Raw genomic sequence first — 72,089 nt, forward strand, 5'->3', positions numbered from 1 at the left:
CTTTATTGTTGAGAACTGATAAAACGCATGAATTTCGACGCATGAATATTGAAAATTTTCTAGGAGAATTGTGTTGAGCACCGGAATATTGAGCAGCTTTCAGCACTGCGAAAGAAGCATCTTTCAAAGCGGGTTTTTCGTGTTTCTTGGACTCTATGAACACTACAAAAAGTTGGGCATGTGAGGGTTAACTTAGATTAGTTTTTCATGCATGCAAGATGAAACATCCGAAGAAAAAAATACATAATCTTGAAGAACAGCTTATGAAAGAAAGAATGATGCATTTTATTATTCATTCAACGAATATTGTTGGTTCTATATTGATTGTCCTGTACTGTGACGAGTTGCCGAAACGAAAAAGGTATCATCACAAACGTAGAATCCGTAGCCTAATGTTGATCCTGTACGTGACACTGCCTGTTTCCATATGTTCCATAACTGTCTGTTCATTTTTTTAAAAATATTTGGATGCAACTGTATTAGCAATAAATCTAAGAGGCTTGAAATGTGCTTGTATCAAAACTGTTCACTTGAATAAAGGGATATTTTCTTCATCTCCTCTACAGAAAAAATAGAAAAAAAACTACACTTGCAAGGGTTAAATATCTCGCATGGTATTTTTCATTTTGGAGTATATCGCTAAAGTTATGCGAAGGTATGGTATAGCAAAGAGTCCTTTTTTCTAATCTGAAAAAAAAAACAAACGAAATCTCTATAAAAACGAAAGCCTTGCGATTATTTTATATTTTTGTGAATTATGCCTATCGTCCATTATGCCTAACGTACATTATGCCAATCGTCCATTAAGCCTAACGTATATTATGCCAATCGTCCATTATGCCTAACGTCCATTATGCCTATCGTACTTATGCCCAACGTATGTACGCCTAACGTACTTATGCCTAACACATTTATGCCTAACGTCGCGCACCCGTGAAGTTTATATAACTCAATTCGAACAACGTGTAAAGTAGGCGTTTTAGCAAGTAGATGTTTGTCAGTTCCGGTCCTACTGCTACCGGTTAATCTTTTTGTTTTCTAGTAAGGCTTGGTTCCCAACACATACATACAAACGAAATATTAAAAACAGCGGGGAAATGGTACAAAGCAAAATGCGTCAATGTTGATGCTGAAACGCCGACGCGGCGGCGGGAGGCAAACGATATTATCTCACTCATCATTAGTGTGAAGCTTATATATGCCATTTGACTACTCCACCAGTGTATCGTTATGGTGTTTTTACCGAATAGAAGTTTGTCGGCTCTAATCTCGAATCTGATATCAGAACCTTTTTACTAGAAGTTTCAGGTCACGAGCTATTTATAGCAGCGAAGAAAAGAATGAAACAAAACAAAATGCAATGCAGCAGCAATGGCGATGAGATTGCTTGTGGTGGTTGGGTGGGGGGAATGTAAGGTGTAGAAAAAAGATACGAAAACAAATACTAACCAAGTTTCCTTGTGTGTGAGTGTGTGTCATCGTTTTTTTTTGTGAGCGTTGCGCTCATCTCGAGTTGTGCGCGAACAGCTCAATGCAGTGTTGCCACAACTAGATCTGTACCGGGAATTGAAATTTTTTTTCTATCTGTACTCTTCTATCAAAAATATGTTTGGGTACAAACCCAAACAATAACGAGGTTGTTTAAAAAAATCATTTTTCTTATACATATTTTCCATGCGGGGAAATCAAACCAGACATTCTGACTCGGTTGTTTTATTTTAGCTGAAATTCCGCAAGAACCCAGTAAACTAAAAGGCTGGTTAAACTAGATGCTGGCGATCGGTAGACTATTGAAACTTTGTTCTAGGCTACCCGCCGTAACTTGCCGTTCGCTGTAAAAGTAGTGTTGGAAACCAGTTAGAATTCCGGATGAGTTTGACTGGGTAATGTCAATATCAGCTCCAGCTCAAATTCTCACTGCAACTTTGTTTGCCAACCAAAGCCTTCGCCGTTGTTGCAGTCGGCGAAACGAAGTTTTCTGTCGAATAACACTCCCAGGTCACGGATAGAATCCACCCGCCCGATGACACAGGCTTGAAGAGTATATTCGCAACGCCTTATATTTGCCGAGTGTCCGAAACTTATCATCTTACATTTATCAATGTTGATCTGCATACCGTTCAGCGAACATCATTCTTCTATATTGGCTATATCGTCTTGGAGCACAGCAGAATCGAGTGCTGAAGCAATTGAACGAAAGATTTTCAGATCATCAGCATAGAGCAGTTTTTCAGAGTTGATGCGGGTGCAGAGGTCGTTCATGAATAAGAGAAAGATCAGTGGCCCTAGGTGACTTCCTTGAGGCACGCCGGTTTGCGTTTCGAATGCGCTTGAGCATGTAGTTCCAATTCTAACGAAGGCAGATCGTTGTGAGAGGTAAGAATGCAGCCATCTGGTAACCCACTCAGGAAAGCCTAGTCGCTCCAGCTTCAAAACAGCAATGTTGTGGGGCACGTTGTCGAATGCTTTTGCGAAATCAAAATATATAGCGTCCACTTGTTGACGCTTCTCTACAGCTGGAACTAGAAGGCTCGTGTACGTCATCAAGTTCGAAGTGGCGGAGCGTTTTTTCATAAATCCGTGTTGTCGTTCGTCGATTATGTTGGAAGAAGCAGCGTACATCGCATTGTACACAAACTTTTCCAGAACTTTAGCTAGACAGTTCAGCAGCGAGATTCCTCTGTAGTTTTAAACATTGTGCCTATCTCCAGCCTTATGAATAGGAACTATAGCAGCTTCTTTCCATGCCATTGGAAAAATATTTTCCGAGATTGAACGCTGAAAAATAATACTTATTGGTGCAGAAAGTGCTCGGGCACAATTCTTTATAAACACAGGAGGCAGGCAATCCGGACCAGGCCCTTTCAAAGGATCAACGCTGGACAGAGCGCTCGCTACATCAGAATCATTTACGTTAGGAAGAGGAAGGTTGATATTATGCGTTGGCAATGTTTCAAGGTACTGTTGCGATGGATAGACAGGAGGGCTGGAAAATACATCTCGGAAGTGATCCGCAAAAAGGTTCGCCGACTCGGCAGCGGACTGTGAATTTTTGTCTCGAAGATAGACATTTTCTGGTACACCCACGGAACGTTTTCTGCTGTTTATAAATGTCCAGAATGTCGAAGGATTATTTCGAAGGCTGCGCTGAACTTGGTTCAGATATTCTCCGAATGCACTGTTCCGGGCTGTTTCATATTGCAGTTCAGTTTGACGAAGAATAGTTTTATTGTCGTCGGTCCTATGATGTAAATATCGCTTTCGGTGTTTTCGGAGTACGTTGCGTAAGCGACCAAGCTCAGCGTTCCACCACGGGAATTTATATTCTGCTTTTCTGCTGAGACGTTTTTTAGGAACATTACGGCGAAGAATCTCATATATGGCATCATAGAACGCCACAACTGCCTGATCTAAGTCATTTCCAACCAGCATCTCACGCCAATTGAGTGCACCAATGGCCATTGAGACTTCATCGAAGTTGCATCGAGTAAAGTCAAAGTTGAAGTCGTCGTTAATTATATCAAAAGCTCAGAACGCATATCAAGTCTTAAAACGAAGGGTTTATGGTGAGGGTCAACCTTCAGTATAGATGTGGGAGGCTCAATCAGTTCGAACACGTCCGTGTCATTGACGAAAGCTAAATCGAGGGTTCGTCCATTCACGTTGCTAACAGAGCAGATTTGATACAATCCACCAGCGACCAAAGTTTCTGTGGTGGCCGTCTTTTGTTCCGTGGTTGCATTTTCAGGAAGGTAGAACTTATAGTCGTCATCAAAAATCTACCGAAGGTTAGGAAGGTTATAATCACCTACAACAAGTACATTGTCGCGCCTATTACATTTGTCCAGGATGCTTTGGACTGTAGAAGAGTGAACATTGTACAAGTCAGGATCACTGTTCGGCCTTAGATAAATGCAACAAATATATAACGATCGACCTGGCAGTGAAACGCGTACGACAACTTGCTCCAAACATTCACATCCAGGCATTTTTAGTATATTCCCAGTTAGATGTTTCTTTATCGCTATGAGAACACCACCTCCGCGACGTAGATGACTGGTAGAAGAGTTGCGATCGCATCGGTAGATTATGTAGTTCGTCGTTAGCTCGGTGTTTAATATATCATCACCTAACCAGGTTTCGGTGAGAACGATAATGTCATAGTCGCAGGAAGTGAGCGCAAGCAAGAAAGCCTGCGTTTTTGTTCTCATTCCACGAACGTTCTGGTAGTAGACGGACAGGAAATCTGGAGTTGTACGCAACGGTATGCTATGAACCAAGAGGTTTTCAGAAAGCGAACTGTCATGTAAAGCAAAATACTCGCCTGAGAAGGGAGTTCGGAAGACCCCCTCACGACCTCCGACCGCAGGACCGGGACGACTAAGCGGGTCGCTGGCTGGTAGCGCGACTGCGTCGGAGCGCTCTGGGGCTTCCGTAGTACTGTATAACGGGCGTCCCGGTGATGGCAGCGCAGCGTGAGTTTGTAGATGTGGTCTTGGTGATGGCAAGGAAATTATGCTTCGTTCAAGTAACCGCAAATTGCACGAACGTATTGTACCCGATGGAACGCTAGAAACCGAGTGGTTTTCAGAAAGCGAACTGTCATATAAAGCAAAATACTCGCCTGAGAAGGGAGTTCGGAAGGCCCCCTCACGACCTCCAAACGCAGGGCCGGGACGACCAAGCGGGTCGCTGGCTGGTAGCGCGACTGCGTCGGAGCGCTTGGGGGCTTCCGTAGTGCTGTATAACGGGCGTCCCGGCGATGGCAGCGACAAACAAAGTGCCCCTTCATTTAGTTGGTTCAAATCGTTAGAGAGCACGACCGGGTCAGAAGGGTTAAATTCCATCTAAGCTGTTGTGTTCAGCAGCAGTCTGTAGTGGGAGGCGTTCTGAGCGAGCAGAAGCGATGCGGTCTAACTTTCCACTGAGACATTGAAGTTGTTTGCCAGGCAGGTTTGCAATGATGGTAGAATCAAACGAATTGTGTTTGTAGACAGACTGCAATTGAGATTTGTTTTGAGGGTGTGCAGAATCTATAATTGCTTCGGAAGGACATATACCCTCCTTGGCTTTACCTGACACAGAAGGAGTCTCCGATTCATCAGGTATATTTTGATTGCCGAGGAAAATGAAGTTAGAAAGAGATTTTCCGGTATAGCGTTGAGCTACAGAGCACCACCAGATGAATTCCTCTCTGCTGCAATCCTGATAATTGGTCGTTGACTTGTTGAGTTATTCACAAATTCCCTAAAGTACATGTTTTCTGGCCAGGTTTGTTTGGAGAGGGCCTTATCCCTATAAGATTTACGAACGCCGATCTTAATTGTTATATAGCTCAGAGATGTGACATCCTTGTCCTTAGGAACTAGACGAACTATCCTTGGTTGTATATCCTCGCCCAGGCATTCTTTCACTAGGGTCGAAACTTCATCATCCGTCGTACTGGGGTCAAATGCTGACAAGTAGACCCATACCAGCTCCTCAGGGGGTGAGACTGTTTTTATCGTTTCAAACGCAGTCTTAGCTCCACGAATATTAGCGATTTTGGTTTTTAGCTGGTCATCTTCACGCTTGCGCTTAGGTGAATTTTGAACTGGATTATATCCAGCAGTCCTATTCCAAGGCGTATTTACGGTTGGAGATAAAGGTTTATATATATATATATATATATATATATATATATATATATATATATATATATATATATATATATATATATATATATATATATATATATATATATATATATATATATATATATATATATATATATATATATATATATATATATATATATATATATATATATATATATATATATATATATATATATATATATATATATATATATATATATATTAGGGTGGCACAAATTTTAGAATTCAGTAGAACCGATCTAAAATTACTCGCTATACGATCTCATTCAACCATGCAAAATGTTGATTTGATAGGTTGCACTATATTTTATAGAGATGGGCCATTCGTTCGCGAACGGTTCAAGTGAACTGGTTCTTCGAAGAGAATGAGCGAACGGAAGTTCTTTTTAAAAGAACGGTAGTTCTCAATTCTCTTCAAAGCGAATGAACTGAACCTGACCCAAAGCCGTTTGGCGAATTTCTCGGACCGATTTTTAGGCGAACGAATGAAAATGAACCGACTTGCCGTCCCACAAACCGCTCTCTGTGCTCTCCCAGAATGGAACCGGCAAAGAACGACTCATCACATTCTCTATTTCTCTAGTTATACATCATGAAGAAATCGCTACCCTTGATGAACTTGTTAAGCATACAGGGGTACAATAGTTTGGGCACCATCTGTTTGGTTCCTCTCCAAGAATCGAATGTTTTGAGAGACATTCGCTAGATACAAGTAAAATATCAGCTGAACGGAAGAACGGTTCATCTGAACTAGTTCTTTTTACAGAACTGTTCAGTCTGGAATGGTTCTTCGAAGTGAACTGTTTCGCCCATCTCTAATATTTTAGCACAAATGGTTTAAAGTTTGTATGTGAATTAACACGGATAAATGATCCATATTATTTAATATTTCGTACACACGCTCCTATGTATTCTAAAAATATTTGCTATACTAATCTCGGTAGATACGAGTACCGTGTACTACTTCCCCGAAGAGTGTAACAGCCTGCGACTTCTGGTTCAAAAGTTATTCTTTATACAATACTTAAGTGTCTACATTGTTGGTGAAAATCGAATTTATCTGGATACTCTGGCTGATAACTCAATCAAGTTAACCGTGATATGCTAGTCATAAACCGAATTAGACAGGTTAGGTGGTTTTATTAGGTGGTTTTATAGTTCAGATGCGAGCGTCATAAATAGGCAATCTGAAGGACATGAGTTCGGTTCTTAATTTTTAATTTTTTTTTTGCTGAATGCAAAGCGGTAACGTTTTTATGTAGAATTGTTTGTTTCAAATAAAGTGATAAGGGAGATCACAACCGTTATTTCTGACGTGTTATTTTATTTTAGCAAAGTTTTATTCTAGCGTTTTATTCACTATGCTACTCCAATACTAATCCCTGGATGATTCGTTAAAAAGTTTTGGTTAAAATCAAATCGTGTGTCACGGCCGGATACACTCTTGCTGGCGTATAGTGACAGATAATGCCCGGCTTACTCAATTAACCTTCAGTTCACGGGGTACTCTATAGCAGTTCCAGCTCCACAGGGATGTGGTGAACATCAGTTGAGCTTCAAAATAACGGCAATCTTTCCCGCTTCAGTCTCGTTTCAATTTGAATTTGCTCAACGTATATTATTTGCACAAAAAAAAAATACATAAAAATAATTCTGTTACAATTCGATCCCAAGTCCTTTAGATCACATGTTTCGGATGGTACCATCTGGACTATATTTCCGCTTTACACCAACGGTATAACTGGTGACCACAACAAATACGTCAAGGTTCACTTGATTGAAGGTTCAGCTCGCCGGGTAGCCAGAGACAGTACTATTTTCATAACTTTCAAGGTAACGAAAGTTTAATTTTTCAATAACTCATCAACCAGTTGTCATAGCTATGAACTGTCTTTAGAAGAAGTTGTTCTACTTGACTGAATCTATAGAATGTAGCATACAATATATTTTTCAGGGGCACCAGGCGGCATATTTATGAATTTAATTAAAATGTATTATTTTCTCATAGTAAACTTCATACAAACTTAGAATCATTTGTGCCAAAACATGCTCCAATAGATTTGATTCAGATTTAGCGTAGAAGTTCGTTGAAGAATCGCGAATTTTTCTAACTTGGTTCTACGGTATTCTATTTTTTTCATACATCCTCGTGCCACCCTAATATATATATATATATATATATATATATATATATATATATATATATATATATATATATATATATATATATATATATATATATATATATATATATATATATATATATATATATATATATATATATATATATATATATATATATATATATATATATATATATATATATATATATATATATATATATATATATATATATATATATATATAGTGAGAAATCACGCTTTTTCTAGCATCGCTTCTTCTCCATAAAATCCAAACGCTTTTATCACCTGAGTACCAGTTGAGCAAACCAAAATGAAGTTTCTTTGCGTTCGACAAGTTTCATATGGAGTTAAAATCATTGGCTCGTAGCAATGTGAATGTTGCTTAAATCGCGTTCGCTGTCATATTTGGCAACTAGCCGAGCCAGAAAGCCAGTTTATGTTGGCTTTTCACTCATTTTTCAAAAAAAAAAGTCCACTGTAGTGTCAAATTGTGCCTACGAGCCAGGAACGAACCTATTGGCGCCCCGAAACAAATCAAAACATTTACACAACCGATTACGAACTGTTCGCAGCGACATCAAAATAATTGACGATTATTTGTCAATTAACCCTCAAACCAATCACCACAGCACGGTACGGCTGCATGCAGTCAAGCGGCCCTCGTTTATCACCAGCCAACTCTTTTCCACCAAAAACGGAAACCCTCGAGTCAAACATGATACCGACCGCAAACAAATTACCAACCAGCATAAAAATCACATCACGCGGACAGAAATACGCACAACCCTTGAAATGTCACGTCCCAACCAGACACCAACCGACCAGCAATCCGTACAAACCAACTCTTCAGACAGCCAGTGTGTGTACTACAACATGTTTTCCGAAATGTAATCAAATTAGAGTCAAACAAATTAAGTGTCTGTTCTTGGTTGGGCTGCTGATGCTGGTGCGCTGCACGTTCTATTTACAGTGCAGTGCCGTGGTGGAGGGTTGATTTTCGGTAAATCCCTCCTTGCCAGAGCATTACTGGTGCTGCCAAGAACCGATCTCACCCCCACTTCTTGGAAGATTTTCACGTCACCATCAGCCGTTTCCGTACGCTCGAATTTGCACAGAAGGTGCGAGGTCTTTAGTTTGGCATAGGCAAAAGTTTAGATATGTTTATGGCAGGCCATGTGGCATGACTGGGAACATTTCACGCTTGCTCAATCTTCCATTACCGACGCACCCGGGCGGGAGGTTTTATGGGAAGGAACTTTGAACTATATACAACTGTGGGCTGCCGACTGCAATTATCTTCATTTAATCAACTTCCAGTTGGTAATTAATTGATTTCTGATTTTTATTACACTCAATGAGGCCTAACAACATCCTACGGGTAGTGGTCGCCTTCTGCGAAGGGGCGTCCCCTTTTCCTTCACGGCGGCTCTAGCCCGATGGACGATTACGGAGCTTGGCACAAGTCGAGCAAATGTGGGGTTCCGAAATTTGTTCGTTTGCACAAATGGAAGACGCTGGCGGGTGGAAACGCAAGATGTAATTAGGAATCCATTTGAGAATTAAAATACGACCATCAGTTAAACGGGTGCAGAAAAAAATATATATGCTAGAGTGAGTGAGTGACTGAAGATGGCTTTCAAGTGGGCTCATACTGAACGCGAGGGGGCTCTTTACTATCCAGTTTATATGGCTTGCAACAGTATACATACAACCGAATGCTGCAGAGTTAGCTCAAAGCAACAGTATATAAGAGCCATGTCTTCAAGAGGCCACACTTGGCTACCGAAATTCAACGCGATCTTCAATGAAGCTTTCAAGTACTTGTGTAGTCTATTAACCGGACCGTGGATACCCTTTCCTTGCACACCGCTGGAAACGGCTCCAACGATCGCTTTAATTGGAGCCAGTCCGTTTTGCTGCGTTGATCCAAAAGTTGTGAGAGTTGCGAGATGTATTATTATGTGCATACACAAAACACATGGAACAATCTGAATGTTACCACAGGCTGATCCAGTTTCATTCGAAAGAATCGTGGGCACTAGCCTCGCGGGGTCAATCGATACCAAAGTGGCCTTCAAAAAGATTATAATGTTGATAATAAACTTTCAAAAATTGGAAGTATATAACCAACCGTTAAGAACCGTTTGTCTGTAATTGCGCAGAAATAGTTTAATTTTGTGATAAGAGATTACACAACTGTAAAGCGTTTGTATTTTTTTTTAATTTTTATTATACTAAAAACAATTATTACTATGATGTGGTGACAGTAATACAACGAGGGGCAAATATGAATAGTCATATACATACAGTATGTAAACATATTAAAGACACCCCTTTATTCGTCCAGTATTTTTGTTTATAGGAAAGGTTTGCTGTATTGCACGATGAGCATAATTTTTAAATCTTTGATTTACTGTTTCAAAGCCAGCAAATAAAAAACCAAAAATAGTTTGTCGTCGTAATAAAGTATGACAGTCGATTAGTGGTAATGGGATTAATTAGAAAAGAACAAGGGTGTCTTCAATTATTTTACATACTCTAGTGTATCCAATTCGACTGAATTTTTCACAGCCTCTTTGTTGCGGTATGTTCCACTGATCCAACTCTATGCTTGCCGGAAACTGAAAGTTTATATCCCCCCCCGTTCAGCCTTGTCCACCCTCTCTCCCATGTCTCTGATACACAGATGTATGACTTCACCGCTTCTCCCCTTGAATATCTTCCCAAAACTTATGTGCCCCCCTATCTTCTAGTGTTAGTTGATCAATCCGTTCGAATCTGTAATCCTGGCCGTTAATTCCTGATGCCCGAAACTGAAAGTTTATATCTCACCCCCCCCCCCCTTCAGCCTTGTCCGCTCTCCCTCCCATGTCTCTGATACACAGATGTATGACTTCACCCCCTTCTCCCCTTGAATATATTCCCAAAACTTAAGTGCTTAGTTTTAGTTGATCAATATTTAATCTCGGTAAGAAATGCCCAACAGTACCACTACTTTAAAATAGCCCTAATTAATTCCCCTTAATCTTGAACCACTCTTTCTAGTTATTTCTAGTTAATAAGCTTGTAAAATGTTCCGCTTAGTTAATAATTAATTTCTCCTACAATCTCCCTTCTAAAAATCATAAAGTGAATTACTATACAAAGAACACACAAAATGACCCGTCCCCCAAATCTTACGAATAATATATTATACCCTCTTTTATATGTATAAGTTAGCTGTAAAGTTTTTTTTTAGTTTCATTATATAAAACAAAATAATATTGAAATGTGTAACCCCCTAGTTTTAAGAAATTCAAAATGTAAAACAATGAAAAAATGGCACCTTTAAGCTAACGCATACGTGCCTTATCAAATAAACAAATTGAAAAAAAAACTCTATGCTTGACCGCCCCTTGGTTAATGACAACTTCGATGTGAGGACCGTTTGAAATGGTAGGATAGAAAAGAAGAAGAACGACCGTTTGCGATGGTTGGATAGATGCAGATAGAAGATGTTAGATGATAGATGTCCATGAAGAGAAAAAAGGTGAGGATAAAAAATCATAGTGAATTTTTCGTTTTCGGAAAAAGTATATTAAACCTATGAGTGGAGTCGTAGGTAGTTCTTTAAATGGAAACGAATTCATTCAACACTAAACCTAATAACCTTACCAGGTGATCCGTCACCCGTTGAGAAAATGAATTCGTTCGATTGAGTTTAGATTCTAAACGGGCCATCTTTCTATCGCTACTAAGTGTTGGGAATTATAGGGATTGTTGAATTGACCGATGTAAGTTAATGTAGACATACAATTAAGATTAAAACTAAAAACAAATTCTAACAGCTTTTAGCTGATCCAGCGTTGAACATAACAACCAAGTTGTTGCTGAAAAGCCAATTAGCTGAATCCCACCCGACAAACTAAAAGATCAATTAGATAACCACGAGGCTATGCCAAATAGAAGAAGTACCCACATCGTGGAAGCACACTATAGCCTGTGCAACGAACCTGACACGGATCGGATGGTAAGCTTTTGTCACTGCGATTCGTGGTGGCATTTTACCTGTGTAGGAGTAAACGACAGCATTGCATCGACAGACCGACCGTTTACATGCCCAAACTGTCAGAGACTGTCGGCACAGATTCCGCTGATTGATGGATCCGAAAGCAAGGCTAACATCGAAGCAAGAAGTGCTCGCATACAGCTCGAGATACTTGAGCAGGCGGTAATGAACGAGTCATTCCGTTTGAGAGAGGTGATCGGTCTAGGTGGGGAAGGCGATAAAGACGAACGTAGTGTCGCCTCAGTACAGAGCTCCTTCAGCAAGGTACAGCAGTGGAAGGCCGCCCATTCGACGTTCGCTGCCCCGGCGGAGAAGGCTTCAGATATTGGTACGAGTAACGCGACGACAGCAACTGGAATACAAGCTAGGCAGGACGGCATGCAGCAAACTACTAGCATTAACGAGGGTATTTTTTTATTTCGATTATAGAGGTTTAAACCTTTAGGTCATTCGCATCTTCAGGTTAGAAAAAATCTATGAAAATTTTCTAACCCTATGTGCGGGGTCGGGACTCGAACCCAGGTGCGCGCTGCGTACAAGGCAATGGATTTATAAACTACTTTACGCCCACCCCATAACGAGGGTATTCTAGAAGCGGCGCTGGCAGGTATTTTGTTAGGGCAGTTTGGATTTGACCCAACGTTAGCGGGTTTTATCGGTCGAACCGAAAGCACAGCTGCGCTAATAGTTGGTACAGGTCAGGCTAACATTTCCTGGGCTACTTCCGCGCTCGCCGGGCCTAGCGAGAGTATTTCAAATGTAATCCCCAAGCAGTATGCTTTTCAAAACTATCCATTTCCTCTCACCCAGCCTCCTCCAGCCGGCAATTCGTTTGTCGTTCCGCGAGTCGGTAATCCGAAATTTGCAATCGTCGCGCAATCGACCGCAGTGAATCAAGACAGTGCAGGCCCGAGAAGAGGTCCAGTGACAGTGGAATAATTACTGGGAGAAGAGTATTCCCAGTCGTACGTCGGCAAACCGGGAAGCATGAAGCGCATCTCAATAATCCAATGCTACTGTTCGAGTCGGTAGAGAAGCTTCCAGTACAAATGAAACTGGACTGGTCGCTGTACAAGCAGCGCTGCGGAGAAGTGAACCTCTGTTCTTTCTCGCAGTATATGTAGACACTTGTGCGAACGGCATTCCACGTGACCGTGAACTACGATCCTAGGCCGTAACCTGTCAGGAATCAGTAGCGTCTGGCTCAAATGGCACGTTCCCCATGTTGATCGGAGATTTGTGCCTTGCCAAGAATCGTCTTTTCATCATTTTCCTGATGGAAAGGATTGGGGAAGTGGTAAGGTAAGGGGTAAGGAAAACAACGACACAGAACAATTAAAACAGAGCATTCTGCACCCCCGGAGTGATGCTGAACTGCAGGTGCTACAACAGCAGGAATAAAACTTCCAACCCCCGGAGGGATTTAGAACCTCTACTCAAACAGTGAGCGGATATATCAACACCCCCGAGGGGATATTGAGATAACAGAACGACAACACCCCCGAAGAGATATTGTCATTCAAATACGGCTAAAAATCTATAGCTCTTTACCACACTGGGTTAGGAACAAAAGCATATCCTTAAATTTCAGCTCTCTGTACATAGGTTCATTTATGTATGGAGAACCAAAAATCCGGATGCGCAATTGCATTAATACAGGGCAATTGCATATCAAATGATATGATGTACCGTAATCGGATTCACAAAGATCACATGAATAATACTCAGCGCGCTGAATAGTAGCCATGTGATAATTGAGTTTGCAATGTCCAGTCAGTGCCCTGACCAGAATACTGCAGTTGTGCTTGGAAAAATGCAACAAATTTCTTGACATTTTCGGATTCACATCCGGCAGAAAAGCCTTTGTTTGAACGCAAGTTTGCAAGCTACGCCATTGGTTGGCATGTTCGAATGCAGCCCAAAAGCGAATCTTGTGCTTTATCCAACTTATTGACAGTGGTAGAACTGGTTCTGGACCAACGAAATCAGTCGCAGCGCCAGCTCTAGCCAATTCGTCCGCCCATTAATTTCCAGTAATACCGGAATGACCGGGTACCCATAGAAGGTAGATAGCATTTGAAATGCTAAGTTCTTCGATTTGAGTTCGACATGCGATTACTAATTTCGATCTCGAATCTGCCGAACTAAGTGCTTTCAGGGCAGCTTGACTGTCAAAGCAAAAATAGATTCTTTTACCGCAAATTCCCCGTTGAAGTGCGGATTGTACGCCACACAGAATCGCAAAGATTTCTGCTTGGAATACGGTACAGTATCTACCAAGCGAATGAGATTGGTTTAATCTCATTTCATGACAATAGACACCAGCACCGGCTCGGCCCTCCAACAAAGAACCGTCTGTATAACAAACTACGTATTCTTCAAGTTGTCGCTCCATCCAGCCAGACAGCCATTCCTCACGAAGAGGAATTCTCACATTGAAAGTTTTAGAAGGAAAACTACATGTGAGTGTAAGGTCACTGGGAGCTAGTGTATACTCATCCCAAGTAACCATTTGGGGCCACAGTCTTGTGTGGCTAGTTACACGATCTATTGGGTTACTGTTCCAGAGCCCAGTAACCTTAAGACGGTATGAACAAGAAAGTGCTTCTTGTTTCAGAAACACATGTAGTGGTTTTATGTTCAAGAGTGCCTCGAGAGCAGCAGTAGGCGTTGTCGAGAACGCACCAGTCATCGCCATCAAGACCATCCTCTGAAGATGGTTTAACTTTGATTGGATTGTCATGACTTCTCCCTTCTGCCACCAAACAAGGCACCCGTATGCCAGTATTGGTCTAACAATTGTTGTGTAGATCCACTGAATGTACTTGGGTTTGAGTCCCCAAGATTTGCCGAAAGCCCGTCTACATTGGCCAAAGGCCATGCAAGCTTTCTTGATCCTGAAATCGATGTGAGCTGTCCAATTAAGTTTGGAGTCGAGAATTACCCCAACGTACTTAACTTGATCTTCGACAATAATTTCAGAGTCAAAAAACTGCAATGGACGAGCTCCGGTTGTAATCCTTCGTTGCGTGAATAGCACCATTGAGGTTTTATTTGGATTAACTGATAGTCCAACATGAAGACACCACCGCTCAACAACACATAAGGCTTGTTGCATCAAATCAAAAAGTGTGTTAATGCAAATACCGGTGATCATTATATGATAATCATCGGCGAAACCATACATCGGAAACCCAAGCTCATTTAGTTTTCTCAACAAGCTATCGGCGACAAGGTTCTATAGAAGTGGTGACAGCACACCACCTTGAGGACATCCGCAGACACTCAATTTCCTCATCTCTACTTGTCTTAACGATGAGCACAGATGTCGGTTGCTAAGCATTGCGTGTATCCAGTTCGTGATATATGAAGGTACTCCATGATCTCGTGCTGCTTCCAAAATGGATTCGAAAGACACGTTGTCATAAGCGCCTTCAATATCGAGAAAAACTCCTAAACTTGATTGCTTTTGTGAAAAAGCTTTTTCAATGTTGTAGACAACATTGTGTAACAGGGTGGTAGTAGACTTCCCCCGCTGATATGCATGTTGCATTGCATGCAGCGAGTGCTCGCCCAAGCTACCATCCCGAATGTAGTGGTCGATTAAACGTTCCACTGATTTGAGAAGGAAGGAGGTCAGACTGATCGGTCTAAAGCTCTTTGCCTCCTCATAAGTGACGCGGCCACCTTTGGGAATGAATTTGACAGTTATTTCCCGCCACGCCAATGGAATGTATCCTGTTGCAAGACTGCAAGTAAGAACCTTTTTCAAAATATGCTTGAAGTGTTCATATCCTTTTTGTAGTAGAACTGGAATAATTCCGTCCTTTTCCGCAGACTTATACGGAGCAAAACTTTCAATCGCCCATTTGATCGATTCGGTTGTCACAATTCTACGAGCAAATGCCCAAGAATCAGAACTGCCTGAAAAGAGCTCAGGGGCAGTCGTCAGTGATGGCTCCGTACAACCTGGAAAGTGTGTGTCAAAAAGACAGTTGAGTACTACATCTTCGTCAGATGAGTATTCACCATTAGCAGTTCTAATGGATCTGACATGAAAATCTTTCGATTTCGAAAGTAACTTATTTAATCTACTAGTCTCGTTGAGACTTGAGACATTTGTGCAGAGGCTTTTCCAACCACTTCGCTCAGAGGATCGAAGGGCATTTCTGTATGCTTTGCGAGCCAACTTAAATTCCTCCGACCCGTCCCTGCGTCTGTGATTCCAAGCTCTCCTACATAACTTTTTGAGTCGAACAAGTTCGGTATTCCACCAAGGTGTTCCTCTAGAAGCACGCATAACTCGAAGCGGACAACCCTCTTGGTATGCTGCTACTATGAGTGAGCTTGTTTTATCCACGACCTCATCCAAATCACTTGGAGATTCAATCGTCGGAAGATACCCATGAAACCTAGTCGCCAAGCCCTCTTCGTAGAGGTCCCAGTTCGTAGATTTGGGATTACGATAGGTGACGATATCTAGCGAGACGTTTAAATGATCAAAGACGATGTACTTATGATCAGATAATGACGGTTCGAGCTCGTTGGGTACGAGCCAGTTTGTCAACTCATGCGTAATACTGTCAGAGCAGAGAGTTACATCTAACACCTCTTCTCTGCCAGCTCGTGCAAAAGTTGGGCGGTTTCCTGCATTAAGAATGTGCAGATTTGTACTACTTAAGTATTCCATCAATTCGGTGCCTCTCAAATTGATATCAGAGCTGCCCCAAATTATGTGGTGGGAATTTGCATCACTGCCGATTATGAGAGGAAACCCATTTCTGCCACAGTATGATACAACCTTTTTGAAATCATCAGAAGGTGATGGTTCATTATGCGGTAAATATGCCGAACAATAGACGTATTTCTTGTTTATGTTGTCAACAGTCATATTTACCATGACAGTACAAATATCACGAGTTGTGAGGTCCGATATAAGACAAGCGTCAATTGCACTATTCGCAAGTATACATGCACGAGGCATTTCACGTGGATTTGTCATGCCATTTTTGTTGAAAGCTACGAAGACGGGGTTAAGTAGCTATCCAACATAGAAGTTTCCTTTATGGAAATACGGTTCTTGAACCAAAGCTATGGAAGCTTTCCTTTCCTGCACAAGGCGAGATAGATTCATAGTTGCTGTACGTTTATGCTGAAGATTAATTTGTGCTACTCAATGGAGAAATCTTCTCCGATGGCGACGAAAAAAGAACCAGCTGACGTTACGAAGCGCCCATCAAGCCCAGCATGTTTCATTTCATTTCAGAACCCGGAGCATCGGGTGAAAGACTGATCATAGTTCTAAAAGAAAACGGTCGATGAACGCTGGGAGACAATACAGAAACTCGGCTTGGGCATCCAGACATTCTTTGTCGGACGTGCGCACCGTATGTAAGCTGGACTCACCGAAACAATTCTTGCGGTACGCGGAACTCGCAGAAACCTTTCCGTACCTGAAGGGCCTACCGGTCGATGATTACGATCAAGCGGTACCTCGTATCCTCATCGGAAATGACAACGCTCACGGACAGCGATTCGAGACGGGGATTCTATGGAAGTACGACTACTTCGAGTTCCCGGACAGCTACCAGATGGCGGCTCGGCGACTGCAGTGCTTGGAGAGGCGTATGCAGAAGAATTTGTTCATCGGCGAAAGAGTAAGGAAACAGCTTTCTGAGTATCAGGAGAAAGGGTACATAAATAAAGCGACCAAGAAGGAGCTCGATGATTCGGGTCCACGACATACGTGGTACTTACCTTTAGGAGCGGTTATCAATCCCAGGAAGCCGTTAAAAGTTCGTATCTTCTGCGATGCTGCGGCCAAGGTGGATGGAGTTGATGCTGTTGAAAGGGCCTGCTAAATCCGTTGCTCAAAGTTCTATACGGATTCCGGGAGAAATGGGTCGCTCTGTGCGCGGATCCGAAGGAGATGTTTCACCAAATTCAGATTCGGTGAGAATATCGACATGCACAACGATTGCTTTGGCGAGATGATCCGACACAAGCCCCCGATGTGTATTGGATGAACGTGTCTACGTTTGGTGCAACGTGTTCACCGTGTTCGGCACAATTCGTAAAGAATTTGAACGCTAAGGAGTATTCAAGACAGTATCCAGTTGCACCCAAAGCAATTATCCGGGAGCACTACGTGGATGACTATTTGGACAGCGCTGACGACGTTGACGAAGCGGTGAAGCTGGCACAGGAAGTTAAACTGGTCCACTCTCTCGGCGAATTCTATCTGCGGAACTGGCTTTCAAACTCCGCCGAGGCTCTCGCACGGGTCGGGGAGAGCGACCCAGTCACTGAAAAGTGTGAGGACGAAGACGACATGGGATCAACTGATTCCGGAGGAGTTACTTGGGAAGTAGATGCGGTGGATGAGTTTGTTCAATCATCTGGACCAGATTAGCATTCCACGTTGCTACTTTCCGCAACATTCGGGGAAAGATATCATGTCGCTGCAACTGCATATCTACGTGGACGCTAGCGAAGAAGCTTATGCGTGTGGCACTTACCTTCGGGCGGTATTTCCGGATGGGATTTCTGTGGCGTTGGTCGGTGGAAAATCCAAGGTGGCTCCACTGAAGGCCCACTCCATCCCACGGTTGGAGTTAATGGCAGCAGTAATCAGAGTACAGTATTTGGTTTCGTATCTTTCTTCTACACCTTACACATTCCCCCCACCCAACCACCACAAGCAATCTCGTTATCATTATTGCTGCATTGCATTTTGATTTGTTTCATTCTTTTCTCCACTGCTATAAATAGATCGTGATCTGAAACTACCAGTAAAAACATCCTGATATCAGATTCAAGATTAGAACAAACTTCTATTAGGTAAAAACACCTCTTTACTACCCGTACCATGACGACACACTGGTGCAATAGTAAAATGATATAAATAAGCTTCACATTAATGGTGAGTGAGATAATATCGTTTGTCTCCCCGCCGCTGCGTCGGTATTTCAGCATCGTCATTGACGCATTTTGCTTTGTACCATTTCCCCGCCTTACTAGAAAAAAGATTAACGGGTAGCGTCAGGACTGGAACCGACAAACATCTACTCGCTAAAACGTCTACTTTACACCTTAGGCCATAACGACAATTAATGAGTAGTCATTCAAATGAGCTATATAAACTTCCCATCATTGCAGCAGCGATCACAAATGGGACAGCATGGAGACGATGGTATGTGCAATTCAAGTTATCTCTGCACTGCATGAGCCAACAGCGCATAGCTATGTGGTACGATATTTAGGATTTTCGATTGATTGACACCGGTGTAGTGGAGTGCACTGGAATTGCACAATTTTTGCACTTTCTAACACAAGTGCAGAAAACTGGGTATGTTCCATTGACACTTCTGCTAGAAAGTGCAAAACCAGTGCACTCCACTACATCGGTGCACATCAATCGAAAATCCCAATTGTATTGCACAAGTATGAAGTTGGTTGAACACTAACGCATCGTTTGGGAGCTTATCGCTCACAGTTCGAGAGCGAAAAAAACAGATACATTTCCGCTCTAAAATATTCGTTTTGGGTGTAGTGTTTGATGAGTGTTTTTAAAGTGAAATAATCGTAAAAAGGTTCTCCTACTAAAATAAAGGTATGTATCAGTGCAATATTTAATATATTTGTGCCGGAACAATGAGATACGAGGCGGTAAATGTTGGCTCGTAAGTGTTTATTCTGCTCCGCGCCGTTGCGTCGTGTTTCGGTTCACAACGTGAGTGAGGCGGATTAGCAGATATTTCAATAAGGTTATTTTGTTGTAATTAAAAGTTGGATTTAGAGGATAGTTCTAAATACGTATGTGCACACAAATAAAGAATATAACTTGAGCTTATTTTTGGACACCTGTTTTAGCGAAATCGATATTGCCATTATCTCATATGCTTGGTTCAAAACCAACGGGTACGAAATAGGGTCACAAAAGGCTCTACTGCTATAATAGGCACATCACCCTATAAAATTTTTGCTACTCTTGACATTTCATTAATGGACGTTTGACCCATCCTACTTCAGTATTCCTCCTTCTTGATGGAAGCACTTTTAATCCTACAACAACGTCTTAAAACTATGAAGGTCAAATTACATTGTTTAGGAAGAATATAGTGTAGACACCTACCTTGTTATGGAAATTTGAAATGCTCTTTGTTCTCAATATATTTTGAATCCCACTTTATTTTATTAAAACAATTTCAATACGGTTGATTGATTTACCACAAATTTGGGAAAGAGTCTCAAGGTGGCATGGAGTAGAAATAATTCCTTAATGCTGGGAATCATTTTTTGACCATCTTGCTCTACAGCTGTTTTTGATTGTTCAATTATTGGGGTCCCATAGCTCAATAGTGTCTAGGGGTCCCGCGTAATCACAAGACGGCCCTGGGTCTAGACCAATGGTGCTGCTCTCAGCGGCGCTGACAATAAAAGCCATACACGCGAAAGGGTAGAGATTCCTTCAGTATCAATTCCCTCGCCCCGATGAAAATCTGCAAGAGCTTTAATCAGCCAATTAGGATTCTGGATGCAGCACCTGACTCCCACTGTCTTGATTGGGGTACCGATTCCGTTCGAAGTTAGTTAGCGATGAAGACAAGTCGAGAAAATTGGAAATTGCTGCAACCAAACGACAAAATTGGAGTGAACGAGAGGTCCTTTTCGAGCAAAAGAAGAAAAAAGAAAGAAAACTTATAGCTACCATTATTTCCAGCAGACTGAAGGGAAAAGGCGAAAAGTTTATCGTCTGAGATTTTCACTCCCACTTTTCACCTACTACACGTAGGGCCTTGAAGAAAATCTGTATGGAAATGTCCGCCACTACTGTCTGAGCGCTGCATTCCACACCGATGCGATGCGATGGCGGCGATTTTGCATAACAAAAAGCAGAAGACGAGAAAGTAAAGAGGAAAGCAATCATGTCGTGTTCTAATCAGCGATTCTCCTGAGAGTACGGAATCAAGCTCTGTGTCAGGGACAGATATTTTCACGCTTGAGATTTCTGCTTTCGAGATAGGACTTTAAGCAGAATGTGGATTTAGGTTATTCAAATGATATTGATTTTCTGTGAACAAATCTGCATGTTGTCTTCTGCTTCTTTCTGTACGGTTTTGAAGTGAAGGAAAGAAGATACAAAATCCACAACTTTCGCCGAAAATCGATGAAAATTATTAATTGATTTTCGGCGAATGTTGTGTATAATTACAGCAAGGTTAATTATACAGGCCCTGGTCTGACGGTTCATAGAGCAAGATTTTGGTCTCATAATCCACTCGTCGTACGCTCGAGCTTCAGCCAGAAACAGTTTTTAGTGGTGAGTGTAGGGCAGTACCACTAGTCCTGCAATTGTCATGTACACTAAAAAACCACAGCGAAGTCTGTCGAAACAGAAGGAAGTACCAAGATAATTCTTTTTATATTCACTGCACTGATTTAAAATTAACTCTATAAATTCATCTTAAAGTTTCCGTCTAAAAGTAATGATGCAAGAAGCTTCAAAATCAAGAAAAGTTTTACTTTTTAACACCGGTCCGAACGGCACCATAGCGGATGGACCCAAGCAGGGTCAAGCTGTCGATATGTGCCAACACAACCACCGCCTACTGTGCGCTGGAAGGACAACACCAACAGGAACCCGTCAGTAACCGTGTGCATCCCATGTAGCCCGGAGCGAGGGTGTTGTGCATTCCCTTCCAAAGGCCAGATAGGAAGGTACAAACACCGAGCGTCACACTGTCTACTTTGAAACTTACCTAAGCCGGCGAAACAGACCAGCAAACGTTGGAAGGGAGGAGGAATGGGGCAAAACTATAAATTTAAAGAAATATGCCATCACAAGAGAAGCGCAAAAGTTTTACGGACAACAAGAAGAAAACTATGACCATCTGCCTAGTCATTAGGCTTCCTCCTGTGTGGGGTGCGGATCGAACCTGGCCAGCGAGGGTGGAATGTGCGAGGAGGGACCAAAGTTTTTTTGTTTTCGGTCTCGCTCTTCTAGCATGAGTTATGGCATCTCTTCCTAGGAGGTTCCCGAAGTGATTTTGATTTTCTGTCGGATCATTGGCGTAAATCGGACCGTTCATAGTTTTAATTGTTAATTCAATCAGCCCTCGGTTGAGCATTGGTATATGTATAGCTAACCCTCCCAAATCTAACACACGTGCGATTAGCATAAAACTCACACTATTCAGCCTCGAACGGCCACTTTGACCAACATTATTTAAATTTGTTTATTTATGTTTATTATATGTTTATTTACACATAAATTTAATTTTATTTTTCACACATTACATCATTTTCCATTATTCCTCGAGTGGGGCCGAGGCTTGCACAGTGTTATATGGACAACATATTGGTTGGTTGGTTGGTTGCGCTGCAAAAGGCTACCTAACTTATGCTCGGCGAACGATGGTGGTCATCTTTTTGGGCTTCTGGGATGAGCCCCACCTGAAGCGAGCTCCACTCGTTCATAACCACTAACGGAAGCGATTTTACCTACTTCTCAAGTACCGTGGCTCGATTGTGAGAACGGAGAGGGTGTGCGGGAAGATTTACGGAAGACTTGGGAGCCCCACGTGAGAGCAAGAAGCTATCGCGTCGAGGAGATTGCCGATTACTTATGCTACTTGTGCTTCTGGAATGGGAAATGAATAGTTTATTTTTCACATGATGCAGCAGAATAATCAATATTTCATATTTCCTATGGAAGAAGATGGTGTTGGTGTATGTTCGATACCGGTCAGTTTCAATGGAAGATCGTATTAGTCAGTCAGTCAGTGGGTGAGTATGACGGTTAAGGTCTTCAATCGGCTCATGGGAGTCTAGCTCGATCAGGCTGACTGACGTGTGAGGTCCATGTCAGGTTTATGTACATTGTACAGTCAAATGATGAAAGAGCGTCAAAGAATGGAAGGTGCTAGCTACTTAGCTGAATAAATATTTTCTTTTGCTTTTGTGAATGTTATAATTTAAATTGAAATAACAAAGCTCAAGTTATCATAACAATTGAGGTGTAACTTTACAGTCGCGATAGGTGGCAGGTTCACACGGTTTATTTTTATTCCCGGGTGGATTTCTTGGAAATTTAGTTGATATACTGTTCTCCAAATTTATAATGCTTACCATTTAATAGTAAGTGATCGAAGTCCTAAGCGAAATACGCGATTTTATTAAGCATTTTAATTATTATCGTTTGGCTGATAACGAGTTTTGGAAAGAAGTCAAATAATTAACTCTTCGAATAATCTTAGTGTTCATGAATGAGATCTGCGTAATGGTACAACTAGGTGGATTAACATCGGTTTTCTCTTGTCGATTTAATCAATCATGTTTGTTTGCAACCAGTCAGTTGAATTTCCAAGTTCTTCAAGCAATTCCAAATTCTTCGTCCCTTCTAGAGCCCCATTGCACAGAAAATGAAGTTAAGACTTTCCAAATCCCGAAACTTGCATCAACGCTGAAGCAATAAATAGTAGGGGAATTATGGTTAAAACCGACACCTTAAGCTTAACACTTTTTCTAAGTTGCCACAAACCAATAAAATTATAATTTTTGTGCAGAATTCTCCTTCAGAAAATTCCTAACAAGACTTAATTTTTTCAGCGATTCAAAAAATTAATTTCATCAAAAAATATTGGTTGTAAAACTTGGAAAACAAAGTGACTTTTTGGAGGCACTGCGGGTAAAACCGACACCCCATAGGGTAAGATCGACACCCCCTGCAATTTATTTTCTCTCCACTTTATTAAAATCTTTTTTTTTTTTCATAAAACGTTTATTTGGCACGGCATTTGCAAAAGCTTGTTTAAGCTGGGGTTTTTTTACATAACATGTTACAAAAGTTCTTAAGACTTTCACGTTATAATAAAAATTCACTTTCTAATGCTAACACTGACGATAATCATCATTTTGAATATTTTTATGTATACTCTATTTCTTGAATTTCATTGTAAACCTATTGATAGTTTTTCTGTAATCTTTGTTTATTTTTTTTTCTTTATTTAAATCGTTTTATCTAACTTAACTAACTTCGAAGAAATCTAAATTGTTTGTGGGTAGCCAGGGAAAAAAACTAGAAACATTGTGGGGATAATTATATTTGAATATTAATTGTTTTCAGGAAATGATAAATATGGCCCATGTATGTAAGATCACGTAAAGCGAGGATATCACGAACAGGTACATAGGGTGGTTTTCTTCTGGCTCGTAAGGAGTCTATTAATTTGGATCTGGCTTCACGGTATTCAGTGCAAGACCAAAAAACATGTTCAATGTCTTCGTAACCCTCTCCGCAAGCACATTGATTATCTTCTGCGATCCCAATACGGCGGAGATGCGCATTCAACGTATAATGGTTGGACATGAGCCTAGACATTACACGAATGAAGTTTCGAATTACCTCCAACCCTTTGAACCATGCCTTCGTTGATACTTTAGGGATAATTGAGTGTAACCACCGTCCCAGATCTCCATTGTCCCATGATGTTTGCCAACTAGTAAGCGTCCTCTGACGAGAATCGCTATAAAATTCATTGAAGGCAATAGGTCTTTCATAGATGTCACCGTCCAGTGCCCCTATTTAGGCTAAATTATCCGCTCTCTCATTACCCGGTATGGAGCAATGAGCGGGAATCCATACTATGGTAATTTGATAAGATTTATTTGTTAATTTAGTTAAGTATTCTCGTATCTTCTTCAAAATGAACGGAGCGTGATTATCAAGCTTTAATGAGCGTAGTGCCTTAATTGTGCTTAGGCTATCTGTGAGGATGAAATAATGGCTCGGGAGTAAAGTATCAATGATTTCCAGACTATAGTGAACTGCTGCTAGTTCGGCTGTGTAAACAGAGGCAGGTTCTGCAAGCTTGAAAGAGATCGAGGTGTTATTTTTGAAAATACCGAAACCAGTGGCCTCATTTATTCGTGACCCATCAGTGTAGAACATTTGATGGCAGTCAATGTGTTGGTATTTACTTATGAATATTTTAGGGATTTCCAGAGAGCGCAGGTGATCCGAATTTCCTCTTGCATGGACGTGTCGAAAAATAAAGTGGAATCTGGAGTATCTAGTATATTAACACATGTCATAACATAACTAGAAAGCGTTAGTTCTTGTGACATGTGATTAAAGTACACTGTCATGAATCTGGTTTGGGATTGAAGCTCGACAAGTCTTTCAAAATTTTCAATTACCAGTGGATTCATAACCTCACATCGTATAAGTAAACTCGAGGAGAGATCCCAGAATCGATCTTTTAAGGGAAGAACTCCCGCTAGTAGTTCAAGACTCATCGTATGTGTCGATTGCATGGAACCTAAGGCGATTCGTAAACAACGATTCTGTATTCGTTCCAATTTAATAATGTGAGTGTTTGCAGCTGAACGGAAACAGAAGCACCCATATTACATTACTGAAAGTATCGTTGTTTGATACAATCTTATCACGTCACTTGGATGAGCACCCCACCAAGATCTGGTTATTGTTCGGAGAAAATTTATCCTTTGTTGGCACTTCTTTATCAGATACCTAATGTGGCCTCCCCATGTACCTTTAGAATCGAACCAAATTCCGAGATATTTAAAGGTCATGACTTGGGCTATCGTTCTACCAACCAACTGAAGCTGAAGCTGAGCTGGATCAAGCTTTCTTGAAAAAACAACCAACTCTGTTTTCTCCGTAGAGAAATCGATGCCTAGCTTTAAAGCCAAACTTCCTAAATTATCCAAACTATCTTGCAATGGTTGTTGTAAATTTATGGCTTTTGGTCCTGTAACAGAAACCACGCCATCATCTGCAAGGTGCCTTAGAGTACATGGACTGACAATACAATTATCAATGTCATTCACGTAAAAATTCTAGAGAAGGGGGCTTAAACAAGAACCTTGTGGGAGGCCCATGTAACTTATTCTGAATGATGCCAAATCGCCATATGAAAAATGCATGTGCTTTTCTGACAATAAGTTGTATAAATAATTATTTAATATTGGTGAAAGACCACATTGATGTAGTTTCTCTGAGAGAACATCAATGGAAACAGAGTCGAATGCTCCTTTTATTTTTATTAAAATCTTTAGCTTTATTAAAAATGAGATATATGCGTGATTAATAAAGTGTGCAAATATGTGCTTTGTATTGCTTCATCATATAGTGAGGGGAAGAGAGTTCGAAAGCGTAGTACTATAAATAAATTAAAGTATTTTATGCTATAGAATTATTTCTTGATATGGGTATTTCCAAATAATCCTTGCGTACATCATTGCAACCTTCAGTGTCATTTTATTTCGTAAGAGAAGATTTGCAAGCGTTCTACGTTCTGCTAATTGGATTCATTCACTTATAAGTGATACAGACACTTCTTAGTAAAACTATCTTTTTCAGATTTGATTTTTCGGACTCTGATCACCAACGATCTATTGGGGTATACATAAGATCATTGTCTCATTGTGATAAAGTTCGTCTATGACAAACCAAGAGAACACTATGAGCTTTTTGCAGAGATAGGAAAAGCAAGAAATAAACACAATAAAAATATTTCTGTGTATTTCTGCTAATACTATAGTGTATATATATATATACTATAGTGCATATATTTCTGCTAATACTATAGGCTAATTTTGCAATGAATCGCAAGTATACACAACCATCTTAACAGCGTGTCGGTTTTACCCTAACCACAAGGTGTCGGTTTTACCCCAACAGCGCACATTTTTTTATAAAAGCAATTAAAAATATTGAATTTCTCAAACTCGTCTTCAATGCACCTAGTTGATCATAGAAAAAGCCGATAATAGGTACTGAAAAATGTGGTATTGTTCGGTTAAAATCTACCAGCGAAATTTAACATCCAGACGAGTATGAACGCTGCTGTCGTATGTTTTGTTTATTTTTATGACATTCGGCGCACTAACGTAAATCCAATTTTTCTTCCAATGCTCTACATAATTGATTTCTAGGAAAAGTTAAGGGGTGTCGGTTTTACTCACAGTTACATATGTCCCAGAAGTTGTACATGTCCCAGTTTAAAACTACAATCAACAGCTCAAATTAGCTGATTCCACATATACAGGTATACCTCGATAGTACGTACATTTTGCATCGATAGTACGTACATTTTTTTTCGTTTGATTTTGTGAACTTCGACAAAATCGGACAAATTTTGTGAATGTTCTATGGATTTCTGCTTACTTTAGAGAAGTTGTGTGCTACTCAGAGTAGTTTTGTAAAGTCTAGTGCTACTCAGAGTAGTTTTGTGAAGTCTAGCAAAGTATTTTAAACTTTAAGTAAATCATAAATTCATCGTGGAAATCTAACAAGTATAAAAAAAATCTGCAACCTTTAGGGACGCCCTTCAAGTTTCAGGAAAGTCTTTTATATTTCGGGAGATCGTCAACTTACAAGGAGATCCTTAATACTTCAGATAATTTGTACCACCCTTATACAACGTTCACACTACGAGTTAAAACATGTTTTAACGCTATCTTCATGACATGCTAATTATTATAACATGTTTTAACTCTGTAGTGTGAACATAGTATTAGATTAGTTATAGTTTGGCTTTGTCAAGCTTCAGAGTATCTCAATGAACTTTAATGATGTACTTTCAAGGCCATATGGAATATAGAAAATACTTTAGAGACTTTCTATACTAACAATTTCTACAGAAAGAAGAGTGTTCACGATTTTCACACATATTTTACCAACCTCGGGAAATTTTGCGAACTGAACATTTAGAAATACTATAACAGTTTCAGTAGATTTTGTTAACGGCTATCGGTGCACCGCGTTGATTCAGTCAAGCTGTACTCAGAGGTGGGTAAGAAAACCAACCGGTACGTACATTCACCGGTACGGTTGTCAAAATCTCAACACGTGTAAACGAATGATGCACATCGTATTCGGTTTTGTTTTCGTTCACACGGTAAACGAAGTCAAAACCTCAACCGAGTCTCAGTTTCTAAAACCAAACCGAGTCACTCAGCACCGTTTACATGTGTGCACGAGTTTCTACTTGTGTTGATGTATTCTTAGCAGCGGTTTCGGTTCGGCTTTTTTTTTCTATACGCGGTGCTGCGGTTAAAAGAAGAAGCAGTAAATTCGTGTGCAGTGCTGCCGGATAGACAACTGAATTGAGTTCAATTAGTTGTTGAGAGTCGATGTGGCAATATCGAAATTGCTGGTTCTGAGCAGTTGTTAACAGTTCAACAACTGATGTTTGTTTAATGCTGAAATCTAAAATGGCGTACACCAAACTAAAAACCGCTATCTTGCCTTGGCGAATAATTGCATGAAACCGAAAATGTTGATATATTTGATTCGGCAAAATTGTCTAGAGCATATAAAATGACGTTATTGTCGTTTAAATTGAAATTAATGAAAACAATGAAATCAGCGAAGTCAATGAAATAACAAAAACAATGAATTCTATTCTATTCTATTCTATTCTAACCCTTACACAGCCAGTATTGAAAAGTATCCTGGAAAACACTGCAGAAAGTCTATATTGTTTTTCTTGTCCATATTAATATTTGAAGCATATTTTCACAAGACGCAAATATTAAAACGGCCAGGCCTACTGTGCAGAGTTGGGTTTGAAGATGTTTCAAAATTAGACGGCAATTAAATTATTCATTTAATGAATAATTCAATAAACGAATTGTTTTGAATCTTAAAAGAGGAAGAAACGAGGACAACCGTACCGACCGTTTCAGTTTGAAGGGGATATAATAAATCGTTGGAAGTGACTTGGCTAAGAAGGTTAATGTCACTCCTCTGGTCCTTTGTGATGGGACAGAGGTATTTACACTCAATGAAATAACAAAAACAATAAATCCATTAAATTAATGAAATCATTAACTTCACATTCAGTCAAAGAGTCCGGTTGTATTTATATCGCCAATAGTCGTATCAATGAAATCTAATCCATGTCTGGTTGTGCTGGTTAGGCGATTCCCGAATAATCTCGAGCACATAGTCACATTACGTATACATATATCCTTATTATTACTGTATGGCGCATCGTATTGATGCATATATCCTTGCACAGAGGCAATTGCGTGTATGTGTGTGTTATTCACATATGGTAAGCAACTCAGACGCAAGTGGGGGAAACTCATTGTTAAACGAGTAGGTCCTTATTTACTGAGTGCTGGTAAAACATATTTCTGTTATTGTTGCTGTTACTGTACATCGTTTTGATACATGATGGAGGTCCTCTAGCAGGTTTGGTCGCGAACATTCGAGTTAAGAGAAAACTACCACTCGTGTATGTAATTGAATAAATGATCAATGAATTAATTCATTGAAAACAGAAACAAACTAACAAATAGCAAGAACACTTTCATTTAATAGGCCGCCGTTGGAAACTAAGTTTCTTTAAGGAATAAATATTTCCGACGATACCAGTCGATGTGTGTATTCAAATCTACTGCAGAACAATCAAATTAAAAAAAAATTTGCGCAAGCATTCGAAATAAAAAAAATCACATTGTCACCAATCACGAAATTGTCTGTCTCATTTACAACAAAACATATAAAACGACCTTCAATCATTAATATGGATATTGGTCCATACTGTAATCATGCTAGTTGTCAAACCATCATGAATACGTCATAATTTTTAATATAATTTCACCATTTTGAGTTTCTAGTTTACGACGCAATTCAAGTTTCGTTTCCTTGGATTTATATTCCTATTTAAATTTGCATGCTTTTAAATGCTAAATCGTCGTGCAAATGACATCATATTGGGATGCAAAATGGCGACGAATAACAATTTTTAATCTCTTACCAACTTTTTGATATCAAAAATACTCTTGTTTCATGATATTTTTTACCAACGTTATTGAATGCCAGTAGTATTGAATATACCTCGCCATATCAGATTTTAAATGACGGCAGGCATCAATTTGTGATCTATTGACATTATTCTTATATTAAAAATGTCCATGTGGCGTGATTCTAGATGACAGAATATCTTGAATATACCGTCATATTAAATTTTGATGTGCTATCTCAGATATAAAAATAGTAACGTTGTACGGAATTTCCTGTGAGCGAATTATACTGGAGGTTCATCCTTGTCGACTTTTTCGGGTGAGAATATTCTAACGGCCGATTTCTTCACTGGTTGAAAACCCGTTTTCACTGAAAACCAGTTTTCGGTTGCGGGTGACAAATTAGATGAAAACCGGTTTTCATTTAAGTGAAGAAATTGGCCGTAAGCGATTCTCGTGCTCAAGGATCTGTGTCAGATTTTTACGCTTGATATTCATATTCGATTTTTACATGCTAAGATATCTGGAGTGGGTTCTACAAAATATTTTTATCCTTGCTACTTTTATTTTCGGGCTCTCAAATGTAAATGGAAGGTTCTTTAACCGCTAGATTTTCAGAGCAGCGTGTACTCAGTGCACTAGCGCAACTGTCGAAAGGTTAAACAACATTAAATGAACATCATACATTCGATAAAACGAAAAAAAACCCATATTTCGTCCGGGTTAAAATGATTTGGGAAAAAACCCGGTTAAAACCCAAAAATAAAAACCCGGGAAGATGGAATTTTTCCCATCGGTACATCACTGGTTGGAACACAACCAGCGGTAAGACCGCACACAATGTAAAGGAAACACAAACACGTGTGGAAATTTGGTTTACCGTACCGGTACTCAACCGGTATTTTCCCACCTCTGCCGTATACTAAAATAAGTTAGATGATTCCCGACGCATCCTTCCCCTCCCACTTATTATATCCCTTCCCTTTTCCACCATGAAGTAAACGTGAAGACAACATTGAACTCACGCTGATCAAGCTATATAAATATTATATTTTTGTTTCAAGTATGCCAGTGTCAGTGTCGACATGTTGCTTCTCAGGTTCGTGACAGTCGTGCACTTATATATATACTTATCAAGTGTGAAGAATGTAATAGACATTTTCACAATGTTATATTGAACGTAACGAGGCATTAAATCATAGTTTAGATAAATGAGAAAGGCATAATTGCACCACTAGGTGTATTAAACAGGTTTTTTATAATGCAAGTTTATTTGTACCTCTTACATCTTTGGAGTTTTCGAGTTTTTTAGTGCCCAAAATGAAATAGAAACCTCAAATTTCCGCAGACGAAGCTATACCAAGGGATCATCCATAAATGACGTAGCATTATATGAGGGAGGGGGAGTTTTGTATTTTGTGACGATGTGTGATGACAGGGGGGGGGGGGGGGGTAGGTGGTCATGTCATGCTACGTAGCTTTTTAAAAGGGGAATAGAAATATTTTTTTTAAAAAATTTTACGTAGACAAGGGGGGGCAGGGTTACCGTCAAGCTACGTTATTACCAGGGGGTATTTAGAGGTTTGTGACGAAATGCTACGATGGGGGAGGGGGTGTTTGAAATCACTCCAAAAATGCTACGTCATTTATGGATGGCCCCCAATACTAATCTGTAAACTAAACACTATCAAATCCAGGGATAACCATTTGTTGCATGCTGTCTTTTGTCAGCCTCATATGAAAATCCATTTGGCTCTAGCAAATCAAATCCGAATAAATTCTTTGTTAAGTATGTTTTTCTTACCTTAGAGATGCAAAATATGCAAAAATAAAAACATTTTTTTTAAACCTTGCGCTGTAGACCCGTAAGAATTTTTTTAATGGTCAGAAAGTGTTATGAATCTATGTCGTGGGACTAAAGGAGAATATTTTAACCGCCGAGGTTTATTAAAAAGAAACGAAAAAAAGATGCCCCAATTTTCTCAATGTCCCAATGCTGTTAATTAGAATTCACCAAGGGGCTGATAAAGCGAGTCTTCAACAACAACTAAAACTCTATAATGAGGCCGTTCATAAATTACACTATATATTTAAAGAGAAAGGAAGGAAGTATGAAGCATCTTGTTACATATTGGGTAGAGAGTGGAGGGATTGAAACATAGCATATCATAACATTTCGTAAATAAATTTGACTGAAGATAATATAGCTCAAAATTCATTTTTTCATTGTCAAAAAAATTTTGATCCCTTTTTTGCCACTTTGGAAACACTATACTACCTGCGGACTCCACTGTGCATTGAAAATGTCCAAAACAATTCATTTTCAACAGCCAATAACTTTCCCGAAAAGTTGAAAAAATCCATTTTGACACATCATCAGACCCCCTGCTCATTTAATATATCCAAAACTATCAATTTTCAACTACCAACAGCTTTCCCTTCAATATAAAACACTTTCCCGAAAAGATAAAAAAATCCATTTTGACGCATCGTTAGACTCTCCTGAGGATTAAAAATGTCCAAAACTATTGATCTTCAACTGCCAACAATATGTTCGGGGCTATTCGGACCTACTTAAGCAAATCGCCCATTTAGGTGGATAGATGTGAGAAAATGTTAGTTTAAAACCTCAGCTACATTTTGATGCCCTAAAAGGTTCATTTTCACCACTCAATGGCAGCGCTAGGCGACGATTTGCAAACCTCTTACGGACCTCCCTACGGGGCAATTCAGAATGTGATTTTCTTTAATTTTTTTGCAATGGAATTATGTTTACCTATGAAATATTTATAAGAGAGACTCCTTAAGAAGCAAAAAAAAATGTCTTTACAAAAACTTAATCTGGTATGTCACAGCTGTCGATTGGCGACCCATGTATTTTCTTTGCTGTAGCGTATGCAATGCTGTGCTGAGCCGCAAGCCACTGAACGGTGGTTGACGGAATAGGGGGTCCGAATAGCCCCATTCGCTCATTTCGCACAAATATGGTGAGCGTTTCGAAAATATTAGTGTTTTCACCCAAACAAAAATCATTCCATAAAGAGGAGCCTCAAACTTTCCAAAACACTTCCCTTATATTTTTTCACTTTTATTTGTTTCTTTAATCACGGTTTTTTCCATTATATTAATTTTTTGTTGAGAATGGCAAAAAACGAAACACGTTGTAACCTTTCTACAAAGAACAAAGAATCAATTTTAGCTCTCAAAATTAATGTTTCAGAATAGTAGTTCCACGAATATGTACAATAGTCAGAAAGTCTTGCTATTTGCCCCTATTTGCATTGCACACTGATAATATAAATTCGTAAATATAATGAAATCGATCATGCAATGCACGAATTCATTCGTCGATTTTTGCAACGAAGTATTTTCGTGCATTATAAATAGTAAGTTTCGTTCATTTCATGAACAAGAATAGCCGCTTGCTGAACGAAAGCTTTCGTAAATTTTACACATTCAATGTACACTGCACGAATGACAACATTGATAACAACAATATTATTCGTGAATGAAATGAAATGGTTTGTTCATTTTAATAAACGTTTCGTTGGTCGCACGAATTCATTTCGTTTATCTTAGAAAAGTTTGCGTATTTATTAACCTGTTGTTGTTTTCAGTCGATCTTTTGGGATTGATGTTTGACAACATCGATTTATTTAATTTAAAAAAATCGATGTGGCCAAATCGATTTTATTGTGGTACGAAGAAATGGCCGCTTTATGGACGAAAGTTTTCGTAAATCTCACTTATTTAGTTTACATTGCACGAATGTTATCGTTGATAACGACATTATTTTTCGTGATGAAACGAAATGTTTCGTTTATTTTAATAAACGTTTATGTATATTGCGAATGATTTCATTGCTCACACGAATTTATTTCGTTCATCTTAGAAAAGTTTTCGTATTCATTAGCATATTATTTTTTCAATTGATTAGTTTAACAACAACGATTTTTTCACTAACTAAAAGGATTGATCTGGCAAAATCGATTTTATTTCAACCTGCACACCTCTATTGGGAACTAGAAGGATTGTGGTGTGAAGTAATGGTCGCTTGATGAACAAAAGTTTTCGAAATTTTTACATATTTAGTGTACATTGCAGGAATGTTATCGGTAATAACGACATTATTTTTCGTGAATGAAACGAAATGATTCGTTTATTTCCATAAATGTTTATGTATAAGATGAACAATTTCGTTGGTCGCACGAATTTATTTCATTTATCTTAGTAAAGTTATCGTATTTACCAACCTCTTATTGTTTTCAGTCCATCTTTTGGGATCGATGTTTGATAACATCGATTTTTTTTTTATTTAAAAACATCGACGTGGCCAAATCGATTTTATTGTGGTACGAAGAAATGGCCGCTTGATGAACGAAGGTTTTCGTAAATTTTACTAATTTAGTGTACATTGCACGAATGTTATCGTTGATACCAACATCACTTTTCGTGAATGAAACGAAATGTTTCGTTTATTTTAATAAACGTTTATGTATATTACGAACGATTTCGTTGGTCGCACGAATTCTTTTCGTTCATCTTAGAAAAGTTTTCGTATTTATTATCCTCTTATTTTTTCATTCGATCTTTTGGGATCGATGTTTGACAATACCGATTTTTTCAATTAAAGAAACAGATCTGGCAAAATCGATTTTACTGTGGTATGAAGAAGTGGCCACTTAATGAACGAAAGTTTTCCTAAATTTTATTTATTTAGTGTTGCATGAATGTCGTCGTTGAAAACGACATTTTTTTTCGTGGATTAAACGAAATGTTTTGTTTATTTTAATAAACGTTTGTGTATATTGCGAACAATCTCGTTGGTCGCACGAATTCATTCCGTTCATCCAAGAGATTTTTTCGTATTTATTTTGACATTGCTCCTGCAGAGAAAAGCTCAAACTTATTCATACAAAACCAACGAGCAGTTCGCGAAGGCTCAACTGAATCCGTACTGCTTCGGATTCTGGATCAAATAGAAGCGAAAGAGGTTCAGGAAATTGTCCTGAAACCAGCGGACACGGATACGGCTAGTCAGACCGAGACCGTCGTGATGATCAACAATTATCCGACGTATAGCAACAATGACTCCATATTCTACCTCTATTGAAGCTCTTTTGACGTCGATTGTTTGACGAATGGTGCTCGTAAATATAATTAAGGCTTTCGTATATAGCAGCGGACAATTCGTTTGCCTAATGAAGCCATTTCGTAATAAGCCAACGAAAGTCGTTTCGTGGTTTTCACGAAAAACTCATAATAAAAAATAAAATTGTTTCAATAGAACTACGAACGATTCATTATATGTACGAAAAATTCGTATATTTTATAAAAAATTTCTGTACGAAACTAATTCCTAGCGATTTACGAATATATTCTATCAGTGCAATGGTGTCCGGAGCCGCTGAACGGTGGTTGACGGAATAGGGGGTCCGAATAGCCCCTTTCGCACAAATGTGGTGAGCATTTCGAAAATATTTGTGTTTTCACCCAAACAAAAATCATTCCATAAAATAGGAGCCTCAAACTTCTCAAAACACTTACCTAATATTTTTTCACTTTTATTTGTTGCTTTAACAAGGTTTTTTTTCCATTATAATGATTTTTGTTTTGAGAATGGCAAAAAAACGAAACACGTTGAATCTACTTTCTACAAAGAACAAAGAATAAATTTCTGCTCTCAAAATTAATGTTTCAGAATAGCGGTACCACGAATATGTACGATAGTCAGAAAGTCTTGCTATTTTCTGAGAAACTGAGGGGTTCGAATTATCCCCACTGTCTTAATAGCCCCGGGTTCCACAATTTAGTTCTAAACAATTGAATATTAGCCCCATCAACTTCAACTCCAATAAACGGAGAAGTAACGCAAAATGTATCGCGATAATTGATGAATTATTGACGATGATGATGAATGCGACGATACATTATCGTTAACGGAGTTTCCGCTGACGATACATTATCGTTAACGTTAATGGCTTAATATTTTTCAGGCTAGGGGGTGATTTTTTCATCCTCACTTAGTGATTAAGCCAGGTTTAAACGTACTGGTGAACCTGGTTTAAAAGTTAAGCGAGGGTGAAGAAATCGACCCTAAATAATAAATGCAATCCATCGACGTCATTCAGGTAAGAGAATGAGGAAGTAGCAGATGAAAAGCCGTAATTTTCAGCAGCTGCGTCTGGTTTTGTACTTGTGAATGACTTCTTCGGTGTCCTCGTCGTCGCCAGCATGTGGAATGGAAGTTGTTCATCCCCCTCACATGATTGCTTAGCTGTGGGACACCTACGTTTGCGCTTTTTTTTGGATTCCATTTCACTTTTTCGATCATATTTTTTCGATTATTTACTTCAACAACACCTTAAATTATTATATTACAGTAGCCAAAAATATACTGTACTGAGGACAAAAGACATTTTCGAAGAACAACATGCGAAAACATGAACAACGCCGGAACTAATACAGTTGATCCACAGTTACATCCGAAATGACAGTCGTCAACGATGTTCTCTACCGTGCAATAACATAGCAAAGATAATGCTCTATACATATTGTACCCTCATACCTATTTGACCCCATTCTACTTTACTATGCATAGCGCCTCGAGTGACTGACATTACACACCTTATTGCAATGTTTGAAGACGTGAATTATAGTTAGCAAAACGTCTTTAGAAATAATTGATGTTTACTACATCCACTTTCTTGATTTTACGCGAATTATACTTTCCAAAATGTAAGAAAAGTTGTAGAATATGACACCTGACACTCTAAAATGTATAGCTCCTAGCTGGTCCAATTGCCTAAAATGAAAGAAAGAAATATCTAAATTCTCTTCCAATTTCATCTCCATAGTACGAGAGGGGAGTTGGTAAATCGATTGCCTTGTACGCAGCTCACCTGGGTTCGATTCCCCACCCCGCACATATAATCAAAATCAAATCAAATAATCAAAAAAGAATCTGCATAATACTCTCTAAAATCACGTATATATCCAAAGCGAGTTCATCAGCCTGCTGTCCATCGGCTGCCAAAAACCGACGTCATCACTTACTAGATATAGAGGCAAAAAATCTACGTGGGCGGCTCGAGTACGCAGCTCCTCGATAGGATATGGTCCATGGTGTTCCGCAAATTAACTAGCTGCGAGGGGAGAGCGGTCGGTGAAATTAGATCAAAGTTCGTGTACCGAATGCAAATCAGAGCAACGCACGCTTTCTACCATCCCGTTCCGGGTTTAAATCCAACTTGCAGGGTAGATTTGCCTTATGTACAAACACGTGCAGCCACAAACCGGACAAGTGGAACGAAGTGGTGTTCTGTGCTGTAGGCTGTACATTTTCCCTCCTTCGATGCTCGTGTCCAAGCCAATCGGACATGTGGGTGGTAGGCATGGATGGGGATGGCGCAACATGGACGACTGACGGAATCAGGCTTTGGCTCCGCGTGGACTCGGTCTCATTTGCACTTGCTCCCCCTCTTTCGATCCGTGATTCAACCAACAACGTCGACAGACATCGGGTGGTTGCAGACGATCGAGGTCCAGTCAGGAGGAAACAAGGTCCCCTACCACACACAGTCGCGTAAGCACTGCCTGCAATCACTGGTCGACTGTTGCGGTGTGTGGGGAAAGACCACATTCGCAGCACACAGAAACAGAAATGGCTCTCGTCAGGAGGCTGACAGACTGGCACCTTTGATGGTAGTGCCCTTTTTGCCCATATAGATACACCCGCCCGCGTACGCACGTAGCAGATTGAAGGACGTTGGAGAAACCAGGGCGCCGCGGTGGACAGAACTTTGCGCTATAGACTGGTTACATGACCAAACGAAACAGGGCGCAGTGAGTGGCTGGCAAAGTGCACAAGAATCAGAGAAGCGTGATATACGCGCTTCATTGAGTCGAGAGTTTGTGGAAGTGCAAAAAGTTGTACATAGAAAAAAGTAGGGATGGTCTGTTAAATGCTGTCGTAAAACATTAGATTTTTGTGCTGTAGAATGGACGAAGTCAAAGAACAATAACGAGATTTTAGAAACTGTATTGGACTCGAATCGGAACAGATCGAGGTTTTTACAGGAGATGTTCGAAATTTAATGTTGTCAATATTGAATATAAATCGAATAAATATGCCATTCTACGTCACTCCGGTTACATGCATGGCCATATTAAACATTTCGTTGAGATATTGCTCTATAGAAAAAAATGTTTTCGGGTGCTTGGATAAAAAGACGAGATATTGATTCTGATAAAGTTTCACCCAATGGTTTTTGTTTAACCCTACGGAAGAACAGGAGTCCTCAAGTCAAGGTGTTACTCCGTGCCGAGGACTGAATGGCTGGCAGGACTAAAATATGCCAGTCGCGCAAGGAGTGTCGTGGGTCTTACCCTTGCTGTGTTATGCGAATCTCTGACACAGTGGACGTTCGTTTCTTCGCAAATCGTGGGATTCAAATGATGTTCATGTCCCTAATACCCATTTCTGGGTTCGCTATATGCGATTATAAGCCAACGTGTTTGGTATCTTCTAGTTGCTGTACAACAAGTGCTGATGATGAAATGTGTAGTGCTGTAATCGAATATGGTTAGAGTAGCACAAATTAATCTTCAGCATAAACGTACAGCAACTATGAATCTATCTCGCCTTGTGCAGGAAGGGAAAGCTTCCATAGCTTTGGTTCAAGAACCGTATTTCCATAAAGGAAACTTCTATGTTGGAAAGCTACTTAACCCCGTCTTCGTAGCTTTCAACAAAAATGGCATGACAAATCCACGTGAAATGCCTCGTGCATGTATACTTGCGAATAGTGCAATTGACGCTTGTCTTATATCGGACCTCACAACTCGTGATATTTGTACTGTCATGGTAAATATGACTGTTGACAACATAAACAAGAAATACGTCTATTGTTCGGCATATTTGCCGCATAATGAACCATCACCTTCTGATGATTTCAAAAGGGTTGTATCATACTGTGGCAGAAATGGGTTTCCTCTCATAATCGGCAGTGATGCAAATTCCCACCACATAATTTGGGGCAGCTCTGATATCAATTTGAGAGGCACCGAATTGATGGAATACTTAAGTAGTACAAATCTGCACATTCTTAATGCAGGAAACCGCCCAACTTTTGCACGAGCTGGCAGAGAAGAGGTGTTAGATGTAACTCTCTGCTCTGACAGTATTACGCATGAGTTGACAAACTGGCTCGTACCAAACGAGCTCGAACCGTCGTTATCTGATCATAAGTACATCGTCTTTGATCATTTAAACGTCTCGCTAGATATCGTCACCTATCGTAATCCCAAATCTACGAACTGGGACCTCTACGAAGAGGGCTTGGCGACTAGGTTTCATGGTTATCTTCCGACGATTGAATCTCCAAGTGATTTGGATGAGGTCGTGGATAAAACAAGCTCACTCATAGTACCAGCATACCAAGAGGCTTGTCCGCTTCGAGTTATGCGTGCTTCTAGAGGAACACCTTGGGGGAATACCGAACTTGTTCGACTCAAAAAGTTATGTAGGAGAGCTTGGAATCACAGACGCAGGGACGGGTCGGAGGCATTTAAGTTGGCTCGCAAAGCACACAGAAATGCCCTTCGATCCTCTGAGCGAAGTGGTTGGAAAAGCCTCTGCACAAATGTCTCAAGTCTCAACGAGACTAGTAGATTAAATAAGTTACTTTCGAAATCGAAAGATTTTCATGTCAGTTCCATTAGAACTGCTAATGGTGAATACTCATCTGACGAAGATATAGTACTCAACTGTCTTTTTGACACACACTTTCCAGGTTGTACGGAGCCATCACTGACGACTGCCCCTGAGTTCTTTTCAGGCAGTTCTGATTCTTGGGCATTTGCTCGTAGAATTGTGACAACCGAATCGATCAAATGGGCGATTGAAAGTTTTGCTCCGTATAAGTCTGCGGGAAAGGACGGAATTATTCCAGTTCTACTACAAAAAGGATATGAACACTTCAAGCATATTTTAAAAAAGGTTCTTACTTGCAGTCTTGCAACAGGATACATTCCATTAGCGTGGCGGGAAATAACTGTCAAATTCATTCCCAAAGGTGGCCGCGTCACTTATGAGGAGGCAAAGAGCTTTAGACCGATCAGTCTGACCTCCTTCCTTCTCAAATCAGTGGAACGTTTAATCGACCACTACATTCGGGATGGTAGCTTGGGCGAGCACCCGCTGCATGCAATGCAACATGCATATCAGCGGGGGAAGTCTACTACCACCCTGTTACACAATGTTGTCTACAACATTGAAAAAGCTTTTTCACAAAAGCAATCAAGTTTAGGAGTTTTTCTCGATATTGAAGGTGCTTTTGACAACGTGTCTTTCGAATCCATTTTGGAAGCAGCACGAGATCATGGAGTACCTTCATATATCACGAACTGGATACACGCAATGCTTAGCAACCGACATCTGTGCTCATCGTTAAGACAAGTAGAGATGAGGAAACTGAGTGTCTGCGGATGTCCTCAAGGTGGTGTGCTGTCACCACTTCTATGGAACCTTGTCGCCGATAGCTTGTTGAGAAAACTAAATGAGCTTGGGTTTCCGACGTATGGTTTCGCCGATGATTATCATATAATGATCACCGGTATTTGCATTAACACACTTTTTGATTCGATGCAACAAGCCTTATATGTTGTTGAGCTGTGGTGTCTTCATGTTGGACTATCAGTTAATCCAAATAAAACCTCAATGGTGCTATTCACGCAACGAAAAATTACAACCGAAGCTCGTCCATTGCAGTTTTTTGACTCTGAAATTATTGTCGAAGATCAAGTTAAGTACGTTGGGGTAATTCTCGACTCAAAGCTTAATTGGACAGCTCACATCGATTTCAGGATCAAGAAAGCTTGCATGGCCTTTGGCCAATGTAGACGGGCTTTCGGCAAATCTTGGGGACTCAAACCCAAGTACATTCAGTGGATCTACACAACAATTGTTAGACCAATACTGGCATACGGGTGCCTTGTTTGGTGGCAGAAGGGAGAAGTCATGACAATCCAATCAAAGTTAAACCATCTTCAGAGGATGGTCTTGATGGCGATGACTGGTGTGCTCTCGACAACACCTACTGCTGCTCTCGAGGCACTCTTGAACATAAAACCACTACATGTGTTTCTGAAACAAGAAGCACTTTCTTGTGCATACCGTCTTAAGGTTACTGGGCTCTGGAACAGTAACCCAATAGATCGTGTAACTAGCCACACAAGACTGTGGCCCCAAATGGTTACTTGGGATGAATATACACTTGCTCCCAGTGACCTTACACTCACACGTAGTTTTCCTTCTAAAACTTTCAATGTGAGAATTCCTCTTCGTGAGGAATGGCTGTCTGGCTGGATGGAGCGACAACTTGAAGAATACGTAGTTTGTTATACAGACGGTTCTTTGTTGGAGGGCCGAGCCGGTGCTGGTGTCTATTGTCATGAAATGAGATTAAGCCAATCTCATTCGCTTGGTAGATACTGTACCGTATTCCAAGCAGAAATCTTTGCGGTGTGGCGTACAATCCGCACTTCAACAGGGAATTTGCGGTAAAAGAATCTATTTTTGCTCTGACAGTCAGACTGCCCTGAAAGCACTTAGTTCGGCAGATTCGAGATCGAAATTAGTAATCGCATGTCGAACTCAAATCGAAGAACTTAGCATTTCAAATGCTATCTACCTTCTATGGGTACCCGGTCATTCCGGTATTACTGGAAATGAATGGGCGGACGAATTGGCTAGAGCTGGCGCTGCGACTGATTTCGTTGGTCCAGAACCAGTTCTACCACTGTCAATAAGTTGGATAAAGCACAAGATTCGCTCTTGGGCTGCATTCGAACATGCCAACCATTGGCGTAGCTTGCAAACTTGCGTTCAAACAAAGGCTTTTCTGCCGGATGTGAATCCGAAAATGTCAAGAAATTTGTTGCATCCAAGCACAACTGCAGTATTCTGGTCAGGACACTGACTGGACATTGCAAACTCAATTATCACATGGCTACTATTCAGCGCGCTGAGTATTATTCATGTGATCTTTGTGAATCCGATTACGGAACATCATATCATTTGATATGCAATTGCCCTGTATTAATGCAATTGCGCATCCGGATTTTTGGTTCTCCATACATAGATGAACCTATGTACAGAGAGCTGAAATTTAAGGATATGCTTTTGTTCCTAACCCAGTGTGGTAAAGAGCTATAGTTTTTTAGCCGTATTTGAATGACAATATCTCTTCGGGGGTGTTGTCGTTCTGTTATCTCAATATCCCCTCGGGGGTGTTGATATTTCCGCTCGCTGTTTGAGTAGAGGTTCTAAATCCCTCCGGGGATTGGAAGTTTTATTCCTGCTGTTGTAGCACCTACAGATTGTTCAGCATCACTGCGGGGGTGCAGAATGCTCTGTTTTAATTGTTCTGTGTCGTTGTTTTCCTTACCCCTAACCTTACCACTTCCCCAATCCTTCCCATCAGGAAAATGATGAAAAGACGATTCTTGGCAAGGCACAAATCTCCGATCAACATGGGGAACGTGCCATTTGAGCCAGACGCTACTGATTCCTGATTCCTAATAAATGCTGTCGTAAAACATTAGATTTTTGTGCTGTAGAATGGACGAAGTCAAAGAACAATAACGAGATTTTAGAAACTGTATTGGACTCGAATCGGAACAGATCGAGGTTTTTACAGGAGATGTTCGAAATTTAATGTTGTCAATATTGAATATAAATCGAATAAATATGCCATTCTACGTCACTCCGGTTACATGCATGGCCATATTAAACATTTCGTTGAGATATTGCTCTATAGAAAAAAATGTTTTCGGGTGCTTGGATAAAAAGACGAGATATTGATTCTGATAAAGTTTCACCCAATGGTTTTTGTTTAACCCTACGGAAGTTGCGTTAATTGTTACCTGACCCAAATGAACAGAAATTTAAAATACTGTATGCAATATGATAGAGATTTTGTGCCTACGGGAGAAGGAGTTTTTGAAAATCCACTCCCGTTCGTTTTTCCCTCTCAACAATCAAACAATAATAAAATCAAAACGCGACTATAACTTTGTTTTCAAAATGGGGGTAAAGGTCGTTTATTTTACCCCCTTTTGAATGCTAGTAATTTCAAGGTGACCTGAGTGATAACATTTGATTATCCAGTGGCAAAAACAGGAAATCAATGGAAGCGGGAGATTAGAAGGGAATATTTTCAAAGTTTTTGAAATTTGTAGATCGGAGAAGATCAGATGAGTTCGAATGTTATTTGAATAGCTGACATCTTGTTTTTTGATACAGCATCACCAACATTGCTGGATCTCACCATGTAATGTATTTTTTATAATTCACTTTTAGAATAAAATGTTATAAAAGATGTTGTTAAAGTTGCTACAATACACAGCAATACTCATATTTTCAGTTACGTTTCTAACAATATTGTTTCATTTATGAGTAAAGCCATGTCAAGTGATTCTCCAATTTTTCGTAAAATTTCATTTCATGAGATTTTCATGAGATATATTTTATTGTATAGGGATTATGGTGAAAAACATTTTGGTATAAATATTTCATTAAAACTACATTTTTGCTTTAAGATATTAACCCTTAAACTTGATTGCACGATAAAATTGGAAATTTTATATCTTAAAAACTACTGAAGATAATTGAATGCATTTTTGTACACTTAGGGATATTTACACTCATAAAAATATTTCTACTCTATAATTGAGCGAATAACGGTGCTTTGCATCTATTTAAAAATTTCAATTGTTAATTTTATTGTGTTCTTCACGCTAAAATTTTTCAAAAAGTATGTCAAATTATACGGCAATTTTTCACATTCAATAATCTATATTGATAATTTTTAATTTTTGTCCCTATCTAGAGTTATAGTAAACAACACGTTATAATAATTAGCAACAAGAAAAATGTCATCAAGATAGCGTTAAAACACGTTTTAAGTCGTAGTGTGAACGTAGTATTATGGAGGATTTTGTAACAGTGCGCACTTTCAACGCTCGGCTAGCTTTGATGTAGTCTGCGAGAACTTGCATATGGTCAAGGCTCCGAAAATGGTAACCACAGGCGAAATTATTTTTTATCAAATTTTGCGTCAAACTGTTTGTTTTCCCTATGTATATAACCGCTGATATTAAAAATTATGAATGGTGATCCCAGAAAAAAATTCATGTCTGTCATTTATGAAAGTTTGTTGATGCTACTTGCATGACCTGAAAATGACTTAAAGACCGTAAGGAGATAAAAAGATAATCCAAATTTTCAACTTTTTGCTTGCAACCACATTTTTTATCGTAGTCTAATTTAAATTTGATGATATTGCTTGAAAAATTTTGATGAATATGGATTATTGCTTATTTTCAGTTGTGAAGTAATGGAAACCAAATAACTTGTAACGTGACGGATCAAAAATTAAAAAAAAAAATTGTGGGCCACACCAACAGCATGCATACAATGTCTCACCTGCATTTTTCCTTACTACTTTGAGTCTACTTTTTGAGACTGTATTGTGAAAACTTTAAAGTTTTATTAATTTTTAAGAAAACATAGTTTATCTTATGTAACGTGACAGATTTTTTCTGCTGTAAAGCAATTCCATCAAGTTTGATTCAATTGCGTCAATATTGATGACCATCTTTGATTCTGATGAAACCTTTTACGTTTCATGTATATGGGAGACTAAATATTTTTCAATATTAAACAAACAATTTTTATTCAAGAGTAATATTTAAAAAGGGCGAATGAGATCATGAATGCACTACTTTCAATATATATTGTTCGAAAATCACCATTGGTGCAGCAAAACTATATGATAGCGAATTCTAGGGAATTAATTGTTCTGTGTGAATATTTTTTGGTGAATTTTTTTCTAAAAAAAGCAAAAAAAATATTAAAAATACAAATACATTGTTAAAAAACAAAAATGAAAATACAATTACAGAAAAACAACGTTTTTTTTTGTTAACGAAAGCCTATAAACTGATGAAACTATAATTGCACTATTAGGAAGTTAATAGTAAGAAAGCAAGTATTCTTCCAAATTTCTTAGTATTTGCCAGTCATAAATATAGTTTTATTATACAATATTAATACTAAATATAATTTCGAAGCAAATGCTCTTAAGAAAAAAATTCCGAAATATTTTGGTTTTTTTTTCAACAAAAATATTTAGTAGTGAAAATACGTCCTTTTAATAAATTACTCACAAATACCAAACGCAAAAAACATAACACGTTTAAAAATTAAGTGCAAATAAAAAAACTTTAAAATATAATTGCATCGTAGAGAAAATAACAATAAAATGTTTTAACAAATTTCAATAATTCCTTTAATTTTTCTTTTATTAATTTAGTTATAGAATGTATTTCAAAATGGGTTTTCAATTCAAAATGCTCACGAAAAATTATCCTCCAAAATTCAGATGTTTTCAAGTTATTTTGGAGTTTCTTTCGACATAATATGTTACTTCGTGAAATTACGACCTTTTCAAAAGTTTTTCACGTTTGTTCATCAAAACCAATGTTTTTCAAAATAAACATGAAATTTCCCGTTAATACTCAGTTCCTAGATTAAGGATGATGTGTACTATTGTCTTGATATCCTTGCTTCAATGAAAATGCAGAACTGTAACGTGATAGATTCTGATTGTAACGTGACAGATTATTGAGAATACTCCATAAAATCGAAAACAAAGTTTTTCTTCAGGAAAACTATATTTTAAACTCTTCCTTGTTTTCTAAGCTTCAACTTAAAACTGTTTTCATGCAAATTTGGGGGCCGGGAATTTCCGGGAAGCCGGAAAATCCCCATCCTGCATGTCAGTCAACCACTTAGTAACTTTCTCCTCCTCCTCCATCGTTAGCACAGATCTTGGCCCATTTTTATTCTGCTAGTGGCCACTCAGTCGGTACCGAACCGTAGAAACGGGAATGCCGTAGGTCTTGCATGCGGTATACCTCGTAATGCCATTGCATATTCGTTTTATGCCAATTTGTAACGCATCTTCCGGGTACCGCGCTGCTTCTATCTTGACTCTCCCATTTTGCTGTAAAAGTAAAATAAGGATCCATCCATGGAATGATACACTGTGATTAACAACGGGATTTGATGCAAAACAGTTTCCGCATCAAACAAATACGCTTCACAACTTTGGTACACAAATTATTGTTTACTGATTTGATACCGCGCTATGGAGTGAAAATTTCTCCCGGAATTAACGAAAACACAAATCGAGCAAACTAAAGCCAAATAAAGCACACGCAAAATTGATGCACCTGTTTTTCGCCCTATCAAATTCTACATTAAAATATACGAAACATATAAAATAAAACATTTCATAGTAATATCTAAACATTATACATTATATATATACGTGTTTACTTCATTGAGTGGTTGCATATTTCAGTTAAAATTAAGTGAAACAAAATGTATAGTTTTTGGCACCACAGCTAAGAAAAGTGTTGAATTGTGAAGGTTTCTATTTGAAGTGAATTAGGTCATTTATAACAACGGAATATGTGTTTGTTCTAATTGTTTACTCCTATCAGCTTCTCAAGCTTGGAACAAAGTGACCATAATTCAAAATAAACCAAATACTACCGATATGAATACCAAATTACCTGGTTTCATAAACCCGTATCACTTGTAGTCATAAAAAATATCGCTGGTCATATCAACCACTTTAATGAATGCAGAATTTCCTAGGGGAAAAGGTAGGAAAATAATTCATAACTAAATATATGAAAAATGGCTAGTCAATTTCTTGAACTTACAGTTATAGTTAATTAGTGATTAGGTTAAGTACCGTACTGTTATTACTGTTGGAAGCTCTGCAGAAAGTCCTGCATTTGTAACCAAAATCTAACAATAATTTTCGAAACAAGTGCCAGTTTGTACGTAGATGTATACTGGTTTTAAGGAATTATCTCACTATGAACGAATAAAAATGACACGATTGTAACATTTGATGCTTCAGAAAACGTTTTGATAATATTTAAAATAATTGATTACTTGTTTCAACTCACATTGATTGCTGTTTCAATTTACCTCGGTATGAGGAGAGTTGAAACAAAATGGACACTGTTACAAAAATCAATATATTGATGCTTTATTACTGATTTATACCAGTTATTCTAAAGGAATTTGATAAAGCATAAACAGAAGTAAGAAATTTTAAAATAAGCAATCATCGAATGACAGTTTTTGTTGATTTGTCTAATAAAAATAAAAAATTGTTGACAACATGAACGTTGACACTAACTCGAGAGAAGGCAGACGGACTGACTTCCAACTTGCTGTGTATAACGCATCTAATATTTGACCGCCTAGAAAAAGGATCTCAACACTCAGCAACAAAGTTCGTCAACAAGTCCTGGCGGATGGGCAGTAGCTTGGCGTTGTTTTTTGTGTTTACTTATGTACAAAAATAAACGACCCAAGGCTTGGCGGTGGTCAGCTATTTTCGTCCGCGTCCCTTATCACCAATTTTTATACAGTGATTCATCAGCAGTGCTATCTTTGAAAATGAACCACCTTGGTTATCCAACTAATTTTAAATGTACTTTCATTGGATGGCATTGTAAGGGAACACGTATCCGCCGGTTGATTTCTTTAGACTGAGCAAACTAATTTATTTGTTTGTTTAGTGATTATTTGACCAACTAGGAAACGAATCCACTGGGTCTTTAATGCGTGTGGGAAATACGCATGGTCTTGTCTGAGTGAATGACTTTTGAATTATGTATGAAGGTGGAGAATTGACAATTCGCTCAAATCAAATTACCAATTTTGGCAATCATTTCAGGACGAGGAACAAATGTTTTATGGTCATATTTAATGCTTTACTTTTAGTCCATTAACTCATCAGTCAATTATACGACAGATAGCGGTGTATCTTCGTCGCGAGCGGTTGACTGTCGTAGGGCTCCCTTCGAGTCGGTTAATTTTCATAATTTTCGGCACAGTTTACTGCCGCCCGGTTATCGAAAGTGTGAAAAACGGTGCAATTTAACGACTATACAAAGTGAAGTGGCTTATAAAAGCATTTTTCGGCATATTTTCGACAGACGCGAGTGGTGATAGTTTGTGAAAATCGAATTCCGGCAAATGAAAAAAAATATCTTTTCCTCGCATTACGGGCCGTCGATTCCCGATGCAAGGACAATAAAAGTGCACAGAAAATGTCTAGAAACACAGTGTACATTGTAAAAATAGTGAAAAATGGTTTTTCAGAGAAAAAAATTCGATCGGAAAAGTGAAAAAATATGGCAATATGAAAAATTGACATATTCAAATACTTGGCGTTTCACCAGCGTCTAGCGACTACCAGGTGTCGCCCCAAAATTCTTCGCCCGAAAAATAGGTGGCAAACCAGCCGGTCGGTGCTCAGCTAATTTCGTCCGCGTTCCTTGTCACCTATTTTTATTTAGTGATTCATCGGCGGTGCTATCTTTGAAAATGAGCCGCCTTGTATATTCAACTGTTTTTTTTACTTTCTTATTTTATTGCAAATGAGTAGAGGTTTTGAATCTTTCATATTCGGGATTGCAGATATTTTGTCGCATGTCAATTTTGGGTGTTCGTTGATGTGATGGCGCTGTAAGGGAACACGTATCTGCCGGTCGGCCAACTTTTCTTTGGACTGAGCAAACTAATTTCTATGTTTGTTTAGGATTTGTTTTACCAACGGGGGAAATGATCCACAGAGCATACAATGTGCTTAGGAAAAACACACGACCTTATTTGAGTGGAATGATGACTTCAATCATGTATAAGGTTTGAGAATTGACAATTCGCGAGAGGGATCGGGGACCGTTTGGCAATTACCTTCAGTTATGTTAGCACGAAGAATAGGGGAGCTATCAGCCTTCTGCCGATAGTAGCAGAATGAGAGTCTGCGAACAGATCTAGCCGAAAAAGCAATACCGTAAACGTTGTTCGGAAATCAGCTCCAATAAGACTTTAATTTGACTAGTATCGATGATCGCGTATCAATACGTACTGAAAATTCGCCGCGTCTGTTTTAATGAATCTAATTTCAAGTTCCGTTATTGGTAACAAGCCCGTCCATCAGGTTAACGATCCTCTGTATTTGCCTTCAATGTTCAATATAATCGTTCGTATACGTGTATTTCACAAACAATCCGATATTAGAAATAGGAAACACTTTCGTTGATTTATAACAACTAGAGCTATCATAACTCTTTATCTGTATAACGTGTTATCACTCGGTAGTTTGCAACCCAAAAAATATATTGTAGAGAAGGAATAGCGAAGTTAGTCCAAATAATGTCGCAATAAATAGTGACCCGGCCCATTAAGCAGATAAGATTAGTTTTTCTGAGCAATACTCCCACGATCGGCTGTGTGGAGTTGAAATTGCCTTTGTTTAGAAAACATAGGATACTCTCGGTAGCCGGCTACCCAGATTTTAAAAGAACAAAAAACTAAATAAGATCTTATTTTTCGAGCGATCGTGTTCTCGAAAACTAACTGAACTACAAACTAATAAACTATGCTTTACAAGTCGCATCGCTTGCTTGGAGCGAATCCTAGACCCTATTTCCTTCCAAACCACCAACTCCGCGACACCTATGGAAGAGTCTGATGAACCTTCTGTATAAGATTCCTCATTTCATTCAAACGATCGCCGGGTAAAATCAGCACCGACACGATAGAAACCACGAAAAAAATCGTCGCGTGATTAAATATTATTAAACAATATAAGCAGTGCTCCTTATAGCCGGCTATCCGGAGTTCAACTTGCTTATTTTGCTTGTCGTATTAATACAACAAATGATAAATTTCCCAAATTCTCGGCAGCCGGCTGCCCAGAGCAATTATTACATGATACCGCTATTGGCACACTAACTAACAACTCTCCCCTTCCCGTGATACATGTGGAGATGCAGAGGATTCCTCGGTCTCTAGTAGCAACATGTATCGGACTAACATTCCTTCCTTTCCCAGAAGATCTGCATTCGGACGTGGCCGGCGTCGGTATTGATCAGCATGCAGGGATCAGAATAGATTATACAATGTGGCTCATCATGCTATTCCCAAGCATGTTGTTCCAATCAACATTTTGCAACCTAGATGGTTCTGATCAATAATGGAGTAGCAACTACGGGCGATCTCTTATGCTTATGCTTATGCTGCTTATGCTTATTAACTCATCAGTCAATTATACTGAGCTAAGAATATGTACGTACTATTTAGAAACGGGGGGTGTTTGATTCGTGCATGATGTTAATATCGTTTAGGAACGCAGCATTTATATTTTTTTCTGTTTCGTGTCTTCGCAGTCGCATCGCTTGCTTGAAGCGAATCCTGATCGTGGCCCGCAATGGTGGCTCTCAGGCGAAAATCTCGCTCGGACTGGATCAATTGTTATTCCCAAACAATGCTCCTCAAGTAGTCTTGCTGGAAATGAGAGTCATCAGTCTGCAATCTACGAAGTATACCGTGCTTACGCAACGCAACGCAAAAATAAACGACCCACGGCTTAGTGCTGCTAACGCATTGGGCCGTTCAAAATAATTTAAAAAATAAAATTATTCTTTCTTATAATAGTGAGTAAAATTTCTAAAACGATTCTTTGGAAATCCAAAAAATTTTCTAGACACTCAGATAGAACATCACAAGAGTAGACTATCGTTTGTTGGTAAGTGTTTCAGTGATGCTGTTTTGACATTAAAAATGTCTTACTCCACTATCTGGGGCTAGGTGTCATTCTAAAATCTAAACTATCTCCAATGTAACGAAACTATGTAAGGTTTGCACGCTTATAACTCCGATATTACTAGATGGATTTTAATCATTCATACACCAACCGATTCAGAAACACCTAACTTAAATATTGGTAATAATTTAATATCTCCCCAATAAAAGTAGACTTTTGCAAATTGGTAAAATTAAAAAGTTCACGAAAAACGGGAAAATTACCATTCGTGAGGCAGATTTCTCAGACACAGCCGTCAAGAGAGGGCAGCTTAGTTGCTCAATGAAACACGAAAAGTCATAAATAGAAGCAACGCATGTCCGTTTAAATCAGTTGTTGCTCTTATCCCATACGAGCAACATCGTCTCCGGGCGATGCAATAAGCGCTATCGATTTTCGGTAACGTTGGCATTTGCACACACTCGCACCTAAGTGGCTAAACCATATACGGTTAGTTTATAAATAGAGGTGACGCGTACCCGTTTGAATCAGTTTTTGTTCTTATGTCGAACGGGTAAGATCATGGCTGCAGCGTCTGGGCACTACAATAAGCGGTAGACGCTATGCATTTTCAGCAGCGGTGGCCGTGTGCGGATGATTTGCAAAGTGGGTGGGCGGGGTGGTTTGGATTTAATTCAATACAGTGTGTGCTGCTTAAGAGTGTTGCGCTTGAAAAAAATACAGTCGGGTCTCCTACTACGCGATTAACTGGGGGCGTGAAAAAGGAATCCGCGTTGTAGGATACCCATAGCTTATGGGATTTCGACTAATTGGGGCTGTGGCCGATTATTTCGTCCGCGTCAACATGTAGCGCCATACTTTCTTTGGCAAAGTTGTTGTACTCACTTGGGCCTACAACTTAGAGTCATAGGGTATCCAATTAGTTGATAACTACGCCGCCAGGGGTGCGATGAAGAAAGAGTAAATAAATCGAAACTCTCGTCGTAAATTCGACTATCATTAAATGGATTCAATGTTAAATATATCAAGACACTGATTATTTTGAAAGGTGGTGTCTTCGGGGAATTTGTATAAGAATTCCAGAGCTTCTGGATGGTAGAAAGTATAACTCGCAATTACCCCACCAGGTGGCGCTAGTGCTAATGCAAATATTCAACACATCTTAAAATAATTCTATATCACAACATCGTGATTAGATAGAGTAGTACTGTCTTCAGCAAAGTTGCTCGAGAGATCGAGGACTACCCAACGGCAATAGATTAGTTTTGAATACTCTCACTATGCGGCGCTAGTGAGCGAAGAAGCTTTCAGCATATGGTACATTATGATATATCTCAAAAGTCTAATACCTTGGAAAGATGGTGTTTTCGGCAAAGTTCTCGAGAAAGTCAAAGGCTACTCGATTATGTATAGATTATACTGGAATGTACCCGCTAGGCGGCGCTAGTGAGCATTATTTTTTTTAAATCATGTATCTCGAGATAATGATCATTTGGAGGGGTGGTGTCTTTGGCAATATTCATAAGCAGGTCGAGCTCTGTCCTACGGCGAACAAATTAGTTCAAAACTATCCCACTAGGCGGCGCTAATGAGAATGAAACTTTCTTAACATTATAGATCCGTTTCTAAAGCCTGATAATTTAGGAAAACGATGTTTTCGGTAAAGTTCTCCAGGAGGACAAGTGCTGTTTGACAATGTATAGAAAAAAAACCGATTTTACCCGCTAGGTGACGCTAGTGAGCACGCATTTTTCTTTTCAATTTCTGCATCTCAATATAAAGACAGTTTAGAAGGGTGGTGTCTTCAACAAAGTTGCTCGAGAGGTCGAGGACTACCCAACGGTAACAGATTAGTTTAGAATTCTCTCACTATGCGGCACTAGTGAAGGTAGATGCTTTCAGCATGTAGTAGATAATGATATATCTCAAAAGTCTAATAACTTAGACAGGTGGTGTTTTCGGCAAAGTTCTTGAGGAAGTCAAAGGCTACTCGATTATGGATAGATTAAATTGAAATAGCCCCCCAGGTGGCGCTTGTAAAATTATGGCTCGTATCCTGTATCTCGAGATCATGATCATTTGGAAGAGTGGTGTTTTTGGAAATATTCATAGACAGGTCGCGCTCTGTCCTAAGGCGGAAAAATTAGTTCGGACTTTGCCCACTAGGCGTCGCTAATGAGAACCAAACTTTATTAACATTGTAGATCTATCTCTAAAGTTTGACAATTTAGGAAAACGCTGTTTTCGGTAAAGTTCTCCAGGAGAACAAGTGCTGTTTGACAATGTAAAGAATATGTTGGATTTACCGCATTTTTGCTTTCAATTTCTGCATCTCAATATTAAGTCTATTTAGAAGGATGTTGTCTTCAACAAAGTTGCTTGAGAGCTCGAGGACTACCCAACGATTAGTTTATAATATTCTCACTATGCGGCGCTAGTGAGCGCATAAACTTGTAGGACATGGTAAATTATGATATATCTCAAGAGTGTAGCTTAGAAAGATGGTATTTTTGGCAAAGTTCTTGAGGAGATCAAGGGCTTCTCGATTATAGACAGACTGAATTGGAATGCACCCGCCAGGCGGCGCTAGTGAGCAAGCATTTTTTTTTTCAAATTTTATTCCTCGGGATCAGGGTAATTTGGATGGGTGGTATCTTTGGCAAAATTCATCGACAGGTTGAGTTTTGTTTTACGCTGCCACAGTGGGGCAGAATGCTACTTTCGACGCTCAAAACCTCTAGCGCCTATAGTTACTATATTCATAGTTAGGCGGAGACACTGAGCGGAGCCAATTGAACATGTCAAATGGTGGAGCCAATCGAGCATTACGTCACATAACATGTTCTCTTTGGATGTATATGGAAAAGGTAATGTGATTATGGTCATAATTATTTTACTCTTTTCTTGTGTTATCGAGTGTAGAGAAACGAAAAGAACAAGATTTTTTTTGTAACACAAAGAGATATTCGCACAAGTATGAAATCATATCATCAGATCTTCGAATTGGTATTCCATTCGTACATGTGAAGTTCTAACTCACGACGAAAGTTCTAACTCACGACAAGCTAGAGCTTGAACATTGGCATGGGTTGCCAGTGTTTTCTTCCTGGAATAAGAGCTGCAAGTTTTCCGGCTTTTGTGTCCGCCTAACTCTATATATAGGAACTCTACTAGCGCCCTCGGTATGTATGTTGGACTATTAGTTTGTTCAGCAAAGTATCGTGGATAAAAATAAGCATTATATTGACAATTTTGGTGTTTAATTTTCTTTCGAATATTTTTTATTTTTAATTTTTTCGAATATTCTTTTAAATGTCATGTAGCGCCATCTACATAGGTTATAGAGTATAAGTATTTTTGGTACATACGTTTAGCATATCAAAAAAAACAACTTCACTGAAGAAAACTTTTTGATAGGTGTCAAAAGATAGAACTGATCTAGAGCGTTCAAAGTCGGTGGAATTCATCGGTAGATCTATAGCTGCCTGATGATGGCACCGTGCCTGATTAGAACGTATTTAAAATATCATTAACAAACTCAGAGTTATTTGGAGAAAAGTATATAAGAAGAAGTATGTGGAGAAATTTTTCAATGTTGCGTTTTATTCTTGATATTAAATAAAACAAATCGTTTAGTACATTTTATTCAGCACGCTCATTCTTCCATTCCGTTAGTAAACTGATCATGATCTCGAGATACCGGATATAAAAAATAATGCTCACTAGCGCCACCTGGCGAGTCCATTCCAGTTTAATCACCATCTTTCTAAGTTATTAGACTTTTGAGATATATCATTATCTACCACATGCAGAAAACATCTACGCTCACTAGCGCCGCATAGTGATAGTATTCTAAACTAATCTGTTACCGTTGGGTAGTCCTCGACCTCTCGAGCAACTTTGTTGAAGACACCACCCTTCTAAACTGTCTTTATATTGAGATGCAGAAATTGAAAGGAAAAATGCGTGCTCACTAGCGTCACCTAGCGGGTAAAATCGATTTTTTTCTATACATTGTCAAACAGCACTTGTTCTCCTGCAGAACTTTACCGAAAACATCGTTTTCCTAAATTATCAGGCTTTAGAAACGGATCTATAATGTTAAGAAAGTTTCATTCTCATTAGCGCCGCCTAGTGGGATAGTTTTGAACTAATTTGTTCGCCGTAGGACAGAGCTTGACCTGCTTATGAATATTGCCAAAGACACCACCCCTCCAAATGATCATTATCTCGAGATACATGATTTAAAAAAAATAATGCTCACTAGCGCCGCCTAGCGGGTACATTCCAGTATAATCTATACATAATCGAGTAGCCTTTGACTTTCTCGAGAACTTTACCGAAAACACCATCTTTCCAAGGTATTAGACTTTTGAGATATATCATAATGTACCATATGCTGAAAGCTTCTACGCTCACTAGCGCCGCATAGTGAGAGTATTCAAAACTAATCTATTGCCGTTGGGTAATCCTCGACCTCTCGAGGAACTGTGCTGAAGACAGTACTACTCTATCTAATCACGATGTTGTGATATAGAATTATTTTAAGATGTGTTGAATATTTGCATTAGCACTAGCGCCGCCTGGTGGGGCAATTGCGAGTTATACTTTCTACCATCCAGAAGCTCTGGAATTCTTATACAAATTCCCCGAAGACACCACCTTTCAAAATAATCAGCGTCTTGAAATATTTAACATTGAATCCATTTAATGATAGTCGAATTTACGACGAGAGTTTCGATTTATTTACTCTTTCTTCATAGCACCCCTGGCGGCGTAGTTCTCAACTAATTGGATACCCTATGACTCTAAGTTGTAGGCCCAAGTGAGTACAACAACTTTGCCAAAGAAAGTATGGCGCTACATGTTGACGCGGACGAAATAATCGGCCACAGCCCCAATTAGTCGAAATCCCATAAGCTATGGGTATCCTACAACGCGGGTACCGCGCAATAGGAATCCGCGCAGTAGAAAGCCGCGTAGTAGGAGACCCGACTGTATATTTATTTTTATGCATGCGTGTGCGTTGTAACTTGTTAATCCATGTTTACGGCGCATTGTAGCTGCGTAGGGTAAAGAGCCTATTGGTTTTCATGTTTCATATTTCGGTTATATGTTTTTTATCAGTAAGACATCTGACAACGTGCTTCTGTAGTTATTGCACTGTTCAGCAGCGTAGTATTTTATATAGGAGAGTACACTCAGGTATTTTACGCGGATTTTGAAATTTACGCGGTTTTCATTTATGCTTTCTTTTTTTTAATTTACGCGGTTTTCATTTACACGGCCTGTATCCCCTGCGCAAAAAACCTGAGTGTAATTGCATCGGAAGCAATCACATTCCCCGCAGAACTTTTTGTTTTCTAATTTCAAACACTTTTGTTTCGTACTGCACACAACGGAAAATTTTAAAACAGAACTTACCGTCCCAGCAGCAGTTGAAGCGGGTGTTCTTTTTCGATTCAAATTCAAGCCATGTCTTAAGCGTTACTGGACTTAAAATTGTTTTCCCAGTTTATCCAGTCAGAATATCTGTCCTACCCTATGTATTTAAAACACAGTTCTAATTGCGTTTTAAAGTATACAACAAATAGAACGGTTGGGTATACTAATTTAAATTTTAAAATAAATCTGTTTCAAATTATGAAACAAACCGCTGTACTGAAGATATAATTATGTCAGTCCTATTACCACATAAAACACCTATATAACATAAAACGCTGCAGAATTTGTTTAATAATACAATGTTTACACTACAGAGTTATAACACGTTTTAATAATTAGCAACAAGAAAAATGTCACCAAGATAGCATAAAAACCCGTTTTAACTGGTAGTGCGAACGTTGCATAACAATGTAATTTATCAACTAATTTCATTTTTTCCTCCACTAATCGATCAAGAAATACTTAAGCTTAAGATTGTTTACTTAAGTTCATTAGTACATTATTGAAAATTTAAATGGAAAATGAAATTTCATATTTCATGGAGAATCTGTATATTTCCGTTGGCGGGCGTGGGCTTCTTCATCACAGCTCTCAATATGGAACTTTTCTTTTGAATATATTTTCTGGACAGACCAGCCTATTTTTACTAGATGGATCAGCCAAATAATGCCAATCACCTAGTGAGATACTTGATTAATTAGTAGATTACCGTTAAAAGACCTTCAATAAATTATGTTTTGATGGGGAGGGTATATAGCAAATTGTAACATATGAAAACAGGCGAGTGAACAAGAACGTGAGTCGATATGTGTGATAGATAAAATTCATTTGCACGCTCTTGATAAAGCTACATTTTTAATGTCACCGTGGTCGTGTCCTGTACACAACCCTTTAATTTTTTTTTCTTATACTTGAATTTATTCTACCAGAGACACTGTGTCCAGAACGAAAAATAATACATAGTTCAAACAATCAACTGAATTTAGCATCCCTGGTTACACCAATCGCCAACAAAATATATTGGCTGGTCAGTCTACGGAACAGAATAGACCAACCAGGACGAACGAACCGGTTACTCATATGTACAATGTATGGACCTACTACATGTGCGGAGAAAAAAAAACATGATAAATAACCTCTAAACGGGGACGAGACTAAAATGCACCAGAATATTCAGCAGCAGCTTCATCGTCATCACCATCATCATTGCCATCATCATCATCATCATCATCATTTGGTTGGGGTGCAGCAGTCGGTCAGCAGGGGAAGCAATTTCCGATGCATAAGCTGGGGAATCATTACAATATAAGCCGCAGCTTCAAACATATGCAAATAAGTCGACGACTGGAAGGACGATGATGACAACCATGATGCGAGATGGCTAGAGTGCCATTGGAAACATTCCGTCTAAGCGCCGATGATGATCCGATTGCAAGGGGGCTTTGGTTTTGGGGTTGTCTGACGACCGTTAGTGTTGCAAATCTGTACTGTTCAGTTAGTATCAGAAGATGCACCTTGCTGTGTTCATGTTTTGGTGCTGAAGATTAACCTGTCTGTTTAATAGTATAAGTGGTTGTAGGAAAACGATTTTTTTACCATATTATTCTCATCACTAGGAAACTTTATAATATCCTAAAAACATTCACCATTTGGATATGGCTAGTATTTAGTAGCTAGTACATTTGCAAGAACATCATCAACACAATAATCATATCCCAATTGAGATGTAGTACTATATGTATATAGAAACAGTTTGCTGAAATTATGTGTTTTCGAAATGTGCTGTAGCTCAAATTATTTCAAATATTCCCCCTCTCAAGTAGTAAATCCAACGCAACGTAAAATCGATTATTTAAGAACCGTAATAATCCACCCCGCTTCCAACTCCCCATCGATCATAATTTATTCCCATCTGACCGGAGCCTATTCCCATTAGAATAATGATATGAATTCTCTCCTTCCGGTCTTCCCCGGCTGTAGGTCTCTTCTATTCCATTGACCAGATTCGCCCCAGTCGGTCGACGTCAACATCATTAAATCGGCAACACGTTGGAAGGAAACACTACTGCTGCCGAAACCAACCCATATGATTCCAAGGCACAGGACTTGTACGCCAATATCGATAGGGTACAAAAGCTCCCCATAAGACAAGCCAACAGATACCCAAGAGAGACACACAGGACGTAGCAGCCAGTGCCTGCATGCATTGGTACATCATCCTCCATCCAGCAGCCAGGCAGTGCAGGATTGGGCAGCCAGCAACGCCTCCGGACGATGATGTAAATCTTCCCCTGGTGCTGCTGCAGGGTCCAGTCCGGCAGTGGCGGTGATTCAACCAGTCTGATTCCAATTCGTTCCATTTCCTTCCTCAACCAACCAAATACACAGGCGGCCGTACAACCCTTGCGAATCCTGCCGACTACTGGCATTCAGTTACCGTGCCATGGCTGTCATGCCTTCGTCATCGCCATTGCATTGCTGCCGCCCCCACCACCACAACCGCCACCGACATCATCGTCAGCCGAATTTCTTCCGTAGTCAGAAATGTTCAACACCATCATCACCCGGATACCTCCCCCCCCCCCCTCACCTCATACCGCGTTCCACAAGCGTTAGCAGCTCATCAGTATTCAGCAGGATTTGTGAATTGTATATGGGCAAATGAATATTTGAGTTTGCGAGATGAAAAATCAATAATCTCGACCGGCTGATGGGTGTATGCTGTACATGTGTGTTGGGTTGGGTGGCATGATTTGGTCTCTTAAATTATTCAATTTCGGTCCGTGATGAATTGCGAACTCGAACCGATAAGACCTTTTCGTTGACGCGTTTCCATATTTTTCCAAACCGAAGTCTATTGAATATTAATGTATATATAAAACAAATATAACCGTGTCGTAGAATGTCGTTATAGTTGGAGGTTATATTTTGGTTTTCAGTCTCAAGAAAATGTAACAACTATCTATTCGTTATTATCCGACGTTTAGACGACGTATATTGTGCCTTTTTCAAAGAATTAGGGTGATATCTTCATACTGGTCTGTTGTGTAAACACACAGGCCTCATCTTGCGCATTTTTGTGCCAAAGTTTTATATCTATGTTTTTGAAAATACCTGTATGGAGACGCGCAGTAGCTCATAAATCTTTTTCAAATTAATTACCAAATCAACTTCATATTGTTCTATTGATGTTTAGTAGTTTTGACAATCCTTTCTGCTATTAGATGGAGTTGATTACTATTATTGAAGTGTATTTTAACCCTTTAATGATCAATACCTTCGAATGGGTATACCCAAAATAACCGGAAAAAAGTATTATGGAATTACGAAACCGATAGTTGAAATGGATTCAGTGATCCAAAATTTGTTAGAAACCCAATCTAAACAGAACGGCTGCCTTCCTCCCGACAAAACCCTTGCAGATCTGCGGGTACATTCAAAACTCGCCACCATTTAGTTAGTGGTAGTAGGTTCGGATGTACCATTCCAGATTTTATGGCGATCTGACTCGGAACACTAATTCCTTTGAAGGATAGTGTCAAACCTATCATGACCTCCCTACTTGCATGGATTACAATAATCGAAGAACTCTGACAGTGATGATTCATTTACCGGTAACCGCTGCCGACAAGGTGCTGAAGGTAGGCAAAGTTACGGTCGAGATGCCCATTGAGAGCCGCCCCACGAGTAAATAAACAAGCGAAAAAATGTTTCAAGTGTTTAGGCTTTGGACATTTGGCAGGGGCTTGCAAAGGCCCGGGTAGATTCGGGATGTACTGGAAATGCGGGGAGACGGGCCATCTTGCGAGAGACTGCACGCAAAGGCCGAAGTGCATGCTTTGCACTCCAGCGGACGGAAACGACAATCAGACGGATGGCTTTATATGTTCTGCCTACAAGAGGGCGACTGCAGACCAACGGTAAAGGAGATGAGCCAGATAAATCTGAATCACTGTGACACCGCACAGCAACTGTTGTGGCAGTCTACGACAGAAACTATGTGTGATGTCGCTTTGAATGCAGAACCGTATCAAGTCCCCCCTGATAGCGGTTACTGCGTGGTGGATAGATCGGGAACGGCTGTGATACAAGTTATGGGCAGATTCCCCATCCAAGAAGTGGTAGAACGTTCATACGAGGATTTCGTAATAGCCAAAATCAACGGCATCTTCGTATGTAGCTGCTACGCTCCCCCAAGGTGGACAGTAGAGCAGTTCAGCCTAATGCTGGAGCAGTTAACCGAGCAGTTGATCGATCGAAAGCCGGTAGTCATTGGTGGTGACTTCAACCTCAACAAAGACCTCTTTGTTGAGGCACCTCGGCCGAACGGCGGGATCGAGAACGTGGATGCGGCTGACCTAACAAGAAGGATTGTGGCGGCTTGTGACACCACAATACCGCGAAAACAGGAACCACGCAACAAACGGCGTCCAGCTTACTGGTGGAACGAGACGCTTAGTACGTTACGCGCTGCTTGTCTCAGAGCCAGAAGGCGGGCCCAAAGAGCAAGGTCGGAACCAGATAGAGAAGAGCGTAAGGCAGCGTTTCGTGAAGCTAGGGCCGCTTTAAAACGGGAGACCAGACTCAGCAAGTCAGAGTGCCACAAGGAGCAATGCCGAGAAGTAGACGCCAATCCCTGGGGTGACGCATACCGAGTAGTGATGGCGAAAATGAAGGGTCCGACGACGCCAGCCGAAATGTGTCCGAGCAAGCTGAAGATAATCGTCGAGCGTCTTTTCCCGAAGCACGATCCAACTATATGGCCACCGACACCGTACGGCGAAGAAGAAGGAACAAGCACGGATCGGCAAGTGACTAACGACGAGCTAGCACAAGTATCGAAACGCCTAAAATCAAAGAATGCCCCTGGTCCGGATGGAATACCAAACGTGGTTGCGATCCTGGCATATCCGGACATGTTCAGGATAGTGATGCAGAAGTGCCTAAATGAAGGTGTTGCTGCCGAACCCAGCGAAGCCACCTGGCGACCCGACCTCGTAGAGGCCCATATGCCTGCTGGATACACTCGGAAAACTCCTGGAAAGGATCATTCTTAACAGGTTGACGAAATTCACGGAAGGTGAGCGCGGACTGTCCATAATGCAGTTCGGCTTCCGCAAAGGAGTATCGACAGTGGATGCAATTCGGATAGTGCTCGAGAGTGCTGAGAAGTCATCTAAAGCGAAGAGGAGATCGATACTGCGCTGTGGTCACGATAGATGTGAAGAACGCATTCAACAAAATCAATAAAAAATCCGGACTTTGGTACGTTTAAAGTCGTGTTAAAAATCGTGTTCTTATCCAATGATCATAAAATTTTGAATGTACATCATTCAATACATGAGAAATTTAGGAAAAATATAAAATGTCAATATTTCAAAAATAATTTTTTGAGGTTTTGGCCAGCCTCCGGCCACTGTGCGACGTGTCACTAACGGTGATGGGTGAGACACTTGAAGAAGTGGAGATGTCGGTGATGGAGACAATAGACGTGATCGAGAGCTGGATGAACGGGGTCAAGCTGCAAATAGCTCACCACAAGACGGAGGTGTTGTTGGTCAGCAACTGCAGATCGGTTCAACGGATGCAGATCGACGTCGGAGGGCACGTGATTGCATTGAAGCAATTGGGAGTTATAATTGACGACCGGTTGAGCTTCAACAACCACGTTGATTACGCCTGTGAAAAGTCGGCGAAGGCAACAAACGCAATAGCGAGAATCATGCCAAACGTCGGCGGTCAGAGAAGCAGCACGAGACGTCTGCTATCTACTGTTTCGTCATCGATATTCCGATATGGGGTTCCTGCCTGGAGTGCTGCGCTGAAAACCAAGCGGAACCGTGAAAAGCTAAACCGGACATTCCGACTGATGGCCGTACGAGTCGCGAGTGCCTACAGAACAATATCGTCGGAGGCAGTATGCGTTATCGCCGGGATGATCTCCATCTGCATTACCCTGGACGGACGTGGAATGCTATCAGCGGAGAAATGCACGTAACGCTAGGAGACTGGTTCGAACGGACTCGTTGGCTAAATGGCAACAGGAGTGGGACAACGTGGAGAAAGGAAGGTGGACCCACCGACTCATCCCAAATGTATCGGCCTGGGTACATAGGAAGCATGGAGAGGCGAACTTCCATTTGACGCAGTTTTTGTCCGGGCACGGATGCTTCCGGAAGTACTTGCATCGGTTTGGACATGCTTCGTCACCCCTTTGACCGGAGTGTGCGACTGTGCAGGAGACACCGGAATACGTGGTCTTCGAATGCCCTAGATTCGAAGAAGTTCGTAGGGGTATACCTGGTATGACAGTGGACAATATCGTCGAAGAGATGTGCCGTGATGTACATACCTGGGACGCTGTCAACAGAGTGGTCTCGAGCATACTCTCCGAGCTGCAGAGGAAGTGGCGAAGAGACCAGCAAGAAGCCACAAATCGGGTTTCGAGAGAAATTCCGCCGCCGGGGAACTCTCCAACTGTGTAGACTAGGTCCACCGCCGGGGACCAGTTGAGTAGTACGTGACGTAGCACCGAGTTGGGTCGTCGGGGCGCCAGGGAACCGGACGTCAAGCTTCACTGGAATCGCTGAACTGACCTCGACATCCTACCGGGTAGCTCGTGAGTAGGCTAAATCCACCGCCGGGGATTAGACCGAGTATACCGCGTCGCAGAGATAGCAGTGGGTCGTTGGGGCGCTGGTGAACCGGAAGTTACGCTCGAACCGGAATCGCTGGATAGACCTCAGCACCTACTGTATGGCCCGTTGAGTAGGCTAGATCCACCGCCGGGGACTAGATCGAGTAGATCGGGACGACGCGGAGAGCTATATGGCTCACAAAAACGAACATCGGAATCAGGAGAAATCCACCGCTCGGTTGCAGGAGAATAGGCTAGATCCATTGTTGGGGACTAGACTGAGTAGTTCGCGAACAAGTGAGGCGGGAGCTGAATGGCTCATCGTAGAGCGAAACGGAACGAGAGGAAGCCAAAGGGCTCATGAAATTGTGGTGCTAAAACAAAAGGAGAATCGGTATCGGGAGAGCCTCCTGCGCCGGGGAACTCTCCGTCGGCGTAAGCTAGACCCACCACCGGGGACTAGACTGAATAGACCGCGACGAAATACCACCAGTCGCAGGTCGTCGGGGCATCAGCGAACCGGACGCCCTGCTCCACCGGAATCGCCGAACTGACCTCGACATCTGGTTGGTTGGCTCGGTTTCGGGAGAACTTCTCTCGCCGCGGAATTCTCCGTCGGAGTAGGCTAGGTCCATCGTCGGGGACTAGACCGAGTAGTTCGCGAACAAGTCTGGTGCTCAACGAATAAACGGCGCTGAATGGTGCGAGAAGGGATTTGCGGTGCTAACTGGCACAAGGGAGTCGAAGGGCTCGGTAAATTAGACAGTCTGAAGTTTGCCGCCCAGACTGTATTCGTAGGGGAGGAGTACTATGCCTCGACTCACAGCCAGCTTTCCGACTGCCATGCAGAACTTGCCAGTCTGTGTGGATGGTAGAGAATTGGTGGGGTGTAGAGGAGTGGCGCTGTAACCCTGCGAAAGAAACGAACTAGTAAGTAGTTGAATTAGAGTGTGTGCTATGCACATAAAAACCCCTCCCCGAAGTAATGCCGAAGGTAGTGCCGGGGAGGAATCAGGTTCTGGGCAAGAGCAGTGGGTTTTTAGCGGGTCGGGTGATGGCAGCCCAAACCCGTTCCCTGAGACATTGGGGTTTTTGTACATTTTCCCTCGGGTATCAGGGTTTTCCTGAAAAAATTTTTACTGCTCCCTAAAAAAAAAGCATGCACACATACAGACTAGGGTGTCCCAAAATGACATCATGTTAAAAAAGTCAACGGGCTCACTTCTTAAATGAAAGGTTAGGGTATTGGGACCACTTTCTTCTTCGGAGTGAGTTTGCTAAAACGCTTCCTACTGGTGGCGACTTTTGATTTTTTTAAAATTGGGCCGATTTTGGATAAAATTTCAAATTTATGCCTGTTGAAGTGGTCCTGAACTGTCTTAGATTTTTTTTCAGCATTTTTAATTCTTCTGGAGATCCAAACGGAGAAGTTTGGTTAGTTAGTTTGTACAAATTTGGAATTATAAGAGCGGCAGGGCCATTAAAACTTAGTAAAAAAGTGAAATTTTTGGTGGTTTTCAGTATTTTTTCTTCAAAACTGGGTATCTACAAAATATTAAAAGTACAAAAAACACTTTATATAGTTGAGCCGAATTCAGGGGCGTAATTTTGCTGAAGAAAGTGTATAGCTATGGCTAATGGGGTATGAGTTATTTAAGGTTTTGTTAGATAACCTTTGACATTTTTAGCAATTTATCAAAAATAATGCTGTTCCAAAAAGTAAATCAGTTCAAATGTGCTTTGACCACACATTATTTTTTGAAAAATAGAAGGAAAATCATAAAAAATGACGTTTTCTGTACGTCTTTAGTATGTCAGGACGAGGTTTAATGAGCATCTGATGATTTTTTTGTAACTTAAATTATCAATAAATAATAACTTTGCTAATGACGCCAAGTCTCTAATTATTTTTTGAAGAGTTAATTCTCCATAATTACTTCTAGGAGGCATCTTTAACAAAACGATTGTGTCAGAAGATGCACTGTATTCTGTTTTAAAACTTTTTCGAGGATATTTGCCCCAAATTTGACTATTTCGGAATTATGTGATCTAAACAGTAAATATCACTTTTTCAACACTCACCACACTCTTCTGCATTTTTCTCCACTTCAAAGTTCCTAACATGAAAATAAGACTTTATATACAAAATGTAAGTACGTTAATCAATTCAGCCTTCAAATATACGCCATAACTTGCCATTAACTCGACATATTTGTTTAATTTTAGTGATTTTCAAACCCGCTAGGTGGCTATTTTTTTAAAAAAATCGTCAAATGCTCATAAAAACCGATTCTGATGTACTAGAGACAAGCGAAAAACGCCATTTTTCATCATTTTCCTTCTATTTTCCGAAAAATAATATGCGGACTAAGCCCACTTAAGTTGTTTTATTTTGTTAAACAGTGTTATTTTTTATGAATATCATAAAATGTCAGAAGGTTATTTAACAAAAACGTAAATAACTTATACCCCATTGGCCGTAGCTGTACACTTTCTTCAGTAAAATTACGCCCCTGAATTCGGCTCAACTATACAAAGTGTTTTCTGTACTTTTAAAATTTTGTAGGTACCCAGTTATGAAGAAAAAATACTGAAAAACACCAAAAATTTCACTTTTTACTAAGTTTTAATGGCCCTACCGCTCTTATAATTCCAAATTTGTACAAACTAACTAACCAAACTTCTCCGTTTGGATCTGCAGAAAAAAAATCTAAAACAGTTCAGGACCACTTCAACAGGCATAAATTTGAAATTTTATCCAAAATCGGCCCATTTTTCAAAAAATCAAAAGTCGCCACCAGTAGCAAGCGTTTTAGCAAACTCACTCCGAAGAAGAAAGTGGTCCCAATACCCTAATCTTTCATTTAAGAAGTGACTCCGATGACTTTTTCAACATGATGTCATTTTGGGACACCCTAATACAGACATTCGCCGATCTCGACGAACTGAATCGAATGGTGTATGACTTCTTTGTATGAGAAAGGCAAAAAGCATTTGAAAGAGTATCAGTTGTCATCAGTTGACCTTGGTGTACTGCTCGATATTAAATTGTCGTTTAGCGATAACAACAATGCTGTAGAACACACGTAAATTATTTCTGTACGAAAATCTTAGATTGGAAATTTAAAACAACTATTCTACCTTCCAAAGAATTCAAAACTACTCTAATCGGACAAGATATCACTATGAATTTTAGTAGTTCTTAAGATATAGAATGAATTGAATTGAACAGAAATCTTCGACATCACTTGCTTCAACGTCATGTTAAAAAATCATCCGACAATTGTAAATTTAGAGCTTAGAGAAAAATGAAATAAGTATTTAAATAAACAATTATGAGACATTGCCACTGTGTGACATGTATGCATTAAAGGCTTTATACTGCTCTCTAGGTCGCAGCATACTTGGGTACGCAATTCCCATATGGGCTTTTATTTAAATTATAGAGGTTTTAACTTTAGCTCCTTTCGCCTCTATTATAGGGTTAGAAAAATCTCTAATCCCATGTGTGCGGAGTTGGGAGTCGATCTCCCGGTTAGCTGCATACAAGGTAATCGATTTACAAACTACTCCATTTTTGACATGTTATATCGTCGCTGTTGTGCTATCTTATGACAAGCGCCATTTAGCACATTTCGAGAAAAACGATTTTTAAAGTTTGAGATTGAATATCTTGAAACTTATAAATGGTATAAACAATCCAAAGAAGACAATTGATGCTTCTATCTGTTCTGCATTAATCTCTCAAATATTACGAAGATCGGTTGACTATGTTGCGAGTTTTTACTATGAATGTAAACAAAAGTCGCACTCACACGTGTCATAGGCGTGTATTGATGACAAAATTTGTATGACGTGTCATAATCGTGCATGGAAAATTTTCCATAGAAAAAAATCATCACTTTTTAACTTTTATTCATATCTTTGGGTTCATATGGTCTATAAACATTCGGTGAAATGCATTTTAAAGGAAATGAGTCAGGGAATCTAGAAAAAATGGTTATTCTTGATTACAGTGTTGCCAAATATATTTTATTTCCAGTTCAAAACTAAAACTGTGTTTTTCTCACAACTTGTATAATTTTCTTTCGAAAATGTTTATGCCATTATGTTCCTCAGACATTTTCACACATAAAACCGTCTAAAACTTCAATATAACTTGAGCCAATCCCTAGATATAGTGATTTGAAGCAAAAAACTCACAATTTCTTATCATGTTTCTAGCTATATCTAAGTAACCAAGTAGAATTTCAAAATTCTGAAAACGCCACATTGTAGAGATTTTTCAAACAAGTTATGTGGCATATCTAACTCAGTTTACCCCAAAATGGCGTTTGTCATAAGATAGCACAACAGCGACGAATATAGTAACATCTATTTCACTGCACTCCTGCAGGAGATAAGCTTCAACATCCCGTACCGCCAGTTTCGAAAACGATAGTTTCTACGAGTTCCTGCGTACTTAATTGGCTACAGGAACATTCAGCCATTCACATCCTGCATTATTCATTTCACTGTATCGGTTTTGTTGACTATTTTGGCATTTTCCGAAAATAGCCAACAAAATCGATACAGTAGAACCTGGCGGCAATTAAAACATAGTAACATTAGTCATTTTAACGAAGTTTACCCCTAAATACGTGTTCAATATCTCAAAAAATGCCACAAATAAGCAACTTTTTGTAGTTTGACTTTCATTATCATGTATGTCATATGTACGTGCATGCCAAAGTAATTAGTACTAATTCAAAGTAATTGTTAACGATATTCTAGAGTGTGAAAGATGGTTAAACCAGTTCTTTGCTTCTTCCATAGGATATAATCTTTATTATAGTAACCCATGAAATTATGAACCCATTTCAGAACATACATAAAGTATTGTTAGGGTAAACAGGTCTAATACGCCCCCCTTAAGCAAAAATAGCTATATTTCACCATTCGACGCTATGATCTTCTCACTAACTTCTCTAATTTATTGTTATATTAGTTAGAAATTAGTATCCGTTTCATTTTTTATTAAAAACATCCTGATACAAGAACTATTAAACATTTTTCAAAGATGCCTAAATTCTAGTTTTTTCTTTCACCCAGGGCAAAATGCCCCCGGTGAAAGTGTTATATGCCCCACAATAAGAGGACGGTATGCCCCACAGCAATCAGTGAGTATGCCCCACAACAATGGGTGCGGCATTTGGGCCGGTGATGAGCTATTGTGAATACATGAATAATTCTAGACACACATATAGTTTTAAGCCAAGCTAAAAACTAAGATAGTAACAATAATATTCTAGTAAGCTACTTGAAATAGATCTATAGAATCCGACTGTTTCTAATTGGTTGTAATGCTATTGAAAAAAGTGGAAGCTTACATAAAAGTAGCTCTTTTGAAACTTTTGTGTATATTGTTGTTTTGCAACATATTAAAAATACCAAACTAACGTAGTACGTTGATTTCATGAAACGATACTGTTATCAGTCATTTTTACTTTTTAGATAATTCAGGAATCCTGGGAATCGAAGAAGGGCGTTTAGCCCCGGTGGGGCGTATTATACCCTTTTACCCTAATCAGTAATGTTACTCGATCAGCGTTTTAAATGTCATCGTGGGCGTGTCTTGTACATAACCCTCAATTATTTGTTGCCAGTAACTTTAACCCTGCTTACGGATGTTTCAAACTGAAACCAAGTCAGATGCACACAAAGCTTATCAAATGCGCAATACCTGCCCCCTAACTGATGCTGTAGTCATATTCTCAGTGAAGGAAAAAATAGTATCATACACAACAAACTGTTAAATATAATTATTTTTAGCATCAGCAACTTTCCACAAAAAATAAATGAAAATTTTCTAATTCAACAAACTTTCGTTCATCGCGTTCGGCCACACCGGCTAATGACACGTTGCCCTGGCACCTGTCGGCATCAGCAGCAGCAGCAGCGCTGATGCCCATACATAATTCACCTTTGTGTTCGTAAGAATTCACATAGCCGTCACATTTTTGCGGTAGCTTTGCAGGTACCAGGTAGGTATAAACTTTATTTTCCAAACACCATTCGTCGAAAATTGAAAGTGTGGCGCAATTAAAACTTTGCTGAACAACTTTGACTGCCGGAGCGGAGTAGTTTTCCCCGAGCGGAAACTTTGCGGTTCTCGAGTCGGAACACATTTCAAGCTCCCTTCTCTCGCTATAGTTAGGTAGGTACTTGTGTATAGGAACCACAAATAATTTGTGGCTTGGGGTGAAGTGACAATAATAATAATCGCAGGCGATACTGCCTTGGACGGCGGTGAGGTGTTGTATTGTGAGAACCAAACTTCTCGCCATTACTTCCGGTTGTACTTGCACTCGCTGTTTGCGTTTGACCAGGTTTGGTTACGCAAAAAGTGAGAGGTTACTGGTTTGCCGGTTGTTTTGGCTGTCATTGGTTTAGACGAGCGATTTAAGTACTATGCATATGATAACGTACACAAAATTCTGTGATAATCGTCATCCTGGTTTCCATTCTATCAACTTCTAACAAGGTCATCTAGTTATTGAATGTCTGTAGCCTGTACTAAATTTGTTGACTTGATTTTATGATTAATAAATATTATTTCGGTACGGTTTGAACAGTCGATTCGGTCAAAACCAGGGCCGTCGAGAGGGGGAGGGGAAGGTTAGTTGTAGAAGGGGCCCGGACTTTGAACAGAAGGAATGATTCTGACAAATATTATTTCAATAACAATTTATTTGAAAATGTAATTAGAGTTTGGTATAAAATAAGTAGTATAGCTTGCCAAAATTATAATTTGCAGCATGTTGGAATACAAATACATATATGTTTTTCTCATTTAAAAGATCAAACATTACACATCCCAATGAGGGTAATTTGGTGAAAAATCATAAGATTTGTTGAATTTTGTAAATGGGAAAAAAATATTTTTCATTCAAAGGACTTATGTTCGACCATAGAAATTAGGACGAGATCATAAGTGGTTTTGTAAACGATAATAAAATGAAAGTGTTGTAACAGATAAGGCCAAACTGAATTGTGGTCAATGGTTTGTCCGGACAAAAACAGAAATTACCAAATATGGTTATATCGTAAAGGTAATCGTAAATTATATCATAAAGTTTATACTACATGAATAACTAATCAAAAGAAAACTTTGAAACTTAGATCTCAAAAATGATTTTAACGTGCAGAGGACAAAAAAACATAAGGTTTTTTCTACAAATTGTGAATTTACAATCTATTTCATACTGTTCTATAATTATCTCACGGATTTCGACGGATTTTAACAAAATTCTTAGGCGTTTTTGAGTTCTGAACTCTCGTAAAATTGATTTTGATTCGTATTTTACTAAACAATTCAAAACTTTGTAATCTATGGATGGGTTTAAAAAAAACAGAGATTTATTGTATTGCTTAAGCTATACGGTTACAATAGAATTATTGGTCCAATTGCGATTTCTAATTATTTCAGGATGGTATGTGATTTCTTTGTCTACCTTAGAAAAATTAAAAAACTGACCAATCTTCATTTAGAGTGTTCAATTGGTCAGATAGGACTCGAATAACGAATTCTGAATAACTCCACAAATCAAAAAGAGCATGAAAATCCACGAAGAAAACAATCCATAGTAATTTCGTGTATTGGCTTATTTATTTTTTAAATACGAGAACCCAAAAGTTTTTCATCTTTAGCTAGCTTTATCCATTTAATTTTTTTTCCATTTTTTGGCAGAGAAATTCTATATTCTTCATATAATCTATATCTATTGTTTCGAATTCATTTCTCCTTTTCTATTGTTTCACATTTGATTTTCTTTGTGACGGTGGTCAGCTATTTTCGTCCGCTTCCCTTATCACCTATTTTATATGGTGATTCATCAACAGAGCTATCTTTGAAAATGAACCAATCCTAAATAAGACACGTTACAAAAAAAAAGTAATCTTCATTTTATTATCTCAGAATTACATATATTTTGTCGCATGTAATTTTAAATGTTAAATCAAAGATAGCATTATAAGGAAACTCGTATCAGCTGGTTGACGCCAATCGACATTTCTTTGGACTGATCAAATTAATTTCTTTGTTTGTTTAGTGTTAGGAAACTAATCCCCAGGCATTAATGTACGTGGGGCATGCGCATGGTCTTGTCTGAGTGAAATGATGACTGTTAAATCAAGTATGAGGATTGAGAATCGACGGTTCGCGATAAGAATAGAAAGCCAGTTAACAATTTGCGGCAGTCGTCTTACTTCTAGTCTATTAAGGGGGAAGGGTGAAAAAACACTTTTTTGTGATTTATTTCAGAACTTTGCGTGAAGCGAATTGATCAAAATTTTTGTACATTATAGTGCATCATTTCAATTACTTTCTGTAATTTTTCTATGCAAAAATATCGATAAACGGCTCGGTGACGAAGCTTTTTGTAGAACGTCTCTGGAAAAAACATGATCTGCGGTGTTACCTGTCATTCAAAAACTACTTAACCGATTTCTTTCAAACTTTGCACACACATTCTATGTAAAAATACCTAACTTCTACGTCAAGTTTTTGAGATAATTTTTCAATTAAGAGGGTTTGTACTCATAAAATGGCAGCATTTTACGTTAAAAATAGAAATTTTTGTTTAAAGTTTTCAATTTTCCTATTATTATTTTTTATCTTTTTGCGTTTTGTAAATCTGTTCTGCTTTCCATTTCTTCAAATTTACAAATTCAACCCATCTATAAATTTTTCTTTTTGATTTTCTCTTCATTGTCTATATGATAAGGATCCTATTTTTCCCATTTCTTCTAGCTTTTTCGTTTTTTATGTTTTCACTTTTGTTTGTTTTTGAGCTTTTCCACTTATTCTTGTTTTTTTTTAATTTTCACAAAATTTTCTCAGAGATGGCTGAACCGATTCACACAACCATAGCTTCAAATGAAAGGTATAACGCTCCCATAATCTGCTATTGAATTTTTAGTTGAACCGTGGTCCGGTTCCGGAGTTACGGGTTGAAGAGTGTGATCAGGCAGCAAATTCCCATATAAATTGGTAACACCACGATGTCTAAATGATGTAATACATATTAAAATAAGTGCAATTTTAGTTGGATTTGCAAGTCTAGATAACTTATGACCAATCAAAGTAGCTTTGGCCTCATTGACCACCTATGGCGGTTTTTGATGCCCCCCGGGGAACTCACCAAGTTTCTAAGCTAATATTACACCTATTTCCCAGCTAATCCTCTACCGATTTTTACAATCCTGATTTCAAACGAAAGATACAGTAATTACCTTGACTGCTGTTGAATTTCATTTGGTTCTGACTCTTGGTTCCGGAGTTACAGGTTGGTTAGTAAGGTCACAGTGGAATTCCGTTACAATCGTAATACCTCATAGGCTAAAATCATTTGAAATGGTCACCAAATTGCTTCGACTCGCAGGTCTAGATCACTGATTGCCAGTTAAATATTCTTTAAATATATTGTCCACTATTGACAATTCCGGAAGTGCCGGATTCCGGGCGTATTCCACAATTTAAGTCACATCGATTCTTAGGTGATGACTGAACCGATTTTCTCAAACCAAGTCTCAAATGGAAGATATAATATTCAGTTGGATGTAGCATCTCCTACTCCTACACCTTCCACCTTCATCACCCTCCCCCTGGACCACACTCACACCTGTATTCCC

Source organism: Topomyia yanbarensis, chromosome 2 (genome assembly GCF_030247195.1).
Source record: "Topomyia yanbarensis strain Yona2022 chromosome 2, ASM3024719v1, whole genome shotgun sequence".
Classification (NCBI taxonomy): Eukaryota; Metazoa; Arthropoda; class Insecta; order Diptera; family Culicidae; genus Topomyia; species Topomyia yanbarensis.